Source organism: Salmo salar, chromosome 16, assembly GCF_965601325.2.
Source record: "Salmo salar chromosome 16, fSalSal1, whole genome shotgun sequence".
NCBI classification, from domain to species: domain Eukaryota; kingdom Metazoa; phylum Chordata; class Actinopteri; order Salmoniformes; family Salmonidae; genus Salmo; species Salmo salar.
Genome location: NC_138306.1, coordinates 65,214,345 through 65,286,433, shown reverse-complemented (window position 1 = coordinate 65,286,433; position 72,089 = coordinate 65,214,345). Strand labels below are relative to the sequence as shown.

Sequence of the window (72,089 nt, the reverse complement as noted above, 5' to 3'; positions counted from 1 at the left end):
ACACCCATGATAAATCTTAGGCCACAGAACATTAAACATGCAATAAAGGGACTTTGGAACCAGGGGCGAAAATCTGATATCCACTTTGGAGGGGACAATTACATGAAATTTTCTCAAGAGCAATTCCTGAGGGGGACACCAAAAGTAGTGCTGTAACACATAGCCTACATTGTAATATGGTAAATGTATATTGAGGAACCAAAGAAATAAGGTGTTTGCCGTACTCCTAACTACCGGTACCCAAAACTACACAACTAATCACAACAGCAATACCATTGCCTTTAACAAATCTTAGTTCAGTCACCAGTTTAAGTTGAGAGTGGGGGTATCCATGGCATTTTCCAATTATGTTCCTATTTTACAAGTCCAAAAAATTGAGAACCTTTCATAATGTTGCCAAACAAAGACTCAACAAACTTACCTGAGACTCCCTGTCTCTGCCAGTCTGTCCCTGCATATCTGTCCCCAACTCTGCTGTCTGTGTGCCATCTGTTGCCTGCTCTGCCTAATGACATCATTGTGAAACATTTCCATTAGAATTTCATTTCTTTCTTATGAACATTTTATCAACTAGTCTTTGAGATATTAGGCTACTAGGGTTCTTACTATGCGTTTTGGTGTATTGAAAAATACTCTGATGTCCGTCTTTTATTTTTCTGCCATTTTTCTACCTGGCTGGCTGGCTACACACACACACACACACACAGTGTGCAGGTTATTTACAGTAGGAGATGGGCTTCTATCATCTTCAATCATTCTATATGGGCTTCGATCTAAAAGGTAGCTAGCAAATATGAAACGGATTAAAATGACAAGAGTTGACAGCTGTATGAGTTCACCATTTACACAACATATGCTGCAACCTTTTGTAATTTTAATAGTTTGTTTCATATTGGCTGGCTTCCAACAATAGCTGAATTTGCAAAGCTAGCGAGCACCAATTCCGTTTCAGTGGTGTTTGCTATAATCTTTGCTACCCGGGTTAAATAAAGGTGAAATTAAATAAATAAAAGTTCCCTTGCGACAATTTAGCTTTTGCAACGAGACCATTAAATATATTTAAGACAATGGTAGATGAGAGTGTAGTTCTGTTCAGTTTGGACTTCAGTTTATCGCTAACCTTATCACAGGGACTTTGAAGCACTAACTTACATCATCTGCATGCTGATTCCATCTTTGACGACGCCACATAAATGGAATAGGTACTAGCTAGCTTAATAGTTCATATTTGCGCGCTAGCTCTGCATATTCAGCTAGTGTGTGTGTGCGCGATTGACTGGATGAACCTCACGGCAGTTACGTCGCAAGCTAAGGAACTGGCAGTGGATCAAACCATTGTGAGGCAAAGGGCGGGGGGGTCGCAATCTTTTGAAACTTAAAAACGCGCTATTAAGTGTCTATAATCAGCACAATTGCTTTCATTGCGTATTATTAATATTATTTAAATTACATAGTTATGTTTCAGTGATATATTGGGGGGGACAAATCATATTTTTCCCAGGATGGGGGGGTCGTGTCCCCCCCGTCCCCCCCCGGGATTTCCGCCCCTGTTTGGAACAATGGTTTCCGTCAGCCACAATGGTGTTCATGATGATAGATGGAACATGAAAATGTATGTAATTTTTGTGTTGTTATTAAAGGTTAATAGATGATGTTATTACGAAAACATTGTAACTTTAAGAGTTTTCCCAGTATATGCCTGATGTTTATACATTGTACGTTGTGTGGAAAATGTCCAAATCAAAGAGAATGTTTTGGTAAAGATGAAATGTGAAGTTAGTTGTCTAAAATTGGATTTGAGTAAAATCTAGACATTGCCTCTTAACTTGGTACGCCCAGAGAATTGCCCTAAAGGCGGTTACGCCCACTTCTGACCCGAGGGTATAAGATATTTGAACATAACTATGGATTATTTTTAACCAAACCAACATTTGTTATTGAAGTAGAAGTCCTGGGAGTGCATTCTGACGAAGAACAGCAAAGGTAATCCAATTTTTCTTATAGTAAATCTGACTTTGGTGAGGGCTAAACTTGGTGGGTGTCTAAATAGCTAGCCCGTGATGGCTGGGCTATCTACTCAGAATATTGCAAAATGTGCTTTCACCGAAAAGCTATTTTAAAATCGGACATAGCGATTGCATAAAGGAGTTCTGTATCTATAATTCTTAAAATAATTGTTGTGTTTTTTGTGAACGTTTATCGTGAGTAATTTAGTAAATTCACCGGAAGTTTGCGGTGGGTATGCTAGTTCTGAACGTCACATGCTAATGTAAAAAGCTGGTTTTTGATATAAATATGAACTTGATTGAACAAAACATGCATGTATTGTATAACATAATGTCCTAGGATTGTCATCTGATGAAGATCATCAAAGGTTAGTGCTGCATTTAGCTGTGGTTTGGGTTTATGTGACATTATATGCTAGCTTGAAAAATGGGTGTCTGATTATTTCTGGCTGGGTACTCTGCTGACATAATCTAATGTTTTGCTTTCGTTGTAAAGCCTTTTTGAAATCGGACAGTGTGGTTAGATTAACGAGAGTCTTGTCTTTAAAATGGTGTAAAATAGTCATATGTTTGAGAAATTGAAGTAATAGCATTTCTAAGGTATTTGAATAACGCGCCATGGGATTCCACTAGAGAGGATATAGCAACTTTTTCAGGTTAATTAAAGCTAATTCCTTTAGCCTATGCGGGGTTGACTAACCATTCAAATTGATTAATAGATTAAATCTGTTTTACCAGCTTAATGGTGTTTAGGGAGACCTTTTTAACAGCATTGTGAAATTCTACCTTCACTGGTACCTGGTCGATTTTAGCTTGTGTTAACAGTGACCTCCGGTGGTGAAGAATCACCAGTAATTATTTTAAAATAATTCAGGTTATGCTGTACGATATCTAACCAGTCTCAACTGATTGGATATCATTGTCTCATTCAATTTATTACATACATTAAATTGCTTCACTACCTTTCCAGGTTGGTTATTGGAATAATACGCAAACTAATGTGTTCTAACCAATGAGACATCGTTAAACTTTTCAACGTTAACTTAGAAATAGCAACTCTTTCAGGTGAATTAAAGTTAAAATTCCCAAATAGCCTATACAGGTTAGATTTATCATTAAAATCGATCAATTAAACCTGTTTGGCAAGTTCAGTAATAACCAACTCACATTACTTACCCAGTGTTGATGATTCATTGACGTTTACAAACTGAGTTAAATCGTGTTTGCAGCTCCAACTCAAAAACCCAAACATTACGTAAATTGAAATAACTGATAATCATAACAATGAGCAATCCATCAGACGGATTTCCACCCATTTCCCCTCTAATCAGTGGACCTTCACCCAGGGAATGATTGATCGCTGACCTCAGCAACGATGCAAATCCTAACTATGCTGAGGGGCTGAAAATGTTAGATTTCGATGCCATAAGCGAGAAAAATGCAGACATTGCGACAGATGCTCTTCAAAATAGACCATCAGGCGGAGGCCTTGTGAAGGTTCTCTCCAGTTTAGCCCTCAACTATGCCCACCAGCAGAGATGGACAGTGCACCAGTACCTCAGTGCCCAGCAGAGGCACGAGCAGGAAGCTGGGGAGTTCAAGGCACAGGTGGAGAGAACCAGGAAGCTGGCATTGAAAGCCGAAAAAGATAAGCTACTGCTAGCCGAGGAACTGTGTGTGAGAACAGATAAATTGGAAGATCTGTCTAACACTTATAACAAAGAACGCGAACAAACGTACCCGATTTAAACTGGTTACTACTCTTTCCCAGAAACGTAAACATGCATATTATTAGTAGATTTGGGTAGAACATCCCCACAGCATGATGCTGCCACCACCATGCTTCACTGTGGGGATGGTATTTTCAGGGTGATGGGAAGTGTTGGGTTTGCGCCAGACATGGTGTTTTTTTTATGGCCATTAAGCTCAATTTTAGTCTCATCTGACCAGAGTACCTTCTTCCATGTGTTTGGGGAGTCTCCCACATGCCTTTTGGCGAACACCAAATGCGTTTGCTTATTTTTTTCTTTAAGCAATGGCTTTTTCTGGCTACTCTTCCATAAAGCCCAGCTCTGTGGAGTGTATGGCTTAAAGTGGTCCTATGGACAGAAACTTCAATCTCCTTCACGGTTATCTTTGGTCTCTTTGTTCACACTCTGATTAATGCCCTCCTTGCCTGGTCCATGAGTTTTGGTGGGCGGCCCTCTCTTGGCAGGTTTGTTGTGGTGCCATATTCTTCACATTTTTTTTATAATAGATTTAATGGTGCTCCGTGGGATGTTCAAAGTTTTGGATATCTTTTTATAACCCAACCCTGATCTGCCTGCTTGGTGGTGCCCCTTGCTTAGTGGTGTTGCAGACTCTGGGGCCTTTCAGAACAGGTGTATATATACTGAGATCATGTGACAGATCATATGACACTTAAATAAAGTCCACCTGTGTGCAATCTAACAAATTATGTGACTTCTGAAGGTAATTGGTTGCAACAGATTTTATTTAGGGGCTTCATAGCGAAGGGGGTGAATACATATGCACGCACGACTTTTCACTTTTTTTGTATTTTTGGAATTTTTGAAACAAGTAATTTTTTTCACTTCACCAATTTAGACTATTTTGTGTATGTCCATTACATGAAATCCAAATAAAAATGAATTTAAATTACAGGTTGTAATGCAGCAAAATAGTAAAAACGCCAAGGGGGATGAATCATTTTGCAAGGCACAGTAGGTATTCCTCTTGTCCAGATGGGATAGGGCAGTGTGCAGTGTGATTGCATCGTCTGTGGACCTGTTGGGGCGGTATTCAAACTGAAGTGGGTCTAGGGTGGCAGGTAAGGTGGAGGTGATATGATCCTTGACTAGTCTCAAAGCACTTCATGATGATAGAAGTGAGTGCTACTGGGCGATAGTCATTTAGTTCAGTTATCTTTGCCGTCTTGGGTACAGGAACAATGGTGGTCATCTTGAAGCATGTGGGGACAGCAGACTGGGATAGGGAGTGATTGAATATGTCCGTAAACACACCAGCCAGCTGGTCTGCGCCTGCTCTGAGGACTTGGCTAGGGATGCTGTCTGGGCCAGCAGCCTTGCGAGGGTTAACACGTTTAAATGTCTTACTCACTTCGGCCACGGAAGGTAGTAGCGGGCTGCGTCGGTGGCACTGTATTATCCTTAAAGCGGGCAAAGAAGGTGTTTAGTTTGTCTGGAAGCAAGACGGTGTCTGTGACGTGGCTGGTTTTCTTTTTGTAGTCAGTAATTGCCTGTAGACCCTGCCACAAACATCTCGTGTCTAAGCAGTTGAATTGCAACTCCACTTTGTCCCTACACCGACATTTCACTTGTTTGATTGCCTTGCGGAGTGAATAACTACACGGTTTATATATTCTGCAATATTCCTAGTCATCTTTCCATGGTTGATTGCGGTGGTTTGCGCTTTCAGTTTTGCGCAAATGCCGTTTCTGCCTATAGGACGGTAGGAGCAAAATGGAGTCGTGGTCAGATCTGCCAAAAAGAGAGCGGGGGAGGGCCTTGTACGCATCGCGGAAGTTAAAGTAGCAGTGATCCAGTGTATTGCCCATGCGAGTGCTACAGTCAATGTGCTGATAGAATTTAGGTTGCCTTGTTCTCAAATTAGCTTTGATAAAATCGCCAGCTACAATAAATACAGCCTCAGGATATATGGTTTCCAGTTTACATAGAGTCCAGTGAAGTTCCTTGAGGGCTGTCGTGTTATCTGCTTGGGGGGGGCGAATATACACGGCTGTGACTGTAACCGAAGAGAATTCTCTTAGGAGATAATGTGGTCGGTTGTAAGGAATTCTAGGTCAAGTGAACAAAAGGACTTGAGTTCATGTATGTTGTAATGATTACACCATGAGTCGTTAACCTGTTGGGGCTAGGGGGCAGTATTTGCACGGCCGGATAAAAAAAATACCCGATTTAAACTGGTTACTATTGCCCAGAAAGGAGAATATGCATATAATTAGTAGATTTGGATAGAAAACACTCTAACGTTTCTAAAACTGTTTGAATGGTGTCTGTGAGTATAACAGAACTCATATGGCAGGCAAAAACCTGAGAAAATTCCATGCAGGAAGGGGCCTGTTTGCGAATTTGTAGTTCTCCCTTTGCTTCTCTATCGAAACTACAGTGCCCGTGGGGTTATGTAGCACTTTCTAAGGCTTCCATTGGCTCTCTAAAGCGCTCAGAAAGTGGATTGACGCGTCTCCTGTCTCCGGACAGAGTACAGGAACACTAAACTCTTTGCTGTTCTTTGTCAGAATGCACTCCCAGGACTTCTACTTCAACAACAAATGTTGTTTTTGTTCCAAATAATCCATAGTTATATCCAAATACCTCCGTTTTGTTTGTGCGTTCAGGTCACTATCCAAAGGGTAACGCGCGAGCGCATTTCATGACAAAAAAAAATCAAAATGTTCCATTACAGTACTTAGAAGCATGTCAAACGCTGTTTAAAATCAATATTTATGCTATTTTTCTCATAAAATAGCAATAATATTCCAACCGGACAATGTTGTATTCATTCAAAGAGGGAAAGAAAAAAATGGCGAGGTCTCGTGAACGCGCATCTCCAGTCTCTCTGTCCCCAGGCAGACCACTGAGAAACTGTGCTGCTGTTATCTGCCCAGAGACAGGAGACGCCTCAATCCGGTTTCTGAAGGCTTTAGAGAGCCGATGGAAGCCTTAGAAAGTGTCACGTAACAGCACAGATACTGTAACTTCGATAGAGATGCAACAGAAGGACTACAAATTGTCAGACAGGCCACTTCCTGCTTGGAATCTTCTCAAGTTTTTGCCTGCCATATGAGTTCTGTTATACTCACAGACACCATTCTAACAGTTTTAGAAACTTTGGAGTGTTTTATATCCAAATCTACTAATAATATGCATATTCTCGTTTCTGGGCAAGAGTAATAACCAGTTTAAATCGGGTACGTTTTTTATCCGGACGTGAAAATACTGCCCCCTATCCCAGACAGGTTAACTACTGCCCACGTTGGGTTGCCAATCTCGACGCTCCGAGAGCTTGCAAGCACTGCTTTTGAAGCACCAAAAGCAAGCCGGGCTAAGAGTCCAGACACCTCGACTTTCGAGCTTAGGCGGGAACCATCACTCGAATTAGAAGGTGCTGCATCAGGGACATGTGCGGTAAAAGATGACGATCAAAGGGGGTGGCTACCAAGTAACCACCACCCCGACAACCACCGCCATAACAATAGCTACGATGAACGTCCCCAATCTAACAGGTCCCGTAGAGATCAACCTAGCCAACATGCCCCTGCGCCTAACTCTCACAAAGGGTCAGGACACAAGGGTAACAAGGGAAACAAAGTGTTCAACAATGATCTAAACGCTAACCGAAACGATATAGAAGCTCTGATAAGAGATGTACTGCATCGTAAGAAATTTGAGAAAGAGGACAAGGATAAGTCATCATGACTAGGCGTAAAATCGTTGGAAACCAAGTCCGCCGAAACTCATGCAATTCAAGAGGACGCAAACATTTCCATTACCCCCGCCCCCACTCAAATCCCTGTCCAGGAACCGCTCGTTCTTGACACAAGCCGCAGGTTTTGTCTACAGACTTGGACACGGATGTGGAGATGCACAAGATAAGCAGCTTTGCAACAGATGATTCCTCTCCCATTCCGATAGAGGACCCATTGGGTCACGTAGGTGACATCTGTCTTGGAAATCGACACAGATTACAAACCGCTCCGTTCTCCCAACCCACTCCATTTTGTTGGGGATATGATGAGAAAAACCAACTCGAAAAGGCCATACCTTAGAACAGTCCTGGAGGACTGTTTGACCTGTCACGCTCTGATAGATTCGGGTTCGACAATTTCCCTCATATCTGAAACGTTGCTGGATGAACTAAAAAGGGCAGTGGACCCAGCAAAACGTTGGTTGAAAACGGAACATTGCGATACAAATTTTCGAGGCTTCACTCAAGCTACCTCGCCCCTAACCAAATGTCTGCTACTTAAACTCAACTTCGAAAGCGTGTCACTGATCCACCCCGTGTATGTGACTAGCATCGAAATCGAACGGATGCTGATTGGGATTGATTTAATTGACCGTTTGGTACCACTAATGGATTGGAAAACCAATCAAATCTGGTCACAAATACCTATGCCAACTCCGTTGACTTCACCGCATTCTTCCAAGGCTACCTGCCATACATTGTGCAACGACGTGGGTTCGACGTCAGCATCTGACGCAAACCCGGTGAACTTGGCCATGAGCCCGCCATTGGTGGCAAATGACAAGGTGAGTTCAACTCGGAACTTAACCGAACATGAGGTTTTCCTGTGTGGCTTGGGTGATTCACCAGCCGACACTTACCGCCCTCCTCTGATAGCGGGCGTGTGCCTAAACGACACTATAGTTGAGGATACCAGGCTGGCAACCTGGTCAGAAAAATCGGCAATCAGTTTGGAAATGTTCAATGAAATTTCGAAAACGGCTAACTGCCATCCCCTTGTGCCGAAAATGTTTAGATTTCCACTGGGAACGACTCCCCAGACGACACTCACCGCAATAGGGGTGTGTGCGCTATCGATCCGCATTGGAACCAAGGAAGTATCTCACTACCTACTGGTTGTCGCGGACCTCCCACATACAGTCTATGTGGGAGCGGACATTTTGGTAAGATTGGGTGTTAAACTCGATACCATACACCAAGTTCTTTGGTCTTTGGCGCAGCCAAACCAACATGCCTTGTCTTTCGACCCAGTGCGAATGGCATCCGGGCAGACTATTCCTGAAGCTTGAAAGGTGATAACCGAGTCCGCCATGTTGATTCCTGCAAGAACCACAGAGGTTGCTGTAAGACTGAACCTGGCGCCCGGATACCGGATGGAAGGCACCACTGCGTTCTTCCAACCCTCTCCGCAACTATTCGACTTGGGGCTAACTATCAATGGCAACCCGCTGTTGGAACTAACCGCTAGATCCACTTACCTCCTGGTACCAAATCTGACTCAAGCGGATATTTCCATTTCTCGGCACACTCAGCTAGGAACATTGATCGATTACTCCTTCCATGATTTTGAACTGGTTGTTCCCGTGATTGGGCCTCTTCCGTCCTCCCTAGACCTAGATGGCGAGGGAGGTACGCTGTTTACTTGTCAGTCAAAAGCAAATCGCACTAACTCCCGTATTGCCACTTGACGACACATCAACGTTCAGGTTGGATGCCGATTCTGACAGCAACCTGTTAATATACTCCATCGTCACGGAGAATGATATCGCGTCTCCTCCTGCATGCGAAGTACACTCTTGTAAGGTAACAACCGATGACTCTTCCAAAAGTGAAATGCCGTCACCACCTGATGAAGACCTGTACAATGTCGCCGAACCATATCCTGGTTTCCATGCACAGGTAAAAAAACTACTGTCGGAGGCTGATGCTCTTGTCAATGACACTGAACACCATCAGTTGAGAGAATTGTTTAACAAACACAGTGAGATCTGGTCGACAGACTCGCTGGATTGCGAGGTTATGGGTATCCATATGGTGTGTATTCCTACGCCACCTGGAGCAACTCCTACGTTTGTTAGACAATACAAAATCCCGCTCGCAGCATACGCAGCGGTACAAGAGATTATCGATTCCTTATTAGCTAAACGGATAATCAAGGAATGTAACAGTACGTACAGCGCTCCCATGTGGCCCGTTCTAAAACCAACGGGTAAATGGCATCTTAACGTTGACTATTGACAACTCAACAAACTGGTTCCGTTGTCTCGTTGGCCAATGACACAGCTCGACCAAGAGTTGCCAAAGGTGGCAAACGCCAAGTACTTCTCCACCGTCGACGTGGCGAATGGTTTCTGGACCATGACAGTCGACCCTCATGACCAACACAAGTTGGCTTTCTCTTTCTTGAACAAGCTCTTCACGTTCAATCGTTGCCCATTCGGGTATGCGAACTCCCCCTCAGAGTTCAACATCTTCCTGCACAAGTTAATGCCAGACGCAGCCTCTAGGGGGACGATAATTCACGTGGACGACGTTCTCATGAGAAGTGAGACTTGGTCACATCACCTCAAGGAAATGGATCACGTTCTCACCCAACTCAGGACTGCAGGGGCTAAGTTGGCCATCATGAAAGGACAATGATGCAGGACCAAGGTAAACTACGCTGGGCTTCTGGTGGGTGCCGAGGGCATCCTGCCACAGTCTAACAGAATCCAAGCAGTCCGCAACTTCAAAACACCTACAAACCTTCACGAGGTGCGCAGCTTCTTGGGAGTATGTAATTACTTCCGTCAATTCATCGAAAACTACGCCGACTTGTCAAAACCGTTGACTCGTCTTCTTCAGAAAGACACCCCATTCGTTTGGGATGCCACTCACAACGAAGCTGTGGCTTCCTTGAAAAACCTGCTTTGCGAGGCACCCTGCCTGGTATACCCCAACAAAGACAAGACATTCTTTTTGGAAGTCGGTTTCTCAGAGCTCTGCCTTAGAGCTGGGTTGTACCAAAAATACGACCAAGACAAACATGTGGTTGCTTACACGAGCAAACACTCAACCCTGCTGAACACAAATACTCAGACTGCGAAAAAGCACTGCTGTCAACAGTCTGGGTAATAAAACACTTCACCAGTTATGTCGGCGGACAAAAGGTGATCGTAGAAACATGCCACCAGCTTGTGACTTTTCTGAAAAGCCAACGAATCCGTGAGGGTGCTGTACACAATAGCAGGATAGCGGCTTGGCTCATGACGCTGCAGAGCCATGATGTAGTAATCAACTACGCAAAAGCGAAAAACCTGCCTTTGGGCACTGCTTTGGCGGTGTCTCAACACTGTAGTGACGATGAAACCGACTCCGGATCCTGTCAACCACCCAGTGTCCGAACTGGCTTTGGCAGGTTCACATGACTTGCGTTCGCTGTACGCAACTAAACAGCACCTCACACTTGTAGATGACCTACTGGTGTATGTTTCAGAAACCGACACCGCTCGAAGGTGGGTGGTTCCTAAAATACAGAAGGGGATAATGATAGCCCATGCCCATGACGAGCCATGTGGAAGCCATAGGGGGGGTCAAGGCTACATGTGAAACATTGCGACAGGTGGCCTACTGGCCTCACATGGAACAAGACATGGCACAATACGTGAGGGGGTGTCTAGTTTGCTGCCAGTTTCAACCCTCCAAGCCACTTCACAGAGCACCCCTGCAACGCAAGGGTGTGTCTTACCCCTGAAGCTCAATCCAGATCGACTGGGTTGGCCCAGTTGCTAGGTCAGCCAGAGGCAACAAGTATCTCCTCACAGTGACTTGCGCATTCACAAAGTGGGTGGAGTGCCTGCCGGCGACCAATGACACAGCGGAAACCACAGCCGTTCTTTTGCTAAACCACGTTTTCAGTCGTTTCGGCCTGCCAGGAGAAACCGTGGGCAGCGACAGATTAACCCACTTTTCGGCAGCTGTAATGACCGAACTGTGGGGGCTTCTGGGAGTCAAAGTTAAACTCCATATCACATACTACCCTAGGAGGTCGGGGAGGGTAGAAAGGAAAAACCAAACAATCGTCAGAATCTTGAGGAAATATGTGGCAGCCAGCCACAAAGATTGGGACCTCAAACTCCCATTGGTACTGATGGCGATCAGAGCCACACGCAACAGGTCTACGGGAATAACACCCTTCGAGATGATGACGGGCCGGCAAATGACACTTCCACTGCATCTCCTGTACCAACCGGGAGATGTCGCCGCAGCCACCGCCTACACGGCTCATCAATATGTGACCGACTTGCGGAACCATCTCAAGACTACCTTTGCGTATGCTCAATAACAGTTGGAAAGAAGTGCCGAATGTGACAAGACCTATTACAACAAAAAAGCCTCACACCAGGTGTTCGAGGTCGGGGATAAGGTGTGGTACTACATATACACCAAACCCGCGGGCGTCGCAAGAAAGTTCCTACCCATAACCTCGCAATCCAATAGAAGGGGTGCTAGCCAGCACCGAATAGATAAAAAACCGAGCAAAGCCAGAGGTACGAAGAAAATTCTTAAGTACCCTCAGCTGATCCCTTCCAGGAGATCAGTACGTTGCACCTAACATCTTTTATTCTCTTCTGTTGTCACTATTGATATCGCCCTGCGCTGTACTGTTTCAAAATAAGAAAACCAGGAAAAGAGTTTTTGTTTACAAATACAAATACCTGAAATAATCCAACAATCTCTGATTATGCGTTTCTGTAGGATGGAGTTCCTTTGGATGATCCTGACACTCTGCGCCCTGGTCAAAACCAACCCAGCAGACGTAATCACGAACGGACCCCCTACGGGAATCGTTCTCTGCGACGATCCAGAACTCCTCATAACTAACTGCAGAGTACACACGCAGAGGGTATATGTCCGCCTAGATGCAGAGAATGTGTACCGCCAACACATTCCACCTGTGGCGCATTTGAGTTGGGCCGAGGCTGACTGGACCAGCCAGGCAATTAAGCACGCCCAGCTAGACACTGCCCATATGTTAGCCCAACTCCAAAAGTTCACAGTAACCCAGTCAGAACTAGCGAAGCCCAGGCGAGAAAAACGATTTGTCAGGGCGCTACTATCGATAGGGGCAGCCGTAGGGTCACTATTTGCCCTAGTTACCACTGCCGTCAACGCAGTCAGTCTAGCCACAGTCAAGAGGAATGTTAGGGAGATTACTGAAGAGATGCCACTTGTCCAGCAGCAGATGAAGGCACAGGCCCTCAGGTTGCAACATGTGGGAAAGTCTCTCCAAGACACTATTCTGGTGGTCAACACACACGCTACTCTCCTGAACAAAACTATCCTGTCTGTAGGAAAGCTAGCAGAGGTCATGAACCATGACTATGCCCATGTCCAATTGGTTCGATTGTTACTGGAGGATTTTCTCCGTGAAGTTAGCTTTTCTATGGACCACTTAGCCATGAATAGAATCCCCTCATATCTAGTGCCCCTCTCAATATTGACCTCAGCTACTTCAACCACGATAAGGCCGTTACAGTCACATTTGGCCTATAGTCTGGGGTTGGCCATCCCAATACACGTTGCTGTTGATCGTAATGAAGTGGGTTTTCTACTGACGCTGCCGGTTGTTGAACTGGAGAATATCTATAGATTGAAAACAATTCTCAATGTAGGATTTTGGCACGACAGTACCCACGTAAAGATTGCCACGCCCCCAGTTGTAGCTTACCAGGAAAACAACCCAGATTTCTATCTCACCCCTAACCTGCTAATGTGTACTCTAACCAAAGATGTCCACTACCTCTGTCCCAGCAAACCGTTTGTCAGGGATAACACTGAGCGTCTTTGTGGTATTAAAGCTATCACCAGCGAAGAACGCTGTAGAGCCAAACTAACAGCCAGGGATGGGGCTACCACCACACAAGTGGAGGTAGTAGGGAACCGATGGTTGGTCAACACACTGTTCGCGTCCGCCACTATGACTTACGAATGCCATGACACCATCACCCAATTGAACCTCCCCAACCAGACTGTTTTCATTAAGGTACCAGAGTGGGCGATTATTCACATAGATGACCTCGCTCTATACCAACTTCCCGACGACAGGATAGACACAGAGATTGAAATGCCGGACGCTTTTGCTAAACGTTCTCTTGAGTTACCACAAGCCATTCAATACCAAATCCAGTACGAGGGACCCATGACTGTTGATCTTAGCGTACTGGATGAGGCACTTTTAGTCAACCCGACGACTACAGACCAAAAGATTGGTCTGTCGCCCGCACTTGGACGGTGCCGGACAGTATCCTGACTTACCATGATCCTTGGTCTTATTTCCCTTGGCGTGTGTACCTACTACGTACACAGGCGCACACATGCAATGGAAGACCTAATGAGGTCTTATACTAGGATCACCCGTGGGACGGAAGCAATCCCGATTTTTGGAAAGTTGGCAATAGATCCTGAAACCCCCTTAGGGGGCCCAGTCCCAGCCTCTTCTCCCAAACTCGCTAGGTCAGTCCAGTAATGTCCGCAATGTAAGCTTTGGCCTTCAGGGGCCAAGTTTTTCCAAATGCCTTAACTACCCACCTGCAAGTAGGATCACCCTAGACATGACATTAGAGACAATGCCATGATAGAGGCATTTAGCCAAGACCTTGGACATATATAGAACATAGTCCATATTAGATGATTACGGTGTGGTAGACACATTTTGTATACTTTCATGTTTCTATTCCAATTTCTCGTTTCATTTCCTTTGACACTTAGGAAACAGTAGTGCCAAAACGCCGCTCGTTTGGGGATGAAATGAAATGATGTATTGCCTGAGTGTTGTGCGTTATTAACGTCTGCCAAGTTACTGCGTAGGTCCACTAGCCAGGATAACCGGACGACGGGCCGGAACACAGAGCCACTGCCGGATCTCCCAGGTCCATTCTGGTGGTGACCCGCAGCTTGCGGAAATCCTAGCAGGGTGAACCACCACGGGGGGGGGGGGGGGGGGGGAGACTGCTATGATGATCCACAAACCAGGACATCCGATGGTCATTCTTATGGTGGGTTGCAACATGCAGAATCCTTCCAAGTTGAACCTACCAGAGGGGGACTGTCATGACAGTCCTGATCAGGTCAGGTTACAGGAGACCACAACCCTACAGAGTATCTCTCACCCCCAACAGAGGAGGAGAGATCTAGGGGTCTGAAGATGTGGGGGTTTTATGACCCCTCACGCCCATGATAAATCTTTGGCCACAGACAAAATTCCTTTGTCCTCTCACTATGGAAAACCAGCCTCAGAACATTAAACATGCAATAAAGGGACTTTGGAATGGTTGTTGTTTTAGACTATGAAAAAAATAAAGAAGAAATTCAGAGACAACTCAGTAATGAACGTTTCTATAGAAAACTGAGTGTTGATCCCACACAGGTGTTCCAAAGGGATATATGCTCTAATTTGGAGCAAGCCCTATTAAACCACCTTATCTCAAAACCTGAATATGAATATCTTTGCTGTAAATGTGCCATACGTCCATGCCTGTACATTTTACCGAAATTACACAAACCTAAAACACAACAAGGCAATTATACAGGCAGACCAGTGGTTGCAGGAATAGGCTCAATGCTAGAGCCATTGTCGAACTTTGTAGACGCTTTTATTAAAACTCATGTGCAAGCATTGCCATCATATGTAAAAGACTCTATAGACTTCATCAACAAGATCTCACCAATAACGGGTTTAAAAGAAGACTGTATTCATGGTCACATTATATGTCGAGAGTCTATACACCAGCATTCCCCATGTGGGGGGGCTGGCAGCACTAGTTCACTATTTGGGAGACAGAGATACTAATGAATATCCACCAACAAACTTTATTTTAGAGCTGGCAGAATATGTTTTGAAGTATAACTATTTTAGGTTTGATGATGAATACTACCTCCAAACGAATGGAACATCGATGGGCTCCACATTCGCTCCGAGCTATGCTAACCTTTATGTGGGTCTATTTGAAGAACGTTTTGTCAATAACAAAAACGAAAACCCATTTTTGAACAAAATCCTGAAGTGGTATCGATATATTGACGACATTTTTTGCATATGGGAAGGAACTGAACAAGAGCTGTCAGATTTTATGGCACTACTCAATGACATTGATCCCAATCTCAAATTCACAATTGAAAGTGACACTCAACGCGTTCATTACCTCGATATGTGGATTGAGAAATCAAATGGAACCCTGTTTACAACTCTGTATAGAAAAGAAACGGACAGAAATACTCTATTACAGGGGGACAGCTTCCATCCTGAGCCATTAAAAAGAGGACTTCCTAGAAGCCAGTTTTTCAGACTGCGCCGTATATGCCACTCCAAAGATGATTATCTAGAAAAAGCAGCGGAGATGCGCATTAGGTTTCTAAGAAGAGGCTATTCGCCACAATGTGTGGATGAAGCTCTTCATTTGGCATTGGGAAAAACACGAGATGAATTGTTACAAAAAAGACCCGCTAAAGCAAAAGAACACTCCTTAATGTTCACAACCACATACAGGGGCGGAAATCCCGGGGGGGACGGGGGGGGGCACGACCCCCCCATCCTGGGAAAAATATGATTTGTCCCCCCCAATATATCACTGAAACATAACTATGTAATTTAAATAATATTAATAATACGCAATGAAAGCAATTGTGCTGATTATAGACACTTAATAGCGCGTTTTTATGTTTCAAAAGATTGCGACCCCCCTGCCCTTTGCCTCACAGTGGTTTGATCCACTGACAGTTCCTTAGCTTGCGACGTAACTGCCGTGAGGTTCATCCAGTCAATCGTGCACACACACACTAGCTGAATATGCAGAGCTAGCGCGCAAATATGAACTATTAAGCTAGCTAGTACCTATTCCATTTATGTGGCGTCGTCAAAGATGGAATCAGCATGCAGATGATGTAAGTTAGTGCTTCAAAGTCCCTGTGATAAGGTTAGCGATAAACTGAAGTACAAACTGAACAGAACTACACTCTCATCTACCATTGTCTTAAATATATTTAATGGTCTCGTTGCAAAAGCTAAATTGTCGCAAGGGAACTTTTATTTATTTAATTTCACCTTTATTTAACCCGGGTAGCAAAGATTATAGCAAACACCACTGAAACTGAATTGGTGCTCGCTAGCTTTGCAAATTCAGCTATTGTTGGAAGCCAGCCAATATGAAACAAACTATTACAATTACAAAAGGTTGCAGCATATGTTGTGTAAATGGTGAACTCATACAGCTGTCAACTCTTGTCATTTTAATCCGTTTCATATTTGCTAGCTACCTTTTAGATCGAAGCCCATATAGAATGATTGAAGATGATAGAAGCCCATCTCCTACTGTAAATAACCTACACACTGTGTGTGTGTGTAGCCAGCCAGCCAGGTAGAAAAATGGCAGAAAAATAAAAGACGGACATCAGAGTATTTTTCAATACACCAAAACGCATAGTAAGAACCCTAGTAGCCTAATATCTCAAAGACTAGTTGATAAAATGTTCATAAGAAAGAAATGAAATTCTAATGGAAATGTTTCACAATGATGTCATTAGGCAGAGCAGGCAACAGATGGCACACAGACAGCAGAGTTGGGGACAGATATGCAGGGACAGACTGGCAGAGACAGGGAGTCTCAGGTAAGTTTGTTGAGTCTTTGTTTGGCAACATTATGAAAGGTTCTCAATTTTTTGGACTTGTAAAATAGGAACATAATTGGAAAATGCCATGGATACCCCCACTCTCAACTTAAACTGGTGACTGAACTAAGATTTGTTAAAGGCAATGGTATTGCTGTTGTGATTAGTTGTGTAGTTTTGGGTGCCGGTAGTTAGGAGTACGGCAAACACCTTATTTCTTTGGTTCCTCAATATACATTTACCATATTACAATGTAGGCTATGTGTTACAGCACTACTTTTGGTGTCCCCCTCAGGAATTGCTCTTGAGAAAATATGTCCCCGAATCCCTGCGTCAGGGGTACATTTGGTCCTCCACTTCACAAGCCTCCTCGAAGAAGGAGGGAGGTCTGCGCCCGTGTGTTGACTATCAGGGTCTGACCCAGATCACTGTGAGGTATACAGTGGGGCAAAAAAGTATTTAGTCAGCCACCAATTGTGCAAGTTCTCCCACTTAAAAAGATGAGAGAGGCCTGTAATTTTCATCATAGGTACACGTCAACTATGACAGACTGTCACAGTTGTCGTTGTGTTGAAGGGAGGACCAATACGCATCGGGAATGTCGATGCTCATCTTTATATTTATTAAATAAAGAGACCACGAAAAACAACAAAACAGTTAGAACGACGAAGGACAGTTTCACAGGCTAAATGAATACTAGCAGTGCGAAATACAACTACCCACAAAACCCAAACCAAACACACACCTAATTATAGGACTCTCAATCAGAGGCAACTAGAAACACCTGCCTCCAATTGAGAGTCCAACACCCAAACCTAAACATAGAAAAACTAAACTAGACAGAACGTAGAGATACATACAAAAACACAAACCCTCTGCCACGTCCTGACCAAAACTAATACAATTACTCCCTCTGCTGGTCAGGACGTGACCGCTCTGGCTGGGCCGGTGGGCAGGCGGGCCGCTCTGGCTGGGCCGGAGGGCAGGCGGGCCGCTCTGGCTGGGCCGGAGGGCAGGCGGGCCGCTCTGGCTGGGCCAGAGGGCAGGCGGACCGCTCTGGCGACTCCTGACTGGCGGGCAGCTCTGGCGACTCCTGACTGGCGGGCAGCTCTGGCGACTCCTGACTGGCGGGCAGCTCTGGCGACTCCTGACTGGCGGGCAGCTCTGGCGACTCCTGACTGGCGGGCAGCTCTGGCGACTCCTGACTGGCGGGCAGCTCTGGCGACTCCTGACTGGCGAGGCTGGGCTGACGCACTAGATGCCTGATGCGTGGGGCTGGTACAGGACGTGCCAGCCTGGAGACACGCACCTCAAGGCTAGTGCGTGTAGCGGGAAACACTGGACCGTAGAGGCGCACTGGCGGTCTCGAGCGGTTGGCATCACCCCTTCAGGCTGGATGCCCACTCTCCCCTGGCACATGCGGGGAGCTGGTACTGTGCGTACCGGCCTGAAAATACCAGGCCTCACCACAGCACCTACCCCAAAGCACGGGACCTGTCCAGTCTGTTTCTGTCCAAAAAGGGTACGGGGAGCTGGCCTGGGTCTCCAATCTCGCCCCGCCAAACAGCCCTTGTGCCCCCCCCAATTTTTTTTTATTGGGGCTGCCTCTCGGGCTCCCTTACCCGCCGTGTTCCCCAGTCCTCGCCAGAATTCCTCCGCTGCTTGGTCCTGGTATGGTGGGTAGTTCTGTCACAGTTGTCATTGTGTTGAAGGGAGGACCAATACGCATCGGGAATGTCGATGCTCATCTTTATATTTATTAAATAAAGAGACACAGACAAAATAAGAAAAAAAATCCAGAAAATCACATTGTAGGATTTTTTATTTATTTATTTGCAAATGATGGTGGAAAATAAGTATTTGGTCACCTACAAACAAGCAAGATTTCTGGCTCTCACAGACCTGTAACTTCTTCTTTAAGAGGCTCCTCTGTCCTCCACTCGTTACCTGTATTAATGGCACCTGTTTGAACTTGTTATCAGTATAAAAGACACCTGTCCACATCCTCAAATAGTCACACTCCAAACTCCACTATGGCCAAGACCAAAGAGCTGTCGAAGGACACCAGAAACAAAATTGTAGATCTGCACCAGGCTGGGAAGACTGAATCTGCAATAGGTAAGCAGCTTGGTTTGAAGAAATCAACTGTGGAAGCAATTATTAGGAAATGGAAGACATACAAGAACACTGATAATCTCCCTCGATCTGGGGCTCCACGCAAGATCTCACCCCGTGGGGTCAAAATGATCACAAGAACGGTGAGCAAAAATCCCAGAACCACACGGGGGGACCTAGTGAATGACCTGCAGAGAGCTGGGACCAAAGAAACAAAGCCTACCATCAGTAACACACTACGCCGCCAGGGACTCAAATCCTGCAGTGCCAGACGTGTCCCCCTGCTTAAGCCAGTACATGTCCAGGCCCGTCTGAAGTTTGCTAGAGAGCATTTGGATGATCCAGAAGAGGATTGGGAGAATGTCATATGGTCAGATGAAACCAAAATAGAACTTTTTGGTAAAAACTCAACTCGTCGTGTTTGGAGGACAAAGAATGCTGAGTTGCATCCAAAGAACACCATACCTACTGTGAACCATGGGGGTGGAAACATCATGCTTTGGGGCTGTTTTTCTGCAAAGGGACCAGGATGACTGATCCGTGTAAAGGAAAGAATGAATGGGGCCATGTATCGTGAGATTTTGAGTGAAAACCTCCTTCCATCAGCAAGGGCATTGAAGATGAAACGTGGCTGGGTCTTTCAGCATGACAATGATCTCAAACACACCGCCCGGGAAACGAAGGAGTGGCTTCGTAAGAAGCATTTCAAGGTCCTGGAGTGGCCTAGCCAGTCTCCAGATCTCAACCCCATAGAAAATCTTTGGAGGGAGTTGAAAGTCTGTGTTGCCCAGCGACAGCCCCAAAACATCACTGCTCTAGAGGAGATCTGCATGGAGGAATGGGCCAAAATACCAGCAACAGTGTGTGAAAACCTTGTGAAGACTTACAGAAAACGTTTGACCTGTGTCATTGCCAACAAAGGGTATATAACAAAGTATTGAGATAAACTTTTGTTATTGACCAAATACTTATTTTCCACCATAATTTGCAAATAAATTCATTAAAAATCCTACAATGTGATTTTCTGGATTTTTTTTCTTCTCATTTTGTCTGTCATAGTTGAAGTGTACCTATGATGAAAATTACAGGCCTCTCATCTTTTTAAGTGGGAGAACTTGCACCATTGGTGGCTGACTAAATACTTTTTGCCCCACTGTAGTTACCCGCTACCGCTCATAGCCACAGTAATTGAGTCTTAGGGTATCGCATTTCCACCTCAGGGGTGGAGATAACAGCCACTTCCAACTCATGTTCTATTTGATCAGCGAAGATGTTTGAATGTTTTAAAAATAGTTCAACCATGAGTGCCCGTGAATGTGTCATGTGTCCTTCAACTGTCATTAATTTTGAGAGCTTGTAATTCAGACATTTTTACTAATGGAATAACGCACAATCTGGCGCACCCCAAGAAAAGCTTGATGGGCCTCTACACTAAGTGGAACATGGAGAAGTACAACAATGTGATGATCAAGAACGTTGTCAAACTGTGTCAGATACAGGCCCATCATGCTGTCCTGGAGGAAACAGCTTATGTGATACACTTACACTTATTTCAGACAGAAGATGTGGTTACCTGTAAAAAATACAAAGCAATGTTTATATGACCTCCTTTCAAACAGCCCCTTATTTACAATTTTTTTTTGCAGATATACCCCTTTTATACATCACATCAAATGTATTTATAACGCCCTTTTTACATCAGCAGATGTCACAAAGTGCTTATACAGAAACCCAGCCTAAAACCCCAAACAGCAAGCAATGCCGATATAGAAGCACGGTGGCTAGGACGAAGTGGTTGTATAGGGTGCAATAAGTCAGTACATCAGGAGTAAATGTCAGTTGTCGAGACAGCAGGTGCGGTAGAGAGAGAAAGAGAGAGTCAGAGAGAGATAGAGAGTGTGTCTCTCTCTCTCTCTCTCTACCGTACCTGCAGTCTCGACCACTGAATGCACAGCTATGAAAAGCCAACTAACATTTACTCCTGAGGTGCAGACCTGTTGCACTCTACAACCACTGTGATTATTATTTGACCCTGCTGGCCATCTATGAACGTTAGAACATCTTGAAGAACAATCTGGCCTTAATGGCCATGTGGTCACGTCTTGACCATAGTAAGAGGTTATTTTCTATGGTAGAGTAGGTCAGGGCGTGACAGGGGGTGTTTTGTTCTATATCTATGTTTAGTTCTAGTTTTCTATTTCTATGTTTGGGTTTTTGGGTTGATCTCCAATTGGAGGCAGCTGGTCCTCGTTGTCTGTAATTGGAGATCATATTTAAGGTGCGCCTTTGTTCATAGAAAATAAAACATTGTTGAAAAAAAGTACAGAAAGTTCGGACGCCATCTTAATCCCTTCTTTTACATGTAAACCATTAGCAACCTAGACTACTTACAATGGGTAAAGTACCAACCAGTTTTACACTCGGTTAAAATTCCCTTCAATTGCCTTCAAACATCATCAAACTCATAGACTTTGTAATTAACCGTGTTACCTCAATATTTTGAGTGATATTGCACTTTTGCACATTACATACCTGAATTAATAGAGTAAAATGATGAGATGGAAAAACATTCATTTTCACAAATAGTCATTCTCCAAGAATGAGAAGAAATCTCCAAGACCTCACGATCTCACTAACGCACTCCATTGACGTCACAGCTCCCTTAGCTGCAGTAATTATATACATACATTAAATGTAAATACCTGGGAGACCAAGAAAATGGCTCCATAAAGGGACGGCTCCATAAAATAACAAACATCAGAAATGTGACCATACATATTTGTGTGTGTCACATAAACACATGGCATATGCTTGAGTACCACCTTGACATCTCTGATCTGCTTGCCTCAATAAATGAATGCTAGAACATTGGTAGCCAGGATTAGCTATTTGTATCTAGTCTCCTAATAATTGCATAACATTTACGTCATTTAGCAGACGCTCTTATCCAGAGCGACTTACAAATGGGTGCATTCGCCTTATGATATCATAACGATGCAAGTTAGACATGTTATCTTTTGTTTGCATGTGAGCATGTCTTTTTGTTGGTCCTGTCAATGTTGAGTGATCACACATGACTCAGCACACATAGGTTACCTTGCCTGCTTGCAAATACGTGCTAAAAGTGGGGCTGTTTAATAGTATTTCTGATTACCTTAATTCATCACCACCAATTATTTTAATTTTTTACAGAAAACCACGGAACCCCACTGCAATATAGGCCTACACTCGGATAAAAAGGTGCCATCTACAAACTAACAGGATTCTTCCACTGTCTCCATAGGAGAACCCTTTTTGATTCCAGGTAGAACCCCTTCTGCGTCTAGGTAGAACCCTTTTGGGCTCCATTCCACAGAGGGTTCTACATGGAACCAAAAAGTGTTCTCCTTTGGTGACAGCCAAAGAACCCTTTTGGACCCCCTTTCTCACAGAGTGTACGCAACAAGTTTAGCCTGTTAAGTTTACACCATTTCAATCTGTACTCAAACATCTGCCTGGTATTCAAATAACATAGCACCACCACCTTTGAAGGTTTTCGTCAACCTCTGCTCAGACTTAAATCACAGTTTTACAAGAACCTCCTCCAGGGGTGATTGTAGTATCCTCAAACGGACAAAAAGGAGACGAGGCACCCCACACTCATTTTAGATCCCAAGGGGTCTTTATTTTCATACTGTATGCTCTCACTCTCATCACTATCTCCTTTGCCATTTTCTCATGTCTTTTCTTTGAACTCCATCCACACACACACACACACACACACACACACACACACACACACACACACACACACACACACACACACACACACACACACACACACACACACACACACACACACACACACACACACACACACACAACTGTAGCATCTTGTTTACATTTCTCACATTTTAGGCATCCAGCTGAGGCCTTGGATGGATCATGTTGCACTGAGATGGGCACAGGGGTATGTACAGTCATTTTTAGTGTGGTGGAAAAGTAGTTTAACAGGAGAAGAGGATGTGGTTATTTGTGGAGGGAGAGCAGTGGGGGTGGTGGGTTGAACAGCTGCAGTGAAGCTGATTGGTTGCTCTAGCTCATCACATCTTCACTAAAAGAAAGAGATTTGGAAATGAGTTCGACATTGCCATAGTTCAACAGCTGAAAAGCCGTCATTAACATACTCCCAGAGATAGCAATACATTCAGTTTTCACTGAATGAAGTAGCCTACCCAGACCCATTTACAATTTCATGAAATAAATGATACTATAGCACATTCAATTACATTTTTATTGTACAGTCATGGCCAAAAGTTTTGAGAATGACACAAATATTAATTTCCACAAAGTTTGCTGCTTCAGTGTCTTTAGATATTTTTGTCAGATGTTACTATGGAATACTGAAGTATAATTACAAGCATTTCATAAGTGCCAAAGGCTTTTATTGACAATTACATGAAGTTGATGCAAAGAGTCAATATTTGCAGTGTTGACCCTTCTTTTCCAAGACCTCTGCAATCCGCCCTGGCATGCTGTCAATTAACTTCTGGGCCACATCCTGACTGATGGCAGCCGATTCTTGCATAATCAATGATTGGACTTTGTCAGAATTTGTGGGTTTTTGTTTGTCCACCCGCCTCTTTAGGATTGACCACAAATTCTCAATGGGATTAAGGTCTGGGGAATTTCCTGGCCATGGACCCAAAATATCGATGTTTTGTTCCCCGAGCCACTTAGTTATCACTTTTGCCTTATTGCAAGGTGCTCCATCATGCTGGAAAAGGCATTGTTCGTCACCAAACTGTTCCTGGATGGTTGGGAGAAGTTTCGCTCGGAGGATGTGTTGGTACCATTCTTTATTCATGGCTGTGTTCTTAGGCAAAATTGTGAGTGAGCCCACTCCCTTGGCTGAGAAGCAAACCCACACATGAATGGTCTCAGGATGCTTTACTGTTGGCATGACACAGGACTGATGGTAGTGCTTACCTTGTCTTCTCCGGACAAGCTTTTTTCGGGATGCCCCAAACAATCGGAAAGGGGAAATGACTTTACCCCAGTCCTCAGCAGTCCAATCCCTGTACCTTTTGCAGAATATCAGTCTGTCCCTGATGTTTTTCCTGGAGAGAAGTGGCTTCTTTGCTGCCCTTCTTGACACCAGGCCATCCTCCAAAAGTCTTCGCCTCACTGTTACATGAATGCCTGCTGCCATTCCTGAGCAAGCTCTGTACTGGTGGTGCCCCGATCCCGCAGCTGAATCAACTTTAGGAGACGGTCCTGGCGCTTGCTGGACTTTCTTGGGCGCCCTGAAGTCTTCTTCACAACAATTGAACCGCTCTCCTTGAAGTTCTTGATGATCCGATAAATGGTTGATTTAGGTGCAATCATACTGGCAGCAATATCCTTGCCTGTGAAGCCCTTTTTGTGAAAAGCAATGATGATGGCACATGTTTCCTTGCAGGTAACCATGGTTGACAGAGGAAGAACAATGATTCCAAGCACCACCCTCCTTTTGAAGCTTCCAGTCTGTTATTCGAACTCAATCAGCATGACAGAGTGATCTCCAGCCTTGTCCTCATCAACACTCGCACCTGTGTTAACAAAACAATCACTGACATGATGTCAGCTGGTCCTTTTGTGGCAGGGCTGAAATGCAGTGGAAATGTTTTTTTGGTGATTCAGTTCATTTGCATGGCAAAGAGGGACTTTGCAATTAATTGCAACTCATCTGATCACTCTTCATAACATTCTGGAGTGTATGCAAATTGCCATCATACAAACTGAGGCAGCAGACTTTGTGAATATTATATTTTGTATATTTTCATTTACAATTTAATTCATCCATGAAATAAATAATACTAGCATATCACATTATGTTATTGTACACTAGCCTACTCCCCTATCGACACAGTAAATAATATTGCCTATGTGCTTTCGACAATACATTATCAACTCGTTATCAACTAAAATTAATTATTATAAATTATTTTCAGTAGGCCTAAATATTTCCTAAAGATATCACAACTTAAATATAGCCTACTTACTCCTCAATAGGATCAAGGATATCTTGGTAATTATTTTCATCATCTCTAAGGAAACTATCTGGGGCAGACATTCGAAAATCGCTTCTGCCGCTTGTAAAAAAAAACTAACAAATGAATGTCTGTGTTGTCGCCGAGCTCTCAAATATCGTGCCAGTCTCTTACTCTATGAACGGTCACTGCTATCTGGATTCCTTGGGACATCCTTACCCTGAACCCTAAACTAACACTAAACCATTTTATATTTATACTTGATAGAGGTAGAGACATCCCAAGGATTACGAATAACACGGACCCACTGGGAAAGCCTATGAACTCCTCTATTCGACTGAAAGCCGTGGACACAACTCTTATTAGTTGTCTGATGTAGGCTACTGGGAACTGGTAACAACACAGTCTGTGATTGGCTAACAACATTTAGATCTCTATATAGCGGGATAAGATAACATACCATGCCATGAGGTGTTGAAGGAAAGACAGATTACCTATAGATTAGACATAATCTTTTCTAGGCCATTAGCGATAACAGGAAATACACAAGCCGTAGGCTACACTCGGAGGCTACTTTGGAATGTCGTCTTGCACGGGGAAAATGGTAAATTCACATTTATGGTTGAGATTTAATTAATATAAATATCAACTATGCACCTTATGACTTTCATTAACACGCAGGTATCACGCAGACGTTAGTAAGGCATTGGTATGATGACATGTTAGCTAACGTTACACGCAGGTGTCACGCAGACCTTAGTAAGGCAGCCACACAGTGGTACGGTTGCCTAGGCTTAATTATGTCTGTTATCACCCCCCATACCCCATCCTACATCGGCCGGTCTAGCATGTATACATTGGGCAGACGTAGGCGAGATGTATGTGTGCTGTCTGGGGTGATGACATGCACAAATGCATGAATGACTGATTGATATATTGATGTAGGCCTTTAGGCCAATATTTACATTTTTTTTTTACATTTTAGTCATTTAGCAGACGCTCTTATCCAGAGCGACTTACAGTAGTGAATGCATACATTTCATACAATTTCATAATTTTTTATTTTTTTTATTTTATTATTATTATTATTTTTTTTGCTGGCCCCCCGTGGGAATCGAACCCACAACCCTGGTGTTGCAAACACCATGCTCTACCAACTGAGCTACAGGGAAGGCTAAGTTATGTTAAGACAGCTACAGTAAACAGGACTCTTAGTCCTACAGCTCAGTGTCATTTCTTTAAAAACCTTGAACCCACCTGTCCCTGAAAATGGTCTGTTATATTCCATTTCATTCTTAAAATATATGTGTTGACTGAATATACGCAAGTGATGTCTGATAAATTAACAACTAAGCAACTAAGCACAGATAAAAAGGTTTCACATATTTTCAAGATCTGAGCTATTTAATGTATGTGTTTTATGTTTTACATTTACTTGTGGAATATTACCGAAAGGATAACAACAATGAAAAAATTATCTGGTGGCATTAGTAGAGAGTCAGGTAGAGAATAGAGTGAAAGTGCACTGTACTGTAAGTATGCAACAAAGGCTGTGGGCCAGGTGTGAATGGTTTAGCACCTTTCCAATAAATTGACATACAAAAGAAGCCATCCACCCTTGATGGGCTATCAGCAGGACAATAGACTTGCCAAGTTTAGGGACTTTAAATGTATTCATGTATGTTTGCGAGGCATGACACTTCACCTATCTCTTTGCATTGCCCACCAAATGCATTGTTTTCTAACCACATATTGATGGATCCATAACAAATTACTATGGGAATAAATATCACTGAATGACAGAAATATTGGAATAAAGTAGGCTAATGCAATTGAAGACAACAACATGTTGCTTACTGAAACACCCAATGTCATCCAATTGTTATAATAGGATTTGAAACAATAGACTACCCGTGTGTGGTCAACTATTTCAGCACTGTTTCGCGATGCTCTGAGACAAGCATGGGAACTGGTCTTGATAAATCAATCCAATTTTTATTTTCACTGAATCTCCGTTTGGGTGTGAAATTAGGGTGTGGAAATGTTAGGATTATTTTGCTCTTCACTCACAGTCGCTTAGTAGCCTAGGCCTACTCCCAACAGTCACGTTGTACAGGGCAATATTTTCCTAACGGAAACCCTGAGGCCTACATAGGCTAATGTAAAATGCATTTTTGTTTTTCTGAGAATAGAAACACCATAATTGTAATAAATGTAAGCGAAATTTCTAACAGTATAAACAGCACAGCAAATACAAGAATAATTTACAAACAAATTACAATCAATCCCATATAGTCTATTCTAACAAAAAAGGTTTAAAAGTCTCTAGTACAGCCAATATTAAAAACAGTCAAATGCATTTGTGAATTCAATCACTTTAACAGACATGTTGCGCTTTATTCATTGTTTAGTTATTCAAGGCTCTCTTTCTTATTTCGTTTCATAACTAAAATGCTTGACTGTATTTAAAGACATGGACGACTTGTATGCTGTGTGTTGACATGCACAAATGAATGAATTATTGATTGATATACTGTATTCTGAAGTAGGCCTTTATGCCAATAAGTAAGTTATGCTAAAAGAGCTATAGTAAACAGGACTCTTAGCCTACAACTCCATGTAATTTCAATAACTTAGATTCTCAAAGATGCCCTCCGGTGGTCAAACTAACATTAATGGCAACAATGGCTGACAATAAAATAATATGACGCCATGCACTCAAACTTGCCATACTATTCCGTAGCATGGGTATGACGCAACTTTTAAAGGAAGAACCACTGTAGGAGGGCCAAGCACAGGAAGTAGCCCTTTCAGTAGCTTAGTTAGAATAGCGTCCAGTATGCAGCTGGAAGGTTTAGAGGCCATTATCATTTCGTGAATGTGTCAAGAGATAAAGGATAAAAAAAAATGTTTTGTGTCTCCATTGATCCTAGGTCCTGGCAGTTCTGTGCTTGAAAAAAACTTTGGAGAAATATGCAGGTTCAAAGAGGAGTCCGTAATTTGCTTTCTAATGATCATGATCTTTTCGTCAAAGAAGTTCATGAATTCATCACTGCTGAAGTGAAAGCCATCCTCTCTTAGGGAATACTGCTTTTTAGTTAGCTTTGCGACAGTATAACATTTTTGGGGGGATTGTTCTTATTCGCATCAATTAGGTTGGAAAAATAGGATGATCGAGCAGCAGTGAGGGTTCTTGGATATTGCACCCTACTGTCTTTCCAAGCTAGTCGGAAGACTTCCAGTTTGGTGGAGGGCCATTTCCGTTCCAATTTTTTAGAAGCTTGTTTCAGGGCTCAGGTATTTTTTGTATACCAGGGAGCTAATTTCTTGTGACAAATGTTTTTTGTTTTTAGGGGTGCGACTGCATCTAGGGTATTACACAAGATTACATTTAGATCCTCAATTAGGTGGTTAATCGATTTTTGTACTCCAACATCCTTGGGTAGGTGGAGGGAGTCTAGAAGGGCATCTAGGAATCTTTGGGTTGTCCGAGAATTTATAGCATGTCTTTTGATAATCCTTGGTTGGGGTCTGAGCAGATTATTGAAACAAAATCCGATAGTCCAGGATTATGAGGGAAAACATTTAGATCCACAATATGTATTCCACGGGACAAAACTAGATCCAGGGTATGACTGTGGCAATGTGTAGGTCCGGAGACGTGTTGAGGAAAAAACCCACTGAGTCGATGATGGCTCCGAAAGTCTTTTGAAGTGGGTCTGTGGACTTTTCCACCAAAAAAATTTGAATATTATCTGCCATGACTACAAGGTCCGATAGGAATTTAGGGAACTCAGTGAGGAACGCTGTATACGGCCTAGGAGGCCTGTAAATAGTAGCTATATAAACTGATTGAGTAGGCTGCATAGATTTCATGACTAGAAGCTCGAAAGACAAAAACACAGTAATTTTCTTTTTTGTAAATTTAAATGTATCTACAAATTATATATTTTTGGAGGTACAGAAAACAGTTTTCAACCAGCGATTGAGTTGTGAGACTTTGTTGTAGAGCTCATCACTCCCCCTAACTGGGAGAGGGCCAGAGACAATTACTTGATGCCAACTCATCTTTCTTGCTAATTTACACTCTGAAGCTATGTTGTGCTTAGCAGTGGCGATTTTTGCATGTAAATCTTGATGGGGCAAACTCCCCCCAATTTTTTTTTAATGCATGCCAGCAAAGCCACTACACAACACTAAACAATACATTGATTGCACAATAACGGTGACAAGCGGTGCCCACAAACATTTAGGGCCTACATAAAGCTGTCCCAACAGCAGAGCTTTCTTTCCAGCACAATGGAGTGAATCCTTACCACCGCTACAACTGGCTATCAGCGGAGCCTTGTCTGGCAACGAAACAATTCATTCAGCCTCGTTTACTGCCTTTTTAAAAAACATAGCTGATATGGCTGACCATATCTCCCTGGCATATTACATTATTTATGCAGCAGCGTATAAGACATTGTTGGACTCACTTTTTTGTGCGCGGTGGTCCTTCTTGGCAAATTTTGTTATCAAAGAAAAAGGTTTACAATTCCGAGTCGGATGACCGTTCAAAACATATTTTCCCAGTCTGACTTCCCAGTTGCAATGCTTGCGGTTAGCCACTGTCACCAATTCCTTCCAAACATCTCATTGTTGAATTTGCTATACGTTTTATCTATATTTTCTCTTCCTTATTTCTCTTCATATGACAAGGATTAAAAAGGATTTGCCAGTAGACTTTATTCACGATGATGACTGCTCGCTAAGATTGTGAAATTAAGGTGTTGACATGATCAGTCCAATCAATCAAAACTACTGTACATATAACGTGATTTGACGTAATTTCTGTGGCCAATGACCTTGACCCTTCTTGGAAGGGCACTTGTAATATAACACTATGGTAGGACCCAAAGGGCTGACATTTTGGATGTCTAACCTTACTAAAGGACTGAAGCTAGGCAATTGCGCAAGGTCCCCATGAGTGACAGAATACTGAGCCAATCACGGCACAATGCTCCTATTTTCTGCTGGCCCGCCCCACCACCACATAAAGCGCTGAGCTAGACTGAAACACCTGCATTTTGGAGCTGCCTTACTCAAGAAAACAAAAAAGAGACCATGGTTGTATGCGGCTTTATTAACTCAATTATATATATATATTTTTTTTTACATTGTTTGCAAACTGATACGTGACACGTATTAATGCCAAAATAGCATGCAAGCCCCCCCCCCAACTTTTTTTTGTGTATATATATATATATATATATACACACTGCTCAAAAAAATAAAGGGAACACTTAAACAACACAATGTAACTCCAAGTCAATCACACTTCTGTGAAATCAAACTGTCCACTTAGGAAGCAACACTGATTGACAATACATTTCACATGCTGTTGTGCAAATGGAATAGACAACAGGTGGAAATTATAGGCAATTAGCAAGACACCCCCAATAAAGGAGTGGTTCTGCAGGTAGGGACCACAGACCACTTCTCAGTTCCTATGCTTCCTGGGTGATGTTTTGGTCACTTTTGAATGCTGGCGGTGCTTTCACTCTATCGGTAGCATGAGATGGAGTCTACAACCCACACAAGTGGCTCAGGTAGCGCAGCTCATCCAGGATGGCACATCAATGCGAGCTGTGGCAAGAAGGTTTGCTGTGTCTGTCAGCGTAGTGTCCAGAGCATGGAGGCGCTAACAGGAGACAGGCCAGTACATCAGGAGACGTGGAGGAGGTCGTAGGAGGGCAACAACCCAGCAGCAGGACCGCTACCTCCGCCTTTGTGCAAGGAGAAGCAGGAGGAGTACTGCCAAAGCCCTGCAAAATGACCTCCAGCAGGCCACAAATATGCATGTGTCTGCTCAAACGGTCAGAAACAGACTCCATGAGGGTGGTATGAGGGCCCGACGTCCACAGGTGGGGGTTGTGCTTACAGCCCAACACCGTGCAGGACGTTTGGCATTTGCCAGAGAACACCAAGATTGGCAAATTCGCCACTGGCGCCCTGTGCTCTTCACAGATGAAAGCAGGTTCACACTGAGCACGTGACAGATGTGACAGAGTCTGGAGATGCCGTGGAGAACGTTCTGCTGCCTGCAACATCCTCCAGCATGACCGGTTTGGCGGTGGGCCAGTCATGGTGTGGGGTGGCATTTCTTTGGGGGGCCGCACAGCCCTCCATGTGCTCGCCAGAGGTAGCCTGACTGCCATTAGGTACCGAGATGAGATCCTCAGACCCCTTGTGAGACCATATGCTGGTGCGGTTGGCCCTGGGTTCCTCCTAATGCAAGACAATGCTAGACCTCATGTGGCTGGAGTGTGTCAGCAGTTCCTGCAAGAGGAAGGCATTGATGCTATGGACTGGCCCGCCCGTTCCCCAGACCTGAATCCAATTGAGCACATCTGGGACATCATGTCTCGCTCCATCCACCAACGCCACGTTGCACCACAGACTGTCCAGGAGTTGGCGGATGCTTTAGTCCAGGTCTGGGAGGAGATCCCTCAGGAGACCATCCGCCACCTCATCAGGAGCATGCCCAGGCATTGTAGGGAGGTCATACAGGCACGTGGAGGCCACACACACTACTGAGCCTCATTTTGACTTGTTTTAAGGACATTACATCAAAGTTGCATCAGCCTGTAGTGTGGTTTTCCACTTTAATTTTGAGTGTGACTCCAAATCCAGACCTCCATGGGTTGATAAATTGGATTTCCATTGATTATTTTTGTGTGATTTTGTTGTCAGCACATTCAACTATGTAAAGAAAAAAGTATTTAATAAGAATATTTATTTCATTCAGATCTAGGATGTGTTGTTTAAGTGTTCCCTTTATTTTTTTGAGCAGTATATATATATATATATATATATATATATATATATATATATATATATATATATATATATATATATATATATATATATATATGCTTAGTGACTGTTTTATCCCAACATTATTGGTGCCGACGTGGATAACAATATCCCTATACTCTCTATACTCACCAGTTTTAGCCTTAACCAGCACCCTCTTCAGATTAGCCTTAAGTCGGTAGCCCTGCCCCCTGGTAAACAGTGTAGGATCGCTGGATGATTCTTTTTAAGTCTAATATTGCAGTTAATGGAGTAGCCAGTGACTAGGGTTTTCCATTTGTCAGAGCTAATGGTGGGAAGCTTTGGCGGTTCAGACCCCGTAACGGGTGGAGGAGAGACCTCTGACTCCGACTCGTTGCTTAATGGGGAGAACCGGTTCAAAGTTTCTGTCGGTTGGATAAGCGACACCAGTTGAGCATGCTGACAGCATTTCTTTACAGAAGCCTTGAGAAAATTGTCCGGCTGCAGGGACTGTGCGGGAGATTTATATTACTTTCTGTACAGACTCTGTTTCATCCTTTCCTACACTTAAATTGCCCTTGCCTAACGATTGCATCTGGAGCTGGGCTTTTAACTCGGCTATCCTCGTCACAAGGCGATAGTTCTCCTGTACAGCGACTGCAATTAGATGGAATAGCGTTAATGTTAGCTTTTTCGGCTGGTGGGGGGCCTGTGAAACCATGTCCGAGGTGAAAAAGTTGAATTAAAAAAGGTTGAGCGAGGAAAAAACAAAGACATTGGTAAATTTATTAAATGCAGAATTTAATGCAGAACGCAGAAGTGTGCCATTAGCTGGGGAAGCTCATACCTATCAGTTGGTAACTGGCCAATTGGGAGGGGTAAGGGGGCCGTGGTTGTTAAACCATGGGGTAGTTTGCAATTCAAATTAGGGACGTGTTAAACTTTGGAAGTGTATGAAAGACACACACAGACAGACACACTTAGATTTTAGTCATTTAGCATAAACTTGTATCCAGAGAAACTTACAGTAGTGAGTGCATACATTTTCATACTGATCCCCCATGGGAATCGAACCCACAACCCTGGCGTTGCAAGCACCATGCTTTACCAACTGACCACATGCACACACACACACACACACACACACACTGATCCAGTGCCATCAAATCTACTCTGTCCTCCAGGTTGGCTTTGGTCCAGGCCTGGGGCTCCAGGAGGCTTTGAAGTACCTGACGGACCCCAGGGGCAAGCTGTTCGGCCTGGACATCTCAGAGTACATGCACAAGGTGTCCCGGGAGCGTCTAGGCCCTCAGCTGGCCTCGGGGAGGGTCCACCTGCTCCAGGGCAGGGTGGAGTGTATTCCCCTCCCGGACCACTGCATTGATGGAGTCTTCCACTCCAACTGCCACCTCTACTGGCCGGACATGGCCATCGCCGAACTGTTCCGTATCATGAGGCCAGGTTAGTGGAAGCACGGCACACACATGCGTATGCCACAGGCACACACAAGATGCAATTCTTTATTGCAAACAGTAGAGGGCAATGTGAGCGCAGTCAGGGCCATACTATGCAAGCTGTATAACAACATGCACTAAACTTGTACTGCATCTCTACGGCACTGCATATCTATAGAGTCATCACAGTAGCCTATACAGGTAGACAGTATTGCAGTGAACAGAACCTGTTGTTGTATCTCTCTGTATGATGGTTAATACAACCATAGAAATAGAAGGATCGTTCTAATGAATACAATCCCCTCCTTTTCTTTCTTCCCGGTAGGAGCGAGGATGTTGGCAACATGTGACCTGGACTTCCTGCGTCGTGGGGTGGAGCAGGGCTTCTTCATAGGTGTGATGGTGGAGCCTGAGCCCTACATGCAGGCCCTGAGGGCTGTGGGTTTCCTGAGGGTCAGCATGGAGAACCTGATGGACGAGGGTAAGAGCTTCCAGGTCATCTATGCTACCTCTCCACTTCCCTCCACCACTGAGACTCAGAACAGTTAGGAACACGCTCTGTATGTACACTCCGGATGTGTTTGATGGATATAACAGCATGTTGTGTGTCATAAAAACAAATGTTACTTCCAAAGAGAGTACGTCTGTTCATACTCAAGGTTTTATATTGAGCACTTGTATGTTACTGTGATGATTGGTTGTCAGAAATAATTTATGAATAAAAGTATTTACCTGTCATTCACTTTGCATGGGAGGGTTATATACAGTATAAGCCTTGACTATTAAGGTTTTTTGGTGACCACAGAGTGCCTAGTGTTAAATAGCAGGCTTACAGTGTAGACATATTGAGGATTTTGTTATCAGTGACAAATGCATGCATGTTCAGCAATCCATTTTATTATAATTTTCACTTATTTGCATATGACAGATTTCTGTCAATAAAAAGCAATCAATCAATCATTCAAACAGGGTCTCACAGTCCCTTCTCCAAATAGACTGCATTTGAAGGAAACAAAAAGATCAAAACATTAGTTTGCGTGGGTGAGCTATTTTATCTATCTGAAGCCAAGACAAGACCTTGGTTTTTAAATGCAATGGTTGTACTGCTTTTTCTGACCTTCAGCAGAGCGTTTGGCACCACTCAGTGGGCCGTAGGGAACTCTGCGAGGGAGGTGGTGTTCAGGTATGTGGATCACGTGGCCGAGCCAACAGAGATGTCCTTCAGTCATGCTTGCTTCAATGCAGGTCGACTTGGGGTTCGATTCAATCCGTATCGTTGAAGTTCAGCACTATAGCGCGATTGAAATGTAAAGGTAATTTCCGATTGAACCGACATATGTAGTGTTCACCGTGAATGCAGTCTCTGCTAACGCAGTCTCCGCTAACGTGAAAACATTGCCTTTCCATTTGTATTGTGCTGTAGCACAGCTCTTCAGCACTACAGATTTAATTGAGCCCTTGGTGTTGGTGAAGATCTCATTATGGAGGTACTCACTCTGTACTCCCAGGTTAACCTTAAGATGCGTTGGAGGCATCTGATGTGGAAGGATTCCAGGATGATGTTGTGCTACCTATATTGGGTCCAGGTCTCTGAGCCATAAAGCAGACTGGAGACACAAACAGCATTGTATACTGCCACCTCAGTGTGGGTATTATCGATTTTCCAAGACCTTGGCCCGAGGCATCTGAAGGAAGCGAAGTCTCTAATGACCCGAGTATGAACTTCTGATATCAAATAGAGCAGGAATGTATCCTCTCTCTGGGGTCTAGATGTGTGGAAGGATGCCTTTCAAAGCTCAGTAGGGTTTTTGAGAGACTGAGAGGAGGTAGTGTATAAACACATCTGATTACTCCATAGAAATAGCTAGATAAAAGTTCAAAGGAAAGGAGGAAAGACTAAGAGAGTGGTCGAGACTGGTCCTTGGTTGTTTACCAGAGTTCTTTGTTCAGACAGTTCGTCTAGAGCATGGTTCTAACAACATTAAAATGGCTGCCTAGCTCTAGTTTCTCACAGAGGATAATGTTTAACAATGGTCTAAGTAAACCATATCACTAATAGGCATTGAAATGTACGTGTGTGTATTGTTGTGTATGTTTTCCACATCCATCCCACTGGTCACCAACGTCAGTTCAACATCTAGTTTTGATTTACATTTGGTTGAGTTGTCAACTTAACGTGAAATTAACAAGAATTGTCACCATGTCAATGGATTTAGGTTAGAAGTTGGGTGAAAAAAAATACTAAATTCCCTTTTTGCAAATCCAATCAGTTTTCCACATTGATTCAACGTCATCACAATGAATTTCTTTGTTGAAATTTTTGCCAAGCGGGATTTGTTGAAGTTTTTGCCAAGCGGGATTGTCTATCTACAGTACAATGAACTCCATTAATGGTCAAACTGAATATTTATATTAGTTATTGGACATACCTGTGGTGGAGAACTGCCATTTTTCTCTCCCTCTCCTTCAACACATCCCTTTTTTTCTCCCCAGGCTGAAAAAAATCAAAGGGCCTCCCGAGTGGTGCAGTGGTCATCACTACAGACATTACTAGAGACATCACTACAGACCCGGGTTTGATCCTGGGCTGTGTCATAGCTGGCCGTGACCAGGAGACCCATGAGGCGGGGCACAATTGGCCCAGCGTTGATCCAGCGATGTCCTTGTCCCATCGCGCTGTGGCTGGCAGGGTGCCTGCACGCTGACTTTGGTCGACAGTTGTACGTGTTTCCTCCGACACATTGGTGTGGCTGGCTTCCGGGTTAAGCGAGCAGTGTGTCAAAAAGCAGTGCAGCTTGACAGGGTCGTGTTTCGGAGGATACATGGCTATCAACCTTCGCCTCTCATGAGTCCGTACGGGAGTTGCAGCGATGGGACAAGACTGTAACTACCAATTGGGGAGAAAAAAAGGGTAATACGTACCCCCCAAAATTCACTGAAATAGCTTCTTAGCAAAGGGCAATTTCTCAAGTGGGGAAGGGAAAATTTTAATTGGCTGTTATCGGCAGAGAGGTTTGTAACACTTTGTTATTGGTCTGTTAACTAATCCCACTAAAACGCCATCCCACCAAAAACAGGCTCTTTTCAAACAGCTCTTTTCACAAATTCAAATTCACAAATACACTAGATATATTTGCCCTATCTGTCTGAGTGCACAATGCAGCGCTGGAATACATTGTTGTATGTAGATAATAGTGGTCCCATATTCCACTTATAGGCCTATTGACTTCCTATCTGAATTCTATTACTACATGCTACTGTGGCATTGTCTGAAGAATTTTGTCAAGCAAAAATACATTACATTTGAACTGATGGATAGTAAACAGGTCAAAAGCAGAGAGACAGTTGATGCTGTAGCGTTTAGTCAATTATATAAAAAAAGTGATCTTGTACAATGTTGCAACTTGCACGGGGCACATAACTGTCGGTCTCACGTAATTGACCGATAATTAACATAAACACATTTAACATCTCTTGGCTTCCACACATGCAGTGATGCAGACCTTTGAAACATCAACATTTTAAAAAGTCTAATAAATCCATGTAATGTAGCCTACACCTTCAAGCGGTTAAATAAAGGTTAAATAAAAATATATATATTTTTTTTAAAGCATGAGCTCTGCTTTGTTTTTTGCGCAGGATGTACACACTTCATCAGTCTTGCGTTCACAATATGACAAGCACTTGATAATGCCTCGAAATTCACAGCGACATCCCCTTTGTGTGGCCGTAATGCACCCTAAAAAAAATCCATCACTTTTGCGGCCAGACCTTTGTGCCCTTGTCACTGAGTGCTGCGCGCTCATAAGCACCTCTCACTCACATGGCTCTCCATCACGTGATAGGGTCTTTCTCACAGGCTACAAGTGAAGACAAGACACATCCTGGACGCAACTGTGCGTATCCTTATCCAATTCCAAGATACATATTAAAGATATTGGAAGAACTGTACTGTACACATTTACTTTTTGTCAGCCAACAAGATAAATAGGCCTAACTAACATCAAAAGCATTAGCCTATGTCAATCTACTATCCCCCATAGTACAAAAGTTGACCTATTCTATTCTGTGCAAAAAATGAATATTCCAAACATAGTCTGGGACAGTTGGGGATACGATACATCCTGAATTGATACAACCACTAGCATCCCAAAAGATTTTATGCAATGACAGATCAGAATATTTAGATTAAAATGTTGATAAACTATTAGGCAATTTCTTCACATTATGAGCGTATCAATGCACACATGGCAGTAGGCTATTAGCGTGAATGTTCCATTAGTGGGAAAACACCTTCATTATTGTTTATTGCCTTATGCTGGGCATCATCGTCAGGTGATAAAACTATAATTCACAAGTGATAGGCTAATATTGTCACCCATCAGATTATTACGTTTTTTTATTTTTTATTATTCGTTGTAGTTATATATATATATATATATATATATCACTTCAAAATTATCAGTTTCTCTGGTTTTACTATTTATAGGTACAGTTGAAGTCAAAAGTTTACATACACTTATGTTGGAGTCATTAAAACTCATTTTTCAACCACTCCACAAATTTCGGTTAGGACATCTACTTTCGGTTAGGACATCTACTTTGTGCATGACACAAGTAATTTTTCCAAAAATTGTTTACAGACAAATGATTTCACTTATAATTCCCTGTATCACAATTCCAGTGGGTCAGAAGTTTACATACACTAAGTTGACTGTGCCTTTAAACAGCTTGGAAAATTCCAGAAAATGATGTTATGGCATTAGAAGCTTCTGATAGGCTAATTGACATCATTTGAGTCAATTGGAGGTGTACCTGTGGATGTATTTCAAGGCCTACCTTCAAACTCAGTGCCTCTTTGCTTGACATCATGGGGAAATCAAAAGAAATCAGCCAAGACCTCAGAAAACAAATTGTAGACCTCCACAAGTCTGGTTCATCCTTGGGAGCAATTTCCAAATGCCACACGTTCATCTGTACAAACAATAGTACGCAAGTATAAACACCATGGGACCAAGCAGCCATCATACCACTCAGGAAGGAGACGCATTCTGTCTCCTAGAGATTAACGTACTTTGGTGAGAAAAGTGCAAACCAATCCCAGAACAACAGCAAAGGACCTTGTGAAGATGCTGGAGGAAACAGGTACAAAAGTATCTATATCCACAGTAAAACGAGTCCTATAGCGACATAACCAATTTGTAAGTCGCTCTGGATAAGAGCGTCTGCTAAATGACGTAAATGTAAATAACCTGAAAGGCCGCTCAGCAAGGAAGAAGCCACTGCTCCAAAACCGCCATAAAAAGCCAGACTATGGTTTGCAACTGCACATGGGGACAAAGATCGTACTTTTTGAAGAAATGTCCTCTGGTCTGATGAAACAAAAATAGAACTGTTTGGCCATAATGACTATCGTTATGTTTGGAGGAAGAAGGGGGGGCTTGCAAGCCAAAGAACACCATCCCAACCGTGAATCAACAGAGTTGGGGAACATTGTCAGAGCAGAAGGAAGCAAGTTTTCTTCTAGGACAACCTTGTACGTGGCTTGATTCATGCGTCCTTCACAATTGTATCAGCATATTGTATATTGAAGCATCCCCAGATCATCACTGATCCTCCACCAAATTTCACAGTGGGTGCAAGACCTGGAGAGGCCTACAAGCCACAGTGTCTCGCACCCACTGTGAAATTTGGTGGAGGATCGGTGATGATCTGGGGGTGCTTCAGCAAGACTGGAATCGGGCAGATTTGTCTCCATCAGCACCGGCCTGTACCCTACCTGCCTTAAGCTCTCTCCTGGCCCCTTACACTTAGTCTGAATTCGTCCTGCTAGGTGACCTAAACTGGGACATGCTTAAACCACCTGACCAAGTCCTAAAGCAATGGGACTCCCTAAATCTTTCTCAGATTATTACCAATCCCACAAAGTATGACTCCAAACACCCAGAAAAGGCTGCTATTTTTATTGACTTGGCCAAAGCTTTTGATACAGTAGACCATTCCATTCTTGTGGGCCGGCTAAGGAGCATTGGTGTCTCTGAGGGGTCTTTGGCCTGGTTTGCTAACTACCTCTCTCAAAGAGTGCAGTGTATATTGTCAGAACATCTGCTGTCTCAGCCACTGCCTGTCACCAAGGGTGAAAGAGCAGCCATTACGAACGTAATCGCCCTTCTTTCACCCCAGCTGCCAAACTAACCCTGATTCAGATGACCACCCTACCCATGCTAGATTATGGAGACGTAATTTATAGATCGGCAGGTAAGGGTGCTCTTGAGCGGCTAGATTTTCTTAATCATTCGGCCATCAGATTTTCCACAAATGCTCCATATAGGACAGACACATCACTGCACTCTATACTCTTCTGTAAACTTCTCATCTCTGTATACCCGTCGCAAGACCCACTGGTTGATGCTTATTTATTAAACCCTCTTAGGCCTTAGTCCCCCCTATCTGAGATATCTACTGTATCCCTCATCCTCCACATACAACACCCGTTCTGCCAGTCACATTCTGTTAAAGGTCCCCAAAGCACACAAATCCCTGGGTCGCTCGTCTTTTCAGTTCGCTGCAGCTAGCGACCGGAACGAGTTGCAACAAACACTCAAACTGGACAGTTTTATCTCAATTTCTTCATTCAAAGACTCAATCACGGACACTCTTACTGACAGTTGTGGCAGCTTTGCGTGATGTATTGTCTCTACCTTCTTGCCCTTTGTGCTGTTGTCTGTGCCCAATAATGTTTGTACCATGTTTTGTGCTGCTACCATGTGTTGCTACCATGTTGTGTTGCTGCCATGCTATGTTGTCGTCTTAGGTCTCTATGTAGTGTTGTCTCCCTTGTCGTGATGTGTGTTTTGTCCTATATTTTTATTACATTTATTTTGAATCCCAGCCCCCGTCCCCGCAGGCCTTTTGCCAGGCCGTCATTGTAAATAAGAATTTGTTCTTAATTGACTTTGCTAGTTAAATAAAAAAAATTGAAGAATCATGCATGTGTCTCGAAACAGGGGCAGCGGGAAAAAAATACATATTTTGTGCACTGAAACAGCAAATGGAGGATGCTTTTCATGTGATTTATTTTCATGCCAGCCAAGTAGGCTATAGTCCTGTTGTAAAGATAAGCAATGTGCTTAATATTAGGCCTAACCTATAGAAAGCTGATGGGAAAAGCCTAATTACCGTGACTAAACGCTCACATGGAATTTGACTGCCTTCATGACCGCCAGGTGTGGCGGTAATACGGTCGCCGCAACAGCCCTAGGCACAGCACACAATGGCTAATATAGCACACTGTTTTACAGGGCTACCGTGGCACGTATTGTAAAGCAGTTCCGTAAAAAAGTATTGGTGTATTTAAGTGTAAGTTAGGCCTACACCAATACTTTTTTACGGAACTGCTTTACAGAACTTGCCACAATAGCCCTGTATCTGAGGATTTCTTATATATATATATAGAAGGCTACTGAAAATGTAATACATACTTGTGTCCCAACCTTACATTGGATCTCTGTCAGATTCACACCACCTAAGAGCCTCATGCGCACCTACTAGTTCCTCTATGGCTTGCCCCAATCTGACCTGCTCTATGCACACAACCCTTCCTGTGGTCTCTGTTCCTCAGACTTGGACTTCTCACCCTTCATATACAAAAGCTATGAGTGTGACAGAATTGCTTATAGTAGCCAAATCAGGCCCTGTAGGTGTTTCATTTGAGTCCCCCCAAAAAAACGTCCAGTTTCTCTTCACACAAATACTTCACTGAGCACCAGAACAGTCACATTAAAACATAGGTATATTTAATTTCAACTGTATAATGCATACATATGATTGTTTTCAGATTAATTACTTAAACTAATCAGTGGTGTTGAACTTCAATGGAATCATTTACATACAATTGTTTTATTTGATTTCAGTGACCAATTACTGTTGAAAAAAAAATAAAAAAAATCACCAGACAATTCCCAATGACATTATTTATTTTTGTGAGAGTGACTGATTCCATCCCTTCCAGCTATTTGCCGTTAAATAATATAGAAAAAAAAGACAATAAATACAGCTGGACATAAACTAAGATGTGTACATAGACGAGCGCTGTATCACTAGTCTTCATATATCATAGTTTTTCCTGACCAGTTAGACACCCTCGTACACACCGAGGACACATGGAAGTTGCAAAGACAGGCCTGTGTTGCTGTAGGATCGGGCCAGTACGTTTTGTAAGTGGAGTCCGAGTGGGAGGGGGTTCTCTTTCATTAAGATGGCCAGATAGAGGGAACAAGCCTTCTGCCTTTCGTCCTGGCGGTGAGCACTACTTTCTGTTTGTGGGATTATGCTAGATACAAGCCCAGAGGTCGAGGAATACAGGACAGGAGTATAGCTGAGGGGGTGGTGCTAAGCCCTCATCGGCCTCCAGTAGATACCAACCAACCACACCGACAGACAGAGCAACAACCAGAACTTGACCGGCGACACAGTACAAAAATAGGTCAATAAATGAACGAAAATCGCATGTATACAAGCAAATTTCCCCTCCTTCTAAATTGTTGTTTTTGTTAAAAGAATTGTGCTATGATAAGAAAGTGCTCTCCCTGACACAGTTACCGTAGCAACAGCGAATGTCTGAGAAAAAAAACAAAAAACAAGTCAGACACCACATTTACTAAACATAGAATTTACCTGCTCAGCATTCAAGTAAACCACAAAGTCATACAGAACACATGATGGTAACACTTCAAACAGACGGTCACTTTCAGACAAGTCACTGAAAACAATCAAGTTCAATGTCATCCCATTGTTCTCAGATTTCACTGATAATTGAATAAGTGAATTTCAGTGAACCTTAAAACCTGAACAACAAAAAACAAGGCAAAAATAGGTCCTCTTCCAGAGCCAAAAGCATGTGTTTGTTAGTACTCGGATTAAGTGCGTTTCACACCTGCTCGAAAACAAAAATAGTTTATTTTTCCTCTAACATATTCCTTCGAGACAATTTGTTTTTGGTGCAGCCTTTGCACACAGTCAGTCAGTACAGTGATTCCCTCTGGAATAATATGTACATATTGAACAGTTTGTACAGTGGCCAGAGGGTGGCGCTATGACTACAGCAAAGGATAGAGGATTCAGCAGGGTCTGGGGGCAAGGGGCTGGAAGTGAGTGAGGAGGAAAAATGAAGTAGATATTGCTCACACACACACACGATTAACTGGCCCCGCTCTTTCCCTTCATCTATCACAACTTGCCATGTCATGCATAGACAGAGACACACACCAACCAATACAAACAACCACAAACCGAAGCACCCCTGTCCAAACACACGTTAGTGTGTCCATGTGTGCCTCATACAGAAGGTTGTGTTGACGATCAGTGGAACCAGCAAGCTGGTCACAGGTGCGTGGGGTGGGTTCTATGCAGAACAGTTTTAAGCGGTTTACTGTGTCCACGGAGCAAGAACCAATAAGAGAGCTAGTTTTACAGGTACACCAAACCCTCTTCTCTGACAGTGGGGGGAGAGAGGGGTATTTTCATATGAGAATTCAGTGAATACTGAAAAAGATTGACAAGATAAAAATACAGCAGATGGAACTCTCAGGCCAGAACAGGAGCAGGGCCAGTGGGCGGCCAGCAATGAGTCCGGAGAGGAGAGCCAGTGTCAGTTCCCTGCCGCCATGCCACGTCCCGGTTCCAGAACCACAGCCAGGAACCAAACCACAGAGGTCCAGGCGTGATGGGGGCACAGCGGGGGGCAGCGGCCCACAGGGGTCATGTGACGTTAACCTCCATCACGTGTTCGTCAGTAACGGGCAGCACCAGCACCTGCCGCCCCTGGCTCCAATAGAACACCTGTCCCGGACTGAAGGGCTCCAGGCGGGGCATGGGCAGACCCCTCTGCTGCTCCCGCTGCTGCTCCCCACTGCCCACCGAGTGGACGCTGCCCCGGCTACGGATGCTGGCCGTGTCGCCCTGGTCGTCCAGACCTTTGTCCAGCAGGGACATGGTGTCGTTCTCTAAGCAGCTGTCTGTGAGCGGCCAGAGAGAGTGTGTGTGTGTGAGAGAGAGAGAGTACAACACATGCTGTAATAACGCCAATAAGCAAATAATCTAAACAGCGGGTAAGAGGTCGACAAAGACGGCACAAAATATAGACTACCATTTTGTTAAGTAATGGGAGACATGCCTACGGACTGAGCTTAAGTACCGTTCTGCAGCTGTGGGTTACATACCTGTGTCTGGCTGAATGGCTGGGACGGCACTGTGGGGCAGGTACTTGAACACTTTGATGTTGGGGAAGGGCAGGTGCCCGGCGAACAGGGGCATGACCTCCATCTGAACCCTGTGTGTGGCGCTGGCAGCCACGGGCATGGACACCACCCCCGAGCTCTTGCCACACACCGCCCAGTTACTGCTGTTGTCCACCACTGCAGACAACACACACCAGGGTAGACAGGTAAATACCGGACATGGACGGACACACACACACACACACACCTTCCCGTGTCCTACCTTCATACATGAGCTTGGTGGTCCTCAGGCCCTCTATTTCTGTAGACTCCTCCTCCTCCCCTTCAGTCTCGCTGGGCTCTGCCTGCCGTGTGATGGACACCTCGAGGCCACAGAGGGCGCCAGTGCGACAGTGCTGGTCGCCAGACGGTGGCAAGATCTCGGCCTTCAAGCTGTAAAGGGTCTGGGGAGGAAGGTTTAGCAGAGTCCACGGTTAGCAACATCGAGCGATGTTCGAGACCCAGAACGGCGTTTGTGATGAGATCAGGGTTGTGTTCATTCGTTTTGCAATGGAAAACAAAAAAAATGGTGTTTTACATCCATGTGGTGCCTAATGATGGGGACCCAGAGCTGGGTCTTGAGTATACGCACAGAGACCCGGTCCAGCTGGAACTCGTAGCGGTAGGGTTTGAAGGCTGTGTGTGCGTCCGAGGCGGAGACGGGCGCGAAGCTGGCGGAGAATACACACTGCAGGCACAGCGGGAGGTGTTTGACCCAACGCATCTCCCACAGGCAGAACACTGACTGCTGACTGCACACCGTCTGAGGCAAAAAGGATCAGATGAGTGAGTGACAGATGAGTGAGTGAGTGAGAGACGAAGTGTGTGCACGGAGTTACTCACCTGTTGTGTTTTAGCATTGAGTGAGAGCAGCTCCACCGGGATTGTGGGCTGGCGCTCTGTGAGGACCGGGTCCACCAGGTGGAAGTTTGTGTCGGACACGTTCTGGAGACACACCTGTATGTACTTCCTGTGTGACCAGTCAGATCAATATTTAGATTCTCAACGTCACCATAGATTCCTTACTAAATGACTGAGCAGACATGTCATTGAATAGACATCGAGGGCACCGGTTTTTTTTTTTTGCATTTCAAATCCTGTAGACGAGAAGGTATGTTACCTAACGCAGGTTCAAAATACTGCAATTGGAATTTGCATTGCGTGCATCACTCAGTAAATAAATAAAAAAAAGGTTCAAATTAAATCATGCTGTATTTTTTTTGCACACATCTGTGACTGTGTTTCCCCATACAGTAAAAGCAGATGGAGTGTGTGTCCTACCTTTTCCCAGCAGAGAGTATTGAGTGCTTGGCTTTGAAAGGGACATAGAAGGTTAGGGATATGAGCGTGGAGTAGATGGACCAAGGACAGTCGATGGAGACCTATGGAGAGAGAAACAGAACACACAGGGCTGTGAACATCTGTTAGGCATGGTCATGTTCATTAGGGTACAGTGTAACAAAAGACTTTCAAACATTTGGAGGCGGAATACTCATTGGACAAATCCAGGTAGTCCCTCCGTTTCAGTCTGTTGTCTTCCGTTGGGTGCCTAATGAACATGACCCTAATAAATGACATAAAGGTGGTCCTGGGGTTAACTCTATAGGCTAGGAGGGCAAACGGTCTTCAAACCTTCTGGTCGATGTTGATCATGCCATTGTCTGCGTGGCTGTGGTTCTTGGGCCGGTGGCGGACCTCGCCGTTGGTGAGACGCTCGATGTCGGGCTTAAAGGGTGTGGGGGGGATGTGGCACAGCACCTCCAGCTGGAACTCCAGGGTGTGGTAGGGAGGGGTGGGGGGCAGGGAAATGCTGGTCACCTTCTCCGAAGACTGGACGGAAAGAGCATGCTCCCCCACACGCTCTGCAAAGAGATGGAGAGAGGGTGCGAGAGAGAGAGAGAGAGAGAGAACAGAAAATAGTTAGCAACAGCCTTAGTAGGGAAAGGCAGTCAGCATGGAACGCTAAGGGTGTCTCCCCCTATGGACTGAGGGTCATTGATCTCCATGGTAACCCCCAGACCTGCCTGGGCTAATATTAGTGATTGAAAGCAGTGGCTAGTTAAACAAAAGGTGTGGATTGCAGTCCCTCCTCGTCTATAGACTACTTTCAATGTAACGAGGGAAATTTGTTCATTTGGACTATCCCCTTTAACCTCTCTGACCCTTGACCCAGAGTGGATGGAAGGAAGGCTGACCTCCCGTGCTGGACAGGATGGTAGCAGAGCAGCAGCTAGAGTGGAGGATGGGCATGGAGTCTGTATTGCTAAGCTGCAGTGCGTCACCCTTCTTCACACTGTAGTGGCCTGTTGCTATGGTGAACTTCACCTTCTGGGGAATGCCTGCCAACAGGTTGTCTGGAGGGCAAACACAGATACACAGTTACACAGTCACAAATGTAAAAATACAAGGATGACCCAGTCCAACGGGCAGCGATTAGCATCTTTTGTTTATGGCAAAAGAGGGGGACAGAGGGCCAGACAGACGGACCTGAGAGAGGCTCGATGGTGAGCTGGGGCTCCTGGGAGTAGACCTCGTACTGCACCACAGGGTAGATGTGAGACTGGACAAACTGGACTCTCCCCACGCTCCCGCACAGCTGACGTAACGTGTACGAGCCCGGCTCTCCAGTCTAGAGAGAAAAGGGCGAGAGAGTGGAAAGAGAAAGAGAGGCCGACAAGGAGTGATAAAGTGACACTTGACCTCTAATTGACAGCGTTCCCCATTCTGTTTTAATGGAGAGGAGGCAAGGAGATTACAGATTTCTTTAGACAAATTGAAAATGAGCCATGGGGTGGACTTAGCTTCGAGACATGACTATTGATGACATTATAGGAGGCTGAAAAAAAAACGTACTGGGGCCGTGAACAAGATGCTGTTGTCGCCGGGCTGCAGCGTTATGTCGCGTGCCCTCAGCATCTGGGCCCCGTCGTCCACGGCAACCGCTGCCGGGAGGGCCCCGGCGGTGGGCGTGTCCAGGGAGGCTGAGCTGTCGTGGCGCCGCAGCAGCAGGTGCATGTTCTTACACACCACCCCTGTGGAGTTGAGCGAGCTGTCCGACGGGCTGCGGTCCTGCATTTCGTAAAGCTCCAGTGCGGGGGGTAGCGAAGCGCCCATCCCGGCCCCAGCTAGGGGGCTTCCCTGGGGGAACAGGACCACCCCGTCCCCCTGGCCTTGTGGTCCCTGGCCCGTCCTCCTCTGGGTGCTGCCCGCCCGGCCCCTCGCCCCGCCCTGCTCCAGGCTGAAGTGGAGAGTGGCGGCCAGCTGCTCCACCTGCACGGCCACGGGCATCAGGCAGCGTACGTGCAGCTCCAGCTGCAGGGCGGCACCCACGTGCACCACGGCGCCAGGCGGGCTGAACTGCATCTGGCGCAGCTGGGCAAACGCCGCCATGCTCAGAGCCACAGTCTGGTCTGGAGAGACGAGAGGAGGAAGAGAGGGATGAGAGAGGGAAGTGACAGAGGGCATGGCATTACATGGAAACATTGTGAAGTCAGAGTTATGTTGGACTAGCCTGGGTGCCAGTCTTTCTCCTTATGGAATTGTCAGGCTTGACAATGACAATGGAGCAGGCAAAAGCACAAACAGATCTGGGGACCAGGCTAATGTTGATCAGTCTTGGGAGAAAAATTAGCCACTATTTACATGTTTGACCAGTTTAGTTGGCAAGACTCTCAGAAGTTGAGACAACCAGACAAGGATCCTTGAATTTTTCATTGTGCAATTAGAAGCTTTCAACTTTCTTCCTGCATCAATGAGAACAAACAACTGACTGTTCCTGCCATGTCTCGAGTGTACGTGGTGTGTGTGTGCTCACCTGAGGGTGCCGGGGGCTGGCTGGCGAAGGTAAGGATCTCCTGGCAGAAGTGCTTCCTCTCCTCCTCTGTCAGGTTGGCGTCGCCCGCCAGCAAGGCACTGGTCTGCAGGTAGCTGGCACAGTGAGTCAAGGAAACTTGAACTAGAAGATAGCCAAGATACAGACACCTGGCTATTTCAATGCAATGGGAGAGTGAAAGGAGAGAGAGCCTTCAGAAAGGATTCCCTACCAAGCATGCGGATTGGAAAGGGGTAAAATAGTAACCAACCTTCCTTTGTGGTCATTATTCATCTAGCTACCCATGATGGAAATCTTTAGTCCACCCACTCATTAAACGGATGACCTCTCAAACAAGTGATAGCACAGAAGGCTGGGTTGTGTTCAGTAGACACAAAATGGGGGAAAGAAATAATGCTCCAAAACGATATGAACCAGAGAGGTACTATCTTTCCAATAGGAGTCCGACGTTTTTGTTTTCCATAAAAAAAACGTTGCTACGGTTGGCCCTATTGAACATGATCCTGGGTCATATAGAATGTACAACAGTGAAGACATTGTCCGTGTTGAGAGCATCTAAACAGTGATGTATTATGGGTAAATTGTGGCTGACTGACCTACAAATAACATTGAGTAGTTATTTATGATGCAACGTGATTCGTAGTCAAGTCTCGATTAGCCTTTAAAAGCGGTTGCAATGTCGAACACGCCCACTGAGACTGATTGACATTGGGTCATATACACTAGGCACAGAACAGAAAAAAAACTGAAGAAAACAGGCAGGGACTACCTGAACATGTCCAATGGCAAACACTTGTGTTGTTTCCCGTTGCAAAACGTTTTGCAACAGTGTGCTATAATGAATACGACCCTGTAGTGAGGTGGTCAGTGTGTAAACTCTTTGTCAATCATGAGGTCAGTGATCTTCAAGTCAGAAAGTCAGAGCTCTAGAAAGAGGCTCGAGTTTCCGAGTTGGAATTCCGAGTTGGATGACCATTCAAAACGATTTTCCCCCAGTTGGAGCTTGTTCCCCCCCCCAGAGTTCCCAGTTGTTTTGAACGCAGCATTTTTGAAGGATACTCTTCAGTCTGCTGCAAGAGCTTCTGACACTCGGCCATCTGCTTCCTGGTATGAGTCACCTGCAGGCTCCACCCCTCTGCCACGTAGGACCTCAGAGAGTCATCAAGGAAGCCCTCTGCTCTCTCCGGGTCACCTTTCTTCCTACACACACAAACCACATACATAGTTAACACCGGTTTTATTCATTTAGCATCAATCAATTAGAGCAACCCTATAAATCTTTCATTCATTAGTTATTAGCACATTTAGCTGACTGGGGCTAATCATTTTTCCAGCGACCTTCATCGTTTGAAAACTTACAATAGGTATACTACATTTAATCGAAATGATTCCCTCACTGGAAACACCATTCAGAGATGGAGAGTGAGAGGCAGAGGGAAGAGAGAACACAAAAAAAGATAGAAAAGACTTACATGTAAAATTCAGCTAGACTCTTTCCAATGAGCCGGGATGAGCGCATCCGGCCTATGGCTCTGTACATCTCCATAGCAGCATGTGACAGCTCCTGAAAAGAGGGAGGGAGGAAGGGTAAGAGTGCAGGATAGAGGGGGAGAGAGAGAGAGGGAGAAGGATCATCAGAGGACAAAGAAAGCATTCAGTAAATAAGAATGTTTAGCTCTGTGATGGCTTTCTGCCCCAGTGCCTAAAGAGAGCGGGCCTGGAGGGCAATGGGGCCCAATGAACTAGATACCAAGACTATAAACAGAGGCACTCTGTCTATGAAGTGTCCCATGCACACACATAACATTATGAAGCATAATCAAGGCTCTAAACAAGGACTACAGTAACTGCCTACACCATTATCCACCTAATCAACATGGCACTTACCAGATAGTGTTTTTCAAACGCCTCCACAGACGATAAGGCCTCATTGAGTTTTTTGTAAGGGCTCTGCAGGCTGTTGACTGTAAGAGAGAACGCAGGAGACACACTTAGACTTTCTCTAAAGACCATTTCAGCTTTTTCCTTAGCGCAAAGAACTTCCAAGTCCTCACAATGATGTGTTTGTGTTGACAGTAAAAGTAACCCACTTCAACCTCAAACAGAGAGTCATATGCACAACAGAGGGCTAAGCGGTTTTGACATGGCATACAACACAGCACAACCATTATCAAATGACACCATCCAACATTATCCATTCTAATGCAATGCTCAGGTACTACTACTTTATAACTAAGGGCCTATTGTGAACCAACTGGGTCTCCAGTATACCTGTGTTAGCCAGCTGAGCTAAAGCCTAGGGCATTAGTGTGTGTGTATATATATAATACCCGTCTCTGGTCTCTCTTCCCCCAGGCCAGCCAGAAGGTCCACGGTGCGGTTTAGATCCTCGGAGGTGGGGCCCTTCTCAGCCACCAGGCCACACAGGTAGCCCAGAGACTTTAGCTGGGAACACAACAACACACGCGTCACAACATACATAGGGCCACAATGACAAGCTGGAAATGGAGTCTTACGGCGATGACCAGAAAGTGTGTTATCAGAGTTTCTTGACCACGTAAAACTCCTTGGGCCAGTTTCGCGGACACAGATTAAGCCTAGTCTTGAACTAAGAAGCACTTTTAATGATGATCCTCCATTGAGCATACTTCCGGAAAATAAGCCCCTTGTGACTTTAGAACGGTGTAGGTCTGCAGGGCAGGGGCTAACACAGTGTACCTGCAGTGATGTGTGTTAGGTCAGAGGTGCAGTAGGTACAGTGCATTCGGGAATGTATTCAGACCCCTTGACTTTTTCCACATTTTGTTACGTGACAACCTTATTCTAAAATTGATTAAATATTATTTTTTTTCCTTCATCAATCTACACACAATACCCCATAATGACAAAGCGAAAACAGGTTTTAGAAATGATTGCAAATTCATTAAAAATAAAAAACAGAAGTACCTAATTTACATACAGTTAAAGTCGGAAGTTTACATACACCTTAGCCAAATACATTTAAACTCAGTTTTTCACAATTCCTGATATTTAATCATAGTACAAATTCCCTGTCTTTGGTCAGTTAGGATCACCACTTTATTTTAAGAATGTGAAATAATAGTAGAGAGAATTCTTTATTTCAGGTATTATTTCTTTCATCACATTCCCAATGGGTCAGAAGTTTACATGCTACCAAATACTAATCGAGTGTATTGCCTATAAATTGTTGAACTTGGGTCAAACGTTTCAGGTAGCCTTCCACAAGCTTCCCATAATAAGTTGGGTGAATTTTGGGCCATTCCTTCTGACAGAGCTGGTGTAACTGAGTCAGGTTTGTAGGCCTCCCTGCTCGCACACGCTTTTTCAGTTCTACTCACAAATGGATTAAGGTCAGGGCTTTGTGATGACCACTCCAATACCTTGACTTTGTTGTCCTTACGCCATTTTGCCACAACTTTGGAAGTATGCTTGTGGTCATTGTCCATTTGGAAGACCCATTTGCGACCAAGCTTTAACTTCCTGACTGATGTCTTGAGATGTAGCTTCAATATATCCATGTAATTTTCCTTCCTCAAGATGTCATCTATTTTGTGAAGTGCACCAGTCCCTCCTGCAGCAAAGCAGCCCCACAACACGATGCTGCCACCCCCGTGTTTCAAGGTTGGGATGGTGTTCTTCGGCTTGCAAACGTCCCCCTTTTTCCTCCAAACATAATGATGGCAATTATGGCCAAACAGTTCTATTTTTGTTTCATCAGACATTTCTCCAAAAAATACGATCCTTGTTCCCATGTGCAGTTGCAACCTGTAGTCTGGCTTTTTTATGGCGGTTTTTGAGTAATGGCTTCTTCCTTGCTGAGAGGCCTTTCAGCTTATGTCGGTATAGGACTCATTTTACTGTGGATCTAGATACTTTTGTATTTGTTTCCTCCAGCATCTTCACAATGTCCTTCGCTGTTGTTCTGGGATTGATTTGCACTTTACGCACCAAAGTACGTTCATCTCTAGGAGACAGAACGCGTCTCCTTCCTGAGTGGTATGATGGCTCCGAGTCCAATGATGTTTATACTTGCATACTATTGTTTGTACAGATTAACATGGTACCTTCAGGCGTTTGGAAATTGCTCCCAAGGATGAACCAGACTTGTGGAGGTCTACAATTGTTTTTCTGAGGTCTTGGCTGATTTCTTTTGATTTCCCCATGATGTCAACCAAAGAGGCACTGAGATTGAAGGTAGGCCTTGAAATACATCAACAGTTATATCTCCAATTGACTCAAATGATGTCAATTAGCCAATCAGAAGCTTCTAAAGCCAATACATTTTCCAAGCTGTTCAAAAGGCACGGTCAACTTAGTGCATGTAAACTTCTGACCCACTGGAATTGTGATACAGTGAATTATAAAGTGATATAATCTGTCTATAAACAATTGTTGGAAAAATTACTTGCGTCAAGCACAAAGTAGATGTCCTAACCGACTTGCCAAAACTATAGTTTGTTAACAAGAAATTTGTGAACAAGAAATTTGTGGAGTGGTTGAAAAACAAGTTAACGATTCCAACCTAAGTGTATTTAAACTTCCGACTTCAACTGTATGTACCCTTTGCTATGAGACTCGAGATTTTTTTTTTAAACCTTTATTTAACTAGGCAAGTCAGTTAAGAACAAATTCTTATTTACAATGATGGCCTAGCCCAGGCCAAACCCTAACGACGCTGGGCCAATTGTGCACCGCCCTATGGGACTCCCAATCACGGCCAGTTGTGATACAGCCTGGAATCGAACCAGGGTCTATAGTGACGCCTCTAGCACTGAGATGCAGTGCCTGAGACCGCTGCGCCACTCGGGAGCCCAGGTGCATCCTGTTTCCATTGATCATCCTAGGAGATGTTTCTACAACTTGATTGGAGTCCATCTGTGGTAAATTCAATTGATTGGACATGATTTGGAAAGGCACACACCTATCTATATAATGTCCCACAGCTGACAGTGCATGTCAGAGCAAAGAAGTCGAAAGAATTGTCCGTCGAGCGCCGAGACAGGATTGCGTCAAGGCATAGATCTGGGGAAGGGTACCAAAAAAAGCACACTGAGACCTCCATCATTCTGAAATGGAAGAAGTTTGGAACCACCAAGACTCTTCATAGAGCTGGCCGCCCGGCCAAACTGAGAAATCGGGGGAGAAGGGCCTTGGTCAGGGAGGTGACCAAGAACCCAATGGTCACTGACAGAGCTCCAGAGTTCCTCTGTGGAGATGGGAGAACCTTCCAGAAGGACAACCATCTCTGCAAGACTCCACCAATCAGGTCTTTCTGGTAGAATGGTCAGACAGAAGCCACTCCTCAGTAAAAGGCACATGACAGCAGCTTGGAGTTTGACAAAAGGCACCTAAAGACTCTCAAGACAATGAGAAACCAGATTCTCTGGTCTGATGAAACCAAGATTGAACTCTTTGGCCTGAATGCCAAGGGTCACCTCTGGAGGAAACCTGGCATCATCCCTACGGTGACGTATGGTGGTGGCAGCATCATGCTGTGGGGATGTTTTTCAGCAGCCGGGACTGGGAAACTAGTCAGCATAGAGGGAAAGATGAACGGAGCAAAGTACAGAGAGATCATCGATGAAAACCTGATCCAGAGCACTCAGGACCTCAGACAAGGGCGAAGGTTCACCTTCCAACAGGACAACAACCCTAAGCACACAGCCAAGAAAACACATGAGTGGCTTCGGGACAAGTCTCTGAATGTCCTGGAGTGGACCAGACAGAGCCTGGACTTAAACCCGATCGAACATCTCCGGAAAGACCTGAAAATAGATGTGCAGCTACGCTCCCCTCCAACCTGACGGAGCTTGAGAGAATCTGCAGAGAACGTGGGAAACTTTCCAAATACAGGTGTGCCAATCTTGTAGCGTCATACCCAAGAAGACTATGCTGTAATCGCTGCCAAAGGTGTTCAACAAAGTACTGAGTAAAGGATCTGAATACTTACAATACCAGTCAAACGTTTGGACACACCTACTCATTCAAGGGTTTTTCTTTATTTTTACTATTTTCTACATTGTAATATTATAGTCAAGACCTCAAAACAGCTTTGCACATGCTTGGCATTCTCTCAACCAGCTTCACCTGGAATGCTTTTCCAACAGTCTTGAAGGAGTTCCAACATATGCTGAGCACTTGTTGGCTGCTTTTCCTTCACTCTGCGGTCCAACTCAACCCAAACCATCTCAATTGGGTTGAGATCGGGTGATTGTGAAGGCCAGGTCATCTGATGCAGCACTCCATCGCTCTCCTTCTTGGTCAAATATCCCTTACACAGGATGGTGTGAAAATTTCTAAAAACCTGTTTTTGCTTTGTCATTATGTAGATTGATGAACATTTTTTATTTAATCAATTTAATCCATTTTAAAATAAGGCTGTGCCATAACAAAATGTGGAGGGGTCTGAATACTTTCCCAAATGCACTGTATATGTAGGTAGGTAGGTAGGGTACCTTCTCTGTGGCGTAGGTCCACAGGCCGACAGTGTGGGAGCAGTTGGCCTCTAGCTGGGCGCGGTCGCAGCAGCCCTCGATCCTGTGCAGCACTTCCAGACAGCTGAGGAACACCCAGCAGTCCAACGCCCCCTGGACCACAGACACCTACACACACAGGATGAGGATCTCTAGATTTACATTTTATATACATCTTTGAATCCACAAACCTTCTCCATCTGCGTCCCACACACACAGATACACAGCTCATGCACAAACCAAAGCCAATGTATAACACCAAAATTGATGTTTCCAACCAAACTCTTTTTGGCAGGAGGCTACATTGTTATACAATGGTAGGGGAAACACTAGTGTGTGCATGGCCAGAATCAGAGTGTTTGAGGGGATCATTTTGAGCAAGATGAGGTGCACTGCAGAATAGTTCATCATCACATAATGTAATGTAGTAATTTGGGGCCGAAGGTGCTTCGTATGTCAGCAGTTTGGCCCAGTCTGACTGCAATAAAGTACTCAAAAACGCACTGTACCTCGAGCAGGCGCAGCTCCTGGACACAATTGTGCAGCAGCTCCAGGGCTCGCTGGGTGACCTCCCAGGGCCTCTGAAGGAAGATGAGCAGAGTGCACTGGCGGGAGAACAGGTAGCTGCGCAGGTCCAGCAGGCTGGCCTCACCGCACTGGATCAGCTCGCGCTTCTCCATGTCGATGGGCCGCCGCAGGAGCAGCCCGCTCCAGCGCTTCACCGGGGCACAGAACGAGCCCAGCCAGTTTGCCCCGTCTGAAAGACACACAACAGGCATGGACACAAGAATAAGATTTTGCCCTGTGTAGTACAGTAAACACACACACAAATAGGCCTATAGTAAAGGTAGGCAGGGCTCTACGCTGACCTTTTTTCAAGGAGCACGTGTGCACCTAAGTTGAAAAATGTAGGCGTACACAAATACATTTTGAAGCACAATTAAACATTTTTTGGGGTAATAAAGCTGGAATCCTTATTTTTTCTTAGCACACTGGTGCTGCTAAATAAAAATTCCAGATCACACAGCTAAATATGTAGGCGGATATGCAAGTAAAATGGTCGCACTGTAGAGCCATGGTAGGGGTAGTAAACAATGCCACTCTACCTCCAGCCCCAAAGTTGAGGACATACTGAGTGAAGAGAGCGTCCAGCTCGTCATACTGGACCAGAGCATCCTCAAACTGCTGCAGCATCTCAAACACAAAGGCCAACTCCTCCTGCACAACACACACACCCATTGGTTAAATAGGTTACAACTGCTTCCCCTATAGTCGAGCAGGGATGATTGACAGGTGGTGGGAGTGACCCACCTGCACCATGAAGTAGTCGCAGAAGCTCCAGCCGGGCTCGGTGCGTTTCTCGCGGAGCGTGCGCATGTCATCCTCGAATCGGCCCAGGTTCTTGGTGAAGGACATGAGCAGCAAGGTGCGCAGCTTGGTCAGGAAGGAGCTCCACGAATCCTGGGACCGAGACGACTCCTTCAGAGGGTCAGACAGAACCACACACCTGAACCATGGGGGGGAGAAAGAAGAAAGAAGAAAGAAAGAAAGAAAGAAAGAAAGAAAGAAAGAAAGAAAGAAAGAAAGAAAGAAAGAAAGAAAGAAAGAAAGAAAGAAAGAAAGAAAGAAAGAAAGAAAGAAAGAAAGAAAGAAAGAAAGAAAGAAGAAAGAAAGAAAGAAGAAAGAAAGAAAGAAGAAAGAAAGAAAGAAAGTGTTAGAGTGTTAGAGAGAAAAGTCTCCTCCTGGAGAGCCACACTCCTGCAGGCTTTTGCGTCATCCCTCATCTAGCACATCCAATTCTACTAAATGAGTTGCTCAGGTCCTTGATAAGATGAATCTGGTGTGTTACACAACAGAAATGGATCAGAAGACAGCATGCCCAGTAGATCTCCAGGAGGGAACCCTTGGTAGACAAAATAGCTCAGATTCTGTTCTAACAAGAGATAAGAGCGGTGATGTTGCCGACCTGTCGCTCTGCTTGTTGCAGAAGTCGTTGCGGATCTTGTCTACGATGGAGGTGCGCGGCAGGATGTTGGTCTTGTTCTTCTTCTTGGCTTCACTCTCCACCACCACGATGAGCCAGTCCACCGAGCCGTGCAGCCGCAGGGTGCTCTGCCACCGCAGCATGTCATCCTTCACCGACGCCTTGTACATCTCTGTGTCCTGAGACAGACAGACAGACAGACAGACAGACAGACAGACAGACAGACAGACAGACAGACAGACAGACAGACAGACAGACAGACAGACAGACAGACAGACAGACAGACAGACAGACAGACAGACAGACAGACAGACAGACAGACAGACAGACAGACAGACAGACAGACAGACAGACAGACAGACAGACAGACAGACAGACAGACAGACAGACAGACAGACAGACAGACAGACAGACAGACAGACAGACAGACAGACAGACAGACAGACAGACAGACAGACAGACAGACAGACAGACAGACAGACAGACAGACAGACAGACAGACAGACAGACAGACAGACAGACAGACAGACAGACAGACAGACAGACAGACAGACAGACAGACAGACAGACAGACAGACAGACAGACAGACAGACAGACAGACAGACAGACAGACAGACAGACAGACAGACAGACAGACAGACAGACAGACAGACAGACAGACAGACAGACAGACAGACAGACAGACAGACAGACAGACAGACAGACAGACAGACAGACAGACAGACAGACAGACAGACAGACAGACAGACAGACAGACAGACAGACAGACAGACAGACAGACAGACAGACAGACAGACAGACAGACAGACAGACAGACAGACAGACAGACAGACAGACAGACAGACAGACAGACAGACAGACAGACAGACAGACAGACAGACAGACAGACAGACAGACAGACAGACAGACAGACAGACAGACAGACAGACAGACAGACAGACAGACAGACAGACAGACAGACAGACAGACAGACAGACAGACAGACAGACAGACAGACAGACAGACAGACAGACAGACAGACAGACAGACAGACAGACAGACAGACAGACAGACAGACAGACAGACAGACAGACAGACAGACAGACAGACAGACAGACAGACAGACAGACAGACAGACAGACAGACAGACAGACAGACAGACAGACAGACAGACAGACAGACAGACAGACAGACAGACAGACAGACAGACAGACAGACAGCACAGACAGACAGACAGACACACACACACACACACACACACACACACACACACACACACACACACACACACACACACACACACACACACACACACACACACACACACACACACACACACACACACACACACACACACACACACACACACACACACACACACACACACACACACACACACACACACACACACACACACACACACACACACACACACACACACACACAGAGAGAGAGTATACAAAACATTAAAAGCACCTGCTCTTTCCATGACAGACTGGCCAGGTGAAAGCTATGACCCCTTTTTGATGTCACTTGTTAAATCCACTTCAATCAGTGCAGATGAAGGGGAGGAGACAAGTTAAAGGATTTTTAAGCCTTGAGACAATTGAGACATGGATTGTGTGCCATTCAGAGGGTGAATGGGCAAGACAAAAGATTTAAGTGCCTTTGAACAGGGTATGGTAGTAGGTGCCAGGCGCACCGGTTTGTGTCAAGAACAGCAACACTGCTGGGTTTTTCACGCTCAACAATATCCTGTGTGTATCAAGAATGGTCCACCACCCAAACGATATCCAGCCAACTAGACACAACTGTGGGAAGCATTGGTGTCAACATGGGCCAGCATCCCATCCATGCTAGGGATGCAAACTGACCCTCATTAAGCGGTCAACAAACGGTAAAACATTTCCAAACAGTAAAATGACGTGCCCCAACAAAATCAGATCTATCAGATCTGTATATAATGACGAGATATGTTCCCGCCCTAACAATGTGAGTCATCCCAAGGCGGAAAGGCAGACGACAAGCTTAGGACCAAAATAAGCCCATAGAAACGAGTTGGACTTATTTTGGACCGATTTTGGCTAGAGTGAAACCTCTCGCCTCGTCTCTTCCTCTCTGATACGATGCATGCATACAAGGACTGGCCATTTTTTATTAAGAGCTTAACGGAAACATGCAACAATAGCAAGCTTATCATCTTACAGTCAAAAGGCTATAGCCTGTTACTGAACATGCAACTTATGTAATGGACCAGCCAATAAAACGTCATTTTCAAACATTTGCCAAAATGCAACTAGCGGAAAACACAGTTCAAAACAGCGCACCTAATGTTCCATATGTGACAGAGATGAAAATCTCTGTCAGAAACTTAGAAAGAGGGGGAATCTAATAGCAACTACTATTGATGGCTTGCTATATGACTAGGATTGTGTCATTGGCTTATGGACAATGAAAGAAAGTTGATAAGAAAACCATTAGAACAGGAGAGAAATGCTGGTAAACGGCATGAGGAAGTCCATATAAAATAATTGCCTCCACGTTTCTATGGATGGATTTTCACAAGGCTACTTGAAGCAAGGTAAGACATGCCTCCTCATTATTTGAAGTAAAACGTTCAGGTTTCAAACAATTACACTGCCTCAAGCTCACATTGCAAAGTGGTGGGTGACGGGCTGGTAGTCAACGGAAGACAGGCTATAGCCTATGCATCCAAACGGCGAATGGGAGGCGCGCTTTACATGTTGAGATTTAGAAATAAATATAGCATTAATACACCCATAATATACGAACACACAAACAGCTATTGGAGCTCTTGTGAATCATAATACGGTGTTGAATGTTATGATACCAACAACAATGCCGGTCTGTCCAATATGTTCTCACTACATCAAAGTGACTAGCTGACTACTCACACAACAGTCTGTCCAGTATATGTGCAGGAAGGGGAAGGTGAGCAGGGCTCTATTTCCGTCCTTAGGAAGCAGCTCCTCTTTGAACTGAACAAAGTTGGCCTCGAGGTGAATCATCTTTGGTGCGCGTCCGTAGGACCTTCAGATGAGGAGACATTGGCATTAAAAACAGTCAGCCACACACTCAAACACACAACTTTGCACTAACCACACAGTTGCGCATGCCTACACACACACATCTGATAGCGAAGTGCAAACATCCCAATAGCTCACCTCCTCCACTCCATGGGCTCCCTGGGTAACTGCTGTGCCAGAGAGGTGTAGAGGGAAGTGAACAGGCTCTGGTCGCCAGCACCTGTGTGTCGGGGTTGAGAGACAGAGTAGTGAAGAAGAGAGAGAGAAAGGGAGAGCAGACAGGTACTCTGTGCTTCCAACCAGCATGTTATTCCATTTTCAGGGATCAACGAGATCTGTGACTCATTTGTTTCGTTACATTTTATTAGCTAGCCATCTAGCTAGGTCTCACTGCACACCTTAGGCTACATCACCCAGAGTAACAGTGTGAGTTGGAGGCTGAAGAAATTCAGCTTGTCACCAAAAACACTCACAAACTTTTACAGATGCACAATCGAGAGCATCCTGTCAGGCTGTATCACCGCCTGGTACGGCAACTGCTCCGCCCACAACCGTAAGGCTCTCCAGGGGGTAGTGAGGTCTGCACAACACATCAACGGGGGCAAACTACCTGCCCTCCAGGACACCTACACCACCCGATGTCACAGGAAGGCCAAAATGATCATCAAGGACAACAACCACCCGAGCCACTGCCTGTTCACCCCGCTATCATCCAGAAGGCGAGGTCAGTACAGGTGCATCAAAGCTGGGACCGAGAGACTGAAAAACAGCTTCTATTTCAAAGCCATTAGACTGTTATCCAGCCATCACTAACATTGAGTGGCTGCTGCCAACATACTGACTCAAATCTCTAGCCACTTTAATAATAAAAAATTGGATGTAATAAATGTATCACTAGTCACTTTAAACAATGCCACTTTATATCATGTTTACATACCCTACATTACTAATCTCATATGTATATACTGTACTCTATACCATCTAATGCATCTTGTCTATGCCGTTCAGCCATCGCTCATCCATATATTTATATGTACATATTCTCATTCATTCCTTTACACTTGTGTGTAAAAGATAGTTGTTGTGAAATTGTTAGATTACTTGTTAGATATTACTGCATGGTCGGACCTAGAAGCACAAGCATTTCGCTACACTCGCATTAACATCTGCTAACCAACCATGTGTACGTGACCAATAACATTTTATTTGATTTGACCCCGTCAGTGATACACTGACAGTCCTCTGCTCAAACTTGAACAGTCAGCGCAGTGTGCTACTTGTAGCTCTTCTTATACAGGCCTCGTTTGATTAGTAGCTTGTTAGCTAGCTAACTAAAAAAGCACAAGCCGACTATGTCAAATAAGACAGAGAGGGGATGCCGAAATGCTGCATAAGGAATAGGCTATTTTGTTGGCTAGTTAGGTACTAACTGTAGCCAAGCTAGCAAGCTAAGCCCTTTTCAAAATTGTCAATGTAGGACTTCTGAAACAATCTTTAAAAACGGTATACGGTAGCTGGCTAGCATGCCGGTTAGACAAGATAGATTATCTGCAGCAGCCACTGCATTGGTTGAGGTGTCACTCAAATTCACACCGCACAGCAACCACTGAGGTATACTGTAGCTAGCTAGCCAAGAAAGCGAACATTGCTAGCTAGCTAACGTTAACGAGACAACTGAAAGGTTAACTAACATGTCACAATCGGCTTGTTTTCCATTGTGTAGATTGTTGCCGTTTCTTCATGGGCCTCCATGGATTCCGAGAGTCAACATTAGTCCTCCATTTGAAAGTGAACAATATCACTAGTGTTGTTATCAGAGCTGTACATTTCTGTTTGTATCGAATTTGGGCCTTTTTCCTTTTCATTTCCTGTATGTCCCTGACAATATGACGACATCCGGCACAAAGTCAACGAGAGTAATGCCGCGTTCATGACTTCATGATTTGACCTCCTTTTTCTTCCCGAGTTCCCAGTTGTCTTAAAACCACCATAACTATTGTGGGCGTGTGGCAAATGTGTGCCTGTGTTGGAGTGTCAATATAAGTATGTGTGAGTCCAGTATGTGTGCATAGTCAGAACGAGTTTGTGCAAAATGGGTCAATGCAGATATTCTGGGTAGCTATTTGGTTAACTATACTGAACAAAAATATGACGCAACATGCAACAATTTCTACGATTTTACTGAGTTACAGATCATATAAGGAAATCAGTCAATTGAAACAAATTCATTATGCCTTAATCTATGGATTTCACATGACTGGGAATACAGAAATGCATCTGTTGGTCACAAATACCTAAAAGAAAATGGGCCTCACAATGGGCATTCAAATTGCCATTGATAAAATGCAATTGTGTTCGTTGTTCATAGCTTATGCCTGCCCATACCATAACCCCACAGCCACCATGGGGCACTCTGTTCACAATGTTGACATCAGCAAACCACTCGTCCACACAACGCCATACACGTAGTTTGCAGTTGAAAGTACTGCCAAATTCTCTAAATGTTTTTATTTTATTTTATTTAACATTTATTTAACTAGGCAAATCAGTTAAAAACTAATTCTTATTTACAATGACGGCCTACAGCGGCCAAACCCGGATGACGCTGGGCCAATTGCGCGCTGCCCTATGGGACTCCCAATCACGGCTGGTTGTGATACAGCCTGGATATGTAGGTGGCCTATGGTAGAGAAATTAACATTCAATTATCTGGCAACAGCTCTGGTGGACATTCCTACAGTTTTGGGGAAGGTGGGATTTGGGGGGCAAGTGTTTAAACTGTGCAGTATTTAACAATAATAATAAGAGTCTTGCAGCAGTTGTGTGTGTGTGTGTGTGTGTGTGTGTGTGTGTGTGTGTGTGTGTGTGTGTGTGTGTGTGTGTGTGTGTGTGTGTGTGTGTGTGTGTGTGCGCGCTAAGGTGCGGAGAGTCAGTGCAGGTGGTCAGTCCAGTTCAAGTGTTAAGCAGTTTGATGGTTTTTAGATAGAAACTTTCTCTAAGCCTTTTGGTATCAGACCTCATGTTCCGATACCGTCTGCCCGATGGTAAGGGAGTGAACATCTCATGTGTGGGGTCCTTAATGATACTGCTGGACTTCCTCAATATACAGAATATACAGTATGTCCTGGATGACTGGGAGCACAGTCTCAGTGATGTACTGGGCCGTCTTGACCACCCGCTGGAGGGCCTTGCAGTCGTGGTCAGACATTCTCGATGGTGCAGCGATAGTATTTGGAGTGGACCTGGGGTGGCATGCTGAATTTCTTCAGCAAACATAGGAAGTAGACTGTTGCGCCCTCTTGACAAGAGTGGTAATGTTGATGGTCAAATCAAAAAATCAAATCAAATTTATTTTTATATAGCCCTTCGTACATCAGCTGATATTCTCAAAGTGCTGTACAGAAACCCAGCCTAAAACCCCAAACAGCAAGCAAAGCATGTGAAAGAAGCACGGTGGCTAGGAAAAACTCCCTAGGAAAAACTCCCTAGAAAGGCCAAAAACCTAGGAAGAAACCTAGAGAGGAACCAGGCTATGAGGGGTGGCCAGTCCTCTTCTGGCTGTGCAGGGTGGATATTAAAACAGAACATGGTCAAAATGTTAAAATGTTAAAATGTTCATAAATGACCAGCATGGTCAAATAATAATAATCATAGTAGTTGTCGAGGGTGCAACAAGCACGTCCGGTGAACAGGTCAGGGTTCCATAGCCGCAGGCAGAACAGTTGAAACTGGAGCAGCAGCACGGCCAGGTGGACTGGGGACAGCAAGGAGTCATCATACCAGGTAGTCCTGAGGCATGGTCCTAGGGCTCAGGTCCTCCGAGAGAAAGACAGAAAGAGAGAAAGAGAGAATTAGAGAGAGCATATTTAAATACACACAGGACACCGGATAAGACAAGAGAAATACTCCAGATGTAACAGACTGACCCTAGCCCCCCGACACATAAACTACTGCAGCATAAATACTGGAGGCTGAGACAGGAGGGATCAGAAGACACTGTGGCCCCATCCGATGATACCCCCGGACACTCCCTCTGGTCCATGTTAGGTTCTCTGTGATGTGGACGCAGAGGAACTTAAAACTGCATCTTTCTACTGCAGTCCCATTGATGTGGATCAGGACATGTTCCCTCTGCTTCCTGAAGTCAACAATCAACTCCTTTATTTTGCTGATGTTGAGGGAGAGGTTATTGTCCTGGCACCACAATGCCAGTTCACTTATCTCCTCCCTATAGGCTGATTCATCCTTGTTGGTTATCAGGGCTATAACCGTTGTGTGGTCAGAAAACTTGATGATGGAGTTGGTGTCGTGCAAAGCCATGCAGTCGTGGGTGAACAGGGAGTACAGCAGAGGGCGGAGGACACACCCCTGGGGGGCACCTGTGTTAAGAGTCAGTGTGGAGGAGGTGTTGTTGCCAATCCTCACAGCCTGTGGTTTGCCAGTCAGGAATTCCAGGATCCAGTTGCAGAGGGTGGTTTTTGCCTTGAAGCGAGCAAAGAATGTGTTAATATAACTGCAGTGTCCAATTTACAGTAGCTATTACAACAAAAAATACCATGCTATTGTTTGAGGATAGTGCACAACAACAAAACACTTTTATCATGGCAACTGGTTTGATACATTCACCTCTGAAGGTAAATAACATACTTATATTCAGTAATCTTGCTCTGATTTGTCATCCTGAGGGTCCTAGAGATAAAATGTAGAGTAGTTTTGTTTGAAAAAATACATTTTTATATTAAAATATAGGAACTGAATTCTACAGTTTAACCCCAATGTTGTCTCTGGCTCCACACCCCCCAGCCAAGTTCTTTATTTTGATGAATCTCCTGTATGATGGCCTTGTCAGTCAAAAGAGAAATGGGTGATCATACCAGGCTGATTATGACAGCATTACAACTTTGGAGCATTATAGGTCTGAGTAACCTCACCGATGTCTACACGTTAAAACTCTACTTCATAGCTAGCAAAACACTTAACATGTTCATGTATACACATTGTATAACCTGCTCACATCCGGCTCTGTGGATTTTCTCTCATAGCTCAGGAGTCTGGCCTCCTTCAGAAGAGCCCAGAGCTTTTTCAAATCAAAATCAAATCAAATGTTATTTGTCACTTGCACCGAATACAACAGGTGTAGACCTTACCGTGAAATGTTTACTTACAAGCCCTTAACCAACGATGCAGTTCAAGAAATAGAGCTAAGAAAATATTTACTAAATAAACTAAAGTAAAAAATAAAATAAAAAGTAAAAAATGAAATAACAATAATGAGGCTATTAAACAGCGAGCAGCAGCAGTGTAATACAAATGTAAATGGTCCAGGTGGCCATTTGATTTATTGTTCAGTAGTCTTATGGTTTGGAGGTAGAAGGTGTTAAGGAGCCTTTTGGACCTAGACTTGGCGCTCCAGTACCGCTTGCCGTGTGGTAGCAGAGAGAACAGTCCATGACTTGGGAGACAGGAGTCTTTGACAATTTTTTGGGCCTTCCTCTGACACTGCCTAGTATATAAACTCAGCAAAAAAAGAAACGTCCTGTCACTGTCAACTGTTTTTATTTTCAGCAAACTTAACATGTGTAAATATTTGTATGAACATAAGATTGAACAACTGAGACATAAACTGAACAAGTTCCACAGACATGTGACTAACAGAAATGTAATAATGTGTCACTGAACAAAAAATCTAAAGTAACACCAGCTGCATTAAGTACTGCAGTGCATCTCATCCTCATGGACTGCACCAGATTTGCCAGTTCTTGCTGTGAAATGTTACCCCACTCTTCCATCATGGCACCTGCAAGTTCCCAGACATTTCTGGTGGGAATGGTCCTAGCCCTCACCCTCCGATCCAACAGGTCCCAGACGTGCTCAATGGGATTGAGATCTGTCTTGCAGGAAATCACGCACAGAACGAGCAGTATGGCTGGTGCCATTATCATGCTGGAGGGTTATGTCAGGGTGAGCCTATGTCAGGGTGAGCCTGCAGGAAGGGTACCACATGGGGGAGGAGGATGTCTTCCCTGTAACGTACAGTGTTGAGATTGCCTGCAATGACAACAAGCTCAATCCGTTGATGCTGTGACACACCGCCCCAGACCATGACGGACCCTCAACCTCCAAATCGATCCCGCTCCAGAGTACAGGCCACGATGTAACACTCATTCCTTCAATGATAAATGCGAATCCGACCATCATCCGTGGTAAGACAAAACCGCGACTCGTCAGTGTAGAGCACTTTTTGCCAGTTTTTTTGCCAGTCCTGTTTGGTCCAGCGACGGTGGGTTTGTGCCCATAGGCGACGTTGTTGCTGTCGTGGAAATATCAAATCAAATATTTCTCAGATACCGGAACTTGTAAATTCAAAATAGACTTTAATACAAAAGTAACAGAAGCCGAGCAAGTCCATGGAACAACGGAACTCTCTTGGTACAGACCGCAGGCTTTATAGGTTTCCACCTTCAGATAACACATATGGTCACTCCCACCTATGTAGATTATTAACACCCCTTGGCCTCTCGCCCCCATTATCTTTCTGTCTCAATTCTTGCTTGTTAACGGCCACATCTGCTCAATTTAGATTATATTGGTGGCGGCGCCATAGTATTAATACAAAAAATAATACATTTATTGCATATATATGTTCCTAATATAAGAGCTTTTCTAATAATACTTGATTAGTACAAACATATATTCTTATTACAGATACATGGCTTGTGGTGCCTATATTAATTAGTTAAGGTACACATTTTCTGCTTACCAACTGTTTTTACATGTCTAGTGATTAGCTCCATGTTGACCCAGCCTGTACACTCCCATGGATTCTGCTTACATTCTGTTTTTACATGTCCAATGTTTAACTCTATGTTGGTCCAGCTCTGTTCATTCACCTGAGCTCGGCCTTTATTCTGCTTGCACATGTCTATTAATTAACCTTATGTTGATTCTGTTCACTACTTCTGGGAGAACAGTCTAGATACTGGAAAATCACAATGATGTCATGAATTTTCTCCTACATTTCACAATGACTAACATTGTGTTAACACCATTTCACAAGAAGCTTTTCTGAAAAAAAAACATAAAAACACCTCATCACTTCAGATTAAATAATTCGGTGTGATGAACCAATAACAAAGGGAAAAATGCAGAGAAGCAATTTGACAATAAGTATTTAGATTGTCATTATTGATACACCTATAACACAACCTCTTGACGGTCGCCTAGGATAGGGGGCGCTACAGCGATTTTTGAAAAAAATTCGTGCCCATTTTAAACGGCCTCCTACTCAAACTCAGAAGCTAGGATATGCATATAATTAATACTTGTGGATAGAAAACACCCTAAAGTTTCTAAAACTGTTTGAATGGTGTCTGTGAGTATAACAGAACTCATATGGCAGTCAAAACCCCGAGACCGATCTAAACAGGAAGTGGAATTCGAAATTGCGGAGTCAACTTCATCTCGTTGCCTAGAAATCACACAGTGAGAAATGGTTCATTGAGCACTTCCTATTGCTTCCACTAGATGTCCCCAGTCTTCACAAAGTGGTTTGAGTCTGTTACGTTGAAAACTGACTGAATGACACGCTGTGGAACGTGGTCACACGGAGAGGGCCATCACCATTATGACGCCGGCGCCCCTGGCTACCCTCCCCTTTCGAAACATTTTGAATGACAATGCAATCGCCCCCCTTGAATCTTATTGGAGCTCTGGTTGAAAAAGGCCCGAAAGATTTATGTTATACAACGTTTGACATGTTTGAACGAACCTAAATAAGAAAAAAATGCATTTTGTTGAAAGAGTAGTCCCGCGGCCGACGGAGCATTTGGAGCAGCCTTCAGAACGCACTAACAACAACAAGCTATTGGAACATAAAGGATTCATTTTTTCGAAAGAAAATACATTTGTTGTGGACCTGGGAATCCTAGAAGTGCTTTCTGATGAAGATAATCAAAGGTAAGGGATTTTTTACAATAAAATACAAGACTAGATTTGATATGCGATTGTTCCAAGATGGCGCTGACCTGTAACGCTAGCCTATTGTTCTGAGTATCGCATCCCCTTTTATCGCAAAGTGTGATTACCCAGTAAAGTTATTTTTAAATCTGGCATTACAGGTGCTTTCAAGAGATATTCATCTATAAATCTTAGAATGACAATATTACATTTAAAAAATGTTTTTGAATAGTAATTTAGTAAATTGTAGTGCTGTTTCACCGCATGCATTTGAGGGAAAATAGTTAGTCAACGTTACGCGCCGATATAAAATGCTGTTTTTATATATAAATATGAACTTTATCGAACAAAAGAATGCATGTATTGTGTAACATGATGTCCTAGGAGTGTCATCTGATGAAGTTTGTCAAAGGTTAGTGCTGCATTTAGCTGTTTTTTGGTTATTTGTGATGCATGTGGTTACTTTTACGATATACTCCTCTAACATAATCTAATGTTTTGCTTTTGCTGTAAAGCCTTTTTGAAATCGGACAACGTGGTTCGATTCAGGAGAGGTGTATCTATAAAACGATATAACATAGTCCTATATTTGAAAAAAAAATATATTACATTTCGTTTTGCTAATGGCGATAGGATTTTTTCGCTGGATGTCCGTTCCGTATACGGGACGAGCCCGTCAAGAGGCTAACTAAATGTGAGAACTCTGGCCCTGTGGGCAGGTTTTGAGTGGTCATTGGGCTATACGTTTTTGCTTGACATGGCAACACTGCACGTGCCGAAAACCATCGTGCTGCTTCACATGAAGGTGACATATCTGAGCATACATTTGCACCATATTCAGTAGTAGGCTACAAGGCACGGAAAAGCAAACATTGTGTGAGGCATTATACGTGTCTATACCTTGACTGTAACATGTAATATTCAACTAACAACTGTTAAGGCAAAGCTTATGTGAAATGACTAGCTAGTGTAGTCCAGGGGATGGAATGGCAGATAAGAGGTTGGATGTTGTAATCGCGTTGCAAAAATGTCTTAATTATTTTGGTTGGTTGGTTCAGCATTGTAATTCGTTGTCATTGCTAGATAGCTAGCCAACTAATAAGCAAATTCTAGGTAGCTATATGCTAACAGTAGCTAGCTAAACTACCCAACTAGATTACATTAAATTCGGCTCTATTGTGGCTAGCTAGCTCTCTCTCAATAATGTTGACTAGCGAGCCAAGCTAACCTAATTATTTCTTAAATCATGTGGTTGAGTTAGCTTGGCTAGTTATTTTTGATGTTGATCAGGTAGCCAACTAGTTTATATAGCAAACAAGTGCTAATGTTAACCCGCTGAATTATGTTATGTTTCACTATATTGGATCACTCCAATATATTGGTATCACTCCGCGGCGGAGTGATACATCCAAGGTGAAGATTTACAGATTTACTCCTGTGCACCTGTGGCACGGCTGGGGTCCGCCCTATATATAGACCCCCTGGCCGCGACACACGTTCTCTTTCATTTTCTAGACTGACGTCCGTATGGTTTGAGGTACAAACTTTCTGAAGTTCGCTTGGTAGGTCACTGGTAATAGGCTGACCACACAGCTCGCGTTGCAAAATAATTTTAGAAATCTATGTTATTCAATTATTGCACCCACACTGCGCCGCCAACGAGCGTCTGCGTTGCCAAGGGCTAAAATAGAAGTCATTCCTATTTCTGACACAGATCCCGCTGCAAATCCTGCCTCTCCCAACTCCTCATTAGTTTATAGAAGCAGGTACCCACGTGCCATCTCCTCATTGGTTATAACCACGTGGGTGATAGAAAGACAAACTATTTTGCCAGATGTCGTGGTAATACTATGAAAGTGTAGAAGCCAATCACCATATAAGTTCAAAGATGAAAAAGCCTTGAAGGAGAATAGATGACTAGAAACGATTCAGTTGACCGTTTTATGTGTGGATTAATTGTCGGAGTAGAGGACCTTGTGCATTTCAGGTAAAAGAACAACTCAATGTTTATATCCCAGGACAAATTAGCTAGCAACAGCAAGCTAGCTAAATAGGACAAATTAGCTAGCAAGTGCAAGCTAACGAGCTAAATTCCCATACATGTTTAATGCTTTTCGACCTGTCCCCAAATTAATGTCATTGGTTCAGAGTTTGTTTTGATATTTTAACCTGCGTATCATGATCGCGTTTGGTGTAGGGGACAAAATAAATGTATGCACGATGGCGCACGCGCGCAGCCGGTTTGGGTTCCGTGTAAGTGTAATATCTTGCATACTCACTGGCTGTTTGCAGCCTGGAGCAGCTAGCCGCATGGCCAGCCCCTCTTGAGTGCTCCACTTGCTGCGTGCGTTTTATCTGTATCTACGCCCGTGGTTTGTCGTACTTGTCGTACTTGATCGTTAGCGTTACATTACGACTCCGTGTGCGTCCTTTAGTATTGTGGCTCTTGCTGCCACAAACTGTAATTTACCTTACACAACTTGCCGACTGGCTTGTTCTATGTATGTGTTGTGAATTGCTTTATCATGCTTCTCTGCTAATTACCCTGCAGGGGTTTTTTTCTTGTTCTTTCCCCTGCAGAGTGTAAGAGTATCATGGTGGGCTTTCCACTATGTTGAGACATTAACTCCGGAGTTCCTTAATGGAGTTACTCCATCATATAGTGCTGTTTTTTACTGCTTGGATATTAATCCGGCTAGGTAATATTGCAGTTGGCAAAAAACAAAAATCAAATCCATTACCTGGTTGCTGTTTTTTTTTTGTCTGCCTGCTTTTCCCACACTGGTCTTCCCTGTTTTTTGCAGAGGTACTGGTTAATTTAACCCTCACCGGGTTCCTATTCCTCCAAGCGAGTCATGACATAAGTGTTGGACCCCTGCTCCGTGGCCTTGTTGGCATGGCTGATATATGGCTTCCCTTTGTGACAGGTGTGATGGTGTCATCCCCCTGGGGATCTGCATACCATGGGTATGCACTGCCTGGGTTTGAGCCACATGGAGAGGGCGCTGGAGTGCCCTACTGAATGCCGGTTTTGTGTGGTGTTCTCAAAATGCCTGCGCCTGGCGTGATTGGAGGCCATGCGTGAGTGAGTCAGTCAGGCTGAGCGCTCCCTCCCTCCCTCAGGATTGGTGCACCAGCGAGCTGTTTGTCCCTCTACTGGGCCCAGTACCCATCCCAGGAAGTGTGGCCGGAGCCACTGCAGGTAGAGCCCATCTGCTGCCAGTCCTGGACGGGGGCAGGAGTCGGACCTCTTGGACCACCTTGAGCGGAGGGCGCATGCCCTGCGTCAGGAGGTTGATAGCTTCAATGGTGACGACAACAGCTGTTCCCTGTTGGCCAGTGATAGGCTGTTCCTGGGGGACGATGCTGACACTGTTCACCACCGTGAGCTGGGCTACCAGGCTGACAGGCCATCCGAAGCCGGCAGCGTGGCTTCATCTCCCCCAGCGGCTCGAGAGGCTATGAGGAGCCTACTCACTCAGGTAGCCTCTGCACTGGATATCAAACTGGTGGACAGTGATGACTCTCCATCTGTCCCCATCTCTGCTGTGTTCCGCAAGGCCTTGCAGGAGAGCTGGGCCTTTGTCAGGGGGCGCTTCCGACTCACAGCAGAGACTGGACCATGGAGTTATGTTGCGGGGGCAGAGTCACTTGGCCTCTGGGAGTACCCAACCATGGACACCATGATAGCTGCCCTGGAACTCCCGGACCTGGAGATTATAGGGCGGAACCCGCGGCTGAAGCCGGGACCCTCCAGAGTCATTGATCTGGACTTGAAAGCCACATATGGGTCCCTCTGCTCTCTTGGCCGCCTTACCAACGCGGCCATGCTGCTGCAGGCCTACCTGCAGACTCTGTTGCCCTGGCTGCGGGAGGGCGCAGAGAAGCTCTTTCTGGAAGCGATGAAGGAGTCTCACCGGCTTTCCCTGTTACGGAGGGATGTGGCCCGCGCCAACAGACGGGCCGTGGCGTAGGTGGTTACCTCCCGGTGCCATCTCTGGCTGGCCCAATCCTGTCTGCCAGCTGCTCTCCAGAGCACATTTGCCACTCTTAGTAAGAAGTTTTCAGAAGTTATTCTTGGAAGTTGTGAGCTTAAGTGTGATGGGTGCAAAGGACCTACTTCTAAGTTTCCTTGACTGAAAATACTATTGTGATATTATTGAATTACGGTTGCATATCTGCTTGTGCAAAGGTTTTTAAATGCAGCGAGAGAATGAGGCCGACTTCTCCAAAGAACTAGATGTGGTCAAGGTCTGGAAATGAAGCATGGAGGAAATGGACAAAAAATAGGTAAGCAAGGCTGGCAGTCTCGCTCAAACACATTCAATTATGATAGTGCCCTTTTAGTGTAAGGGCTGTTTGAAAATAGTGTTCCAAACCCCTCTGCCAATCAGTGGCGACCCATCATTCAGGGCAGGTGGGGCTCATATTTTTTTGGTGGGGTTGCCTCTGTTGCATAATATTTTCACATTAATACGTGTCACATATCAGTTTGTAAAAATGTTTAAAAAGGCAGCTCAAAAATGCAGGTGTATCAGCCTAGCTCAGTGCTTTCTGTGGTGGTGGGGCAGCCAGCGGAAAATACAGAGCGTAGGGGTTGGTAATGTTTTCTAGTTGCACCGTGATTGGCTCAGTGTTCTGTCACTCATGGGGACACTACGTCGCTGCCAAATCTATGGGTAGAGCTTGATAATGCATGTCCCTTTGGTGCTGCCATGTTAGAGGTGCCCATCCAAGAAGGCTCAAGGTCATTGGCCGAAGATAAAATGACGTCAAATCTACAGTAGCTTTGATTGGACTGATCATGTCAACGTCATACTTTCAAAATCTTAGCTAGCTGTCATCATCATGAATCAAGTCGACAATCTACTGGCAAATCCTTTTTAATCCTTGTCATATGAAGAGAAATAATGAAGAGAAATTATAGATAAAACGTATCGGTGCTCATCGGCCATTAGACA

The 72,089-nt window shown here is 44.5% G+C and overlaps 1 protein-coding gene across 3 annotated transcripts; it reads right to left on the bottom strand.

Annotated features, from left to right (window-relative positions):
- Positions 1-41,332: 41,332 nt before the first annotated feature.
- LOC106574302 (trafficking protein particle complex subunit 10) lies at positions 41,333-65,601 on the bottom strand. 3 transcript variants are annotated; one of them, XM_082962827.1, is made up of 25 exons: positions 64,338-65,601; positions 63,820-63,861; positions 60,864-63,654; positions 59,311-59,392; positions 59,041-59,176; positions 56,128-56,324; positions 55,473-55,668; positions 55,268-55,379; positions 54,671-54,918; positions 54,144-54,290; positions 49,998-50,112; positions 49,555-49,631; positions 49,140-49,231; positions 48,727-48,867; positions 47,650-47,762; positions 46,689-47,245; positions 46,323-46,464; positions 46,031-46,189; positions 45,468-45,697; positions 45,117-45,217; positions 44,679-44,805; positions 44,374-44,598; positions 44,059-44,239; positions 43,779-43,973; positions 41,333-43,574 (listed from the first exon to the last, which is right to left on the bottom strand). In XM_082962827.1, the coding sequence occupies exons 3-25, from the start codon at positions 60,922-60,924 to the stop codon at positions 43,318-43,320; spliced, it is 3,891 nt and encodes a 1,296-aa protein (XP_082818953.1). In that variant the 5' UTR covers positions 60,925-63,654; positions 63,820-63,861; positions 64,338-65,601; the 3' UTR covers positions 41,333-43,317. The 3 variants fall into 3 exon arrangements, with proteins under 3 accessions (XP_082818953.1, XP_014005587.1, XP_014005588.1); XM_014150112.3 differs by having other exon boundaries at positions 63,820-65,601; XM_014150113.3 differs by having other exon boundaries at positions 44,428-44,598; positions 63,820-65,601.
- Positions 65,602-72,089: the final 6,488 nt, after the last annotated feature.

Bases quoted from the DNA above. Each gene is read 5' to 3' on its own strand.
- LOC106574302 (XM_014150112.3), bottom strand. From the start codon at position 60,924: ATGGAGGCCCATGAAGAAACGGCAACAATCTACACAATGGAAAACAAG. The intron at 59,177-59,310 runs GTGAGCTATTGG...CCTCATCTGAAG, and splicing joins GAGCCCATGGAGTGGAGGAG to GTCCTACGGACGCGCACCAA. The intron at 43,974-44,058 runs GTAGGACACGGG...TGTTGTCTGCAG, and splicing joins CACCAAGCTCATGTATGAAG to TGGTGGACAACAGCAGTAAC.